We start from the raw sequence: 72,089 nt of genomic DNA, 5'->3' as shown, positions 1-72,089 counted from the left end.
CCAAACCGGGAGGGGGTTCCCGGCGACGGCCCTCCGACGCTCAAGTCACACACCGGCAAGTGAAGAAAACAGAGGAAGCAAAGAAAAAGTAAATGGTGGTTCTAGAGGACGTATGCGCGTACCTCCGCGGATGGCTGCTTCCCTCGTTATATAGATCTTCGACGGGTTAACTACACGCTTCTCGGGCGGATGTCATCCCCAAACTTTCCCCAAAAGCTAACATCGAAAAAGGATCCCTGACATCTTACCATAACGGGGTGAACGCATCTCTGTCAAGGCGACGGAATCTTCTTCCGTACGATTTTCTGTCCATCCGCGCCGTCAGCCGGCGGCATCGACTCCCAAAAGGATGTTGGCACGTATCCCCCATCTTATTTGTCGACTGTTAGTCTGATTGGACTTCCCTGATCGATCTGGTCGGCCAACTCTTTGACCTCATACGAGTATATCTAGACTGATCGGCATGAGTGCCCCTGATTTCGGTGCGTTGTAGGCTCAGCCAACCCTCTTTGAACTCTTCCGGCCGATCGGGTTGTAGGGCTTGGCCCACCTTCTCCGAACTCTTCCGGCCGATCGGGTTGCAGCCTTGGCCCACCTTCTCCGAACTCTCCCGGTCGATCGGATTGTAGGGACTTCGGCTCGGCTAGTCTCTTAATTGACCACCTCTTGACTTTGACGACCACTCAAGCATTGAACTTCCTTGGAGGTGGGCCCTCCTGGGTTATCACCGGATCACATACCTCCCCTTTAAGTCTAGTCGAAGGAGGTTGTAAGTCCGATTGACTGGACAAAATGGTGCGAAAATGTGATTTCCTACCGGGTGTTTCGGTCAACTATGCCTCTTGGTCAGAGCTCTATTAACTGGCCTCAATTTTCTTTTCGAAGAGGTGCTTCCGACGAGCCGATCGGCCGGCATGAAGGATCGTCTAACCACGAGCCTTCTATCCTTGCTCGGTCGGCTCATGGAGTCGTTGCCTCAGCGCTCTCCGTAAAATCTCTTGGAACCCGCACCAACCTGAGGCATTGATGCGAAGCATGCTTCCTTAATTAATCTGACAACCACCTTATCGATGCACGTCACGTGTCGCCACCTATCGGTGCACGTTTGAAGTGACAGGTTGGGATGTGACCTTTGGGTTATTTGAATTTTAACGGCCAGATTTGCCTCTAGGTGTTCGTGCTGTCGATCGGACGGCTAGGCGGGGTCTCTTGATGTTTATAAGCTCGTCGCCACCGCCTTCCTTCTTCCGTGCTTTTGTTTCCGGCGACTTCGTTCGTGTTATTTAGTGATTTCCTCCATGTTCTTCGGCAAATCCTCCGTGTTCTCCGGCGAATCCTCCGTGTTCTCCGGCAAATCCTTCATGTTCTCCGGTGAATCCCTCTACTTCCCTTGCTGCTTCCGTCTCGGGTGAGTCTATTACCTTCTTCTGTGGCTCCTTTCTGTTCTATCTTCTTCGATTTTCCTCCGGCGAGCTCCTTTTCTTGCCCTTGCCCCCCTTTTCTTTTTGCACTTCTTCCCGACTCCTCTCGTTTCATTCCTTTTGCCATGGTTGGTGCATCGCAACCTTCGTCTTCTGCCTCGGGCCCCTGGTACGATACTATGGAGTCCAGGTTCGACGAGGATGATGCTCGAACCCTAGCCAATACCTTTGAACTTCCTCCCGACTACGAGATCCATGTCCCGCTAGCCACCGATCGGCCTTCCGCTCCGCTGACCGTCTGTGTCTACTTCTTCCGCGACCAATTTGCTCCCGGCCTGCGGCTTCCCCTTCATCCCTTCATCCTAGATGTTTGTAAATACTTCGGTTTATCCCTTTCCCAGCTAGTCCCAAATTCCTTTCGCCTTTTGTGCGGGGTAATCATCTTATTCCGCTTACATTGCATCCCCTTGACCCCTTCGATTTTCCACTTTTTTTATTACCCAAAGCTTTCCGATCAGCCAGGCACCTTCCTCTTGCAAGCTCGACCGGGCCTGGTCTTTTTTGACAAGATGCCTTCTTCCAATAAACATTGGAGAGAATACTTCTTTTTTGTTCACTTCCCCAACCGACCCTCCTTCCAAACCACTTGGCAACTTTCGCTGAGGGCTCAACCTTCACTGCCCCGCTACAAGAACACTCCTGCCTACTTGCTTGCTGCCTCCATGCTAGCTGGCCAGAAGTTCAACATTCACAAGTTGCTGGAGGAAGGAGTCCTGGCACTCTTTGGCCTTAGTCCGATCAACCCAGACGAGCCGGTCAACTTAGGTACACAATTCATTTACCTCTTTTCTCTCTATCTAACTGATTTCTTTCTTTATTTTGCAGGCGACATCATGATGAGGGTGTGCTTGGTCGGGTAATCAAAGCTTACCACTACCGATGTTGACAAGGTAGTGGTCGAAGTTTTGGCCGAGCGAGGGTTTCAGCAAGAAGATCTCCCAGAACCGATACCTTCTGAGCGGGGGCCTATTCAGGAGGTCGGTGGGGAGTCGGGCCAGGTGCCAGTCAAAGGAGCAGCGACGGGTGCGTCGATCGCAGAGCTTCCGACTGATCAGCTAGCTCCAGAAGAGGGCTCGCAATCAGAAGCGCCACTTGAGAATACGCGCAAGAGGCGTCGAGCGGAGAAAGCCGCTCGCTCCGCGTCTTTAGCAGCGAGGGTCGTCGATCGACCTGGTGCTTCCGGCCCGATATTGTCGGAGGCCGCCAATATATCTTCTGATCGGACACCCTCCGACCCTCTTGTATCCTCTCCAATCGCCAGTCTGCCGCCATTATCGGCTCAGGGCCGCATCCTAAGGTCGAGCATCAACCCTGCACCCTCTTCCTCCCACGCGGGCCGGTCGACTTCTTCCCATTCGGCCCCAACCGGCCAGAGACACGTTACAGCCATCCTCCACCTTCCTACCGAAGAGCTTTCGGCGCCGGGAGGCTCGACCGATCAGACTGAACACCGGATCATCATTCGAGGTCATTTGGCCAAGGTGTGGGAAGATGCGCGCGCCCGGGCGGCGGCCGCGCCCCTGGGTGTATTAGCGGACAGCTACACTAGGTAACTTACCGGCATGAGTTTTTCTTTCATCTTCCGTACCAATTAATTTGGCCTTGTTTCTGATCTCCTTCCGATTTTGATTTCTGCAGTTTTGGGTGGACAGCCTTGCTATGTGCCAGAGGCTCACCTTTGTGGAGGATGAGCTGAAACGGCTGAAGGAAACCACCGGTTAGTCGGGTACCACTCATGGTCTAAACTGTTGGAACCCCAAGGTTGTTTTGATGTGATCAACAAGTTAAGTTAGGTCCTGTGTGTTTCTAACCTTGTGTCTAACTGTGCAGGAGCTTAGGAGCACAGGTACTCGAGCGGAAGACACATCTAGCGAGAAGGACGGCACGCAGTGCGTCCGAGGGATGAGGTGCTGCAGAAGAGTACCCCGGTGGACGAGAAGGAAGCGTGCGGTGGTTCCGAGGGACGAAAGCCGGAGCGGAAGATTACTCGGGAAGAAAGAGACGCAGCTAGCGAGAAGGTTGGCACGGGGTGTGACCGAGGGATGAAGATTACGGATGAGTACACTGGTGGACGAGAAGGAAACACGCGGCGACTCCGAGGGACGAGAAGCCGAAGCGGAAGGCTGCTCGAGAAGATCGGAACTTGGGTTCGAGTGAGCCCTTTTCTGGATGACAGAGATCACCCAAACGAGCGGATTCGGAGGAGAAGAACCGGACCAAGGTGGGACTGAACTAGAGAAGAGGTCCCGGACGAAAAAGTCAACATTTGTTGACTTTGGGCTCCGGGGCGCCCGGAGCAGTCCGGGGCGCCCGGAGCAGCCCGGGGCGCCCGAACCAGGATACTTGACCAGATCGCGTCAAACGTGATCTGAACGTTGGGGATAAAGTTTTATCCCCCCCGGGCGTCCGGAACCCCTTCGGGGCACCCCGACCAAGGCTATAAATATAGCCTTGGTCCAGAAGCTTTTCAACGAACTCCTGTAATTCATTTCTAACGCTTGTGCGCTTTAGTTTAGAGTTAAGCTTCTGTTTTCTGCGCTTCATTGCTGTACGAGGCTTCTCCGCCTGAAGGAGATTGATAGTGGACTTTATCTTCCTTGGATTAACAACCACATCGGTTGTAACCAAGTAAATATTGGTGCCTCGTCTTTTTAATGTTTGATTTACTTTCTGCTTATTATTTATGCAAGTGTTAGCTTAAAGAGTTTGAGGAAGGGTTGTTCATTTTTGATTTTGTAGGATATCCAACAACCCCCCTTCCAGCCGGCCTAACGGTCCTACAAGTGGTATCAGAGTCGAGACGCCTCAGACGGACTAACCGCCATCTGAAGTAACAAAATGATGGCCGGAGCTAGCGACTATCCACCAACATTCGAGGGGGAGTTTGCCGTTTGGAAAAAAAATGGAGGTATATCTTAATTCTGATTTTGGTATTTCTTTAATATTAAAATTTGGCTATGAAGAACCGAAGAACACGAATGGAGAAGAAATCAATTTACGCCTCTGGACCAACAAACAACATAACGAATCGATGGCAAACGAACGGACAGAATTTCATCTTCTAACTGTAATACCAAATGAAGATATCGACAGAATCGACGAATACAAAAGTGCAAAAGAACTTTGGGAAAAGTTCTTGAAGCTCCACGATGAACCAACTGAAGTCGAGGATGAATCCAACACTGATCCACCATCTGAAGAGTCCGAAACCAAGGTAAGTACCGCAACAGCCGAATTCCATCCCGAAGCCACAGAAAGCTCATCCCAGATGAGCATCGTTGAAGAGGGAGAGACTTCGGAAGAAAGCAACTCAACAAGGGGAGAATCAACTGCCGAAAAGGTAAGTCAGGTATGACCTTCTGAACAATTGGCACAATCAATTGAAAAGTTGTCTGAAAATTTTTGCGAATAAAAAATTCAATCATTGAAAAAGTTTTTCAGTTTACCAATATTATCGAAAGAATTTTTTGAATTACAAAACGTTTTGACGAAAGATTCTTGCAAACTAGAAATATTATCGAAAGAGTTTCTCGAATTGGAAAAAGATTTGACTAAAGATTCTTGCAAGTTACAAAATATTTTGTCGAATGAATCTTGCAAATTAGAAAAATTGTCAAACGAATTTTTACCAATTATTTTGTCAATACACTTTCTTGCATGTTTAATATTGGTTGCTTTAAAGCTAAAAGAAATAGCCTGTCGATTAAAGTATCTCGACAAACTATTAACAGATATTAACATGATACAATTCTTCACATATTCAAATTTTCTTACTTCAAATTTGAGAAATTGTAATAAGTTAAAATGGAAATTTAAAACCTTCTGATGAAAGCATAAAAAAATTGATGAAATAAAATTAAAAATAAATACATAGAATTTTTTTTATTATTTCTACATGTTCCAAATTTTTTTTTATGCATAAAGTTTTCTACTGAGAAAATTCTTAATTTTCATGACGAAAACTTAGAAATTTTCCAAAAGTTATTTTTAACTTAGAAATTTTCTCTGATATTTTGAGATTGCTTTTGTGAAAATTATTACAAAATTTTCAAAAGTTCTCAAAATTTTCTAAAAATTCTTAATGGCTTAGAATTTTTTTTTAGAAATTTTCCTTGACTTAGAAATATTGTCCTGAAAATCACTGAAATATATTTTCATAATTTTTCTAAATGTCAACCCTTAGATTCTTTTTGTACCTCATTTTTTTATGTGATCAAAGGGGGAGAAGAAAGTATAAGTCTAGGGGGAGGTTGAAAATTGAAAATTGGATTTTTTTTTTTTTGAAATTTAATGTTTCTATCTTGTTGCACGTTATTGCAAAATAAATTGTTTAATTTTCATATCTATTTTTGTCCCTAGCTTAACTTGGGTTGATCACATCAAAAAGGGGGAGATTGTTGGAACCCCAAGGTTGTTTTGATGTGATCAACAAGTTAAGTTAGGTCCTGTGTGTTTCTAACCTTGTGTCTAAGTGTGCAAGAGCTTAGGAGCACAGGTACTCGAGCGGAAGACGCAACTAGCGAGAAGGACGGCACGCGGTGCGTCCGAGGGACGAGGTGCTGCGGAAGAGTACCTCGGTGGACGAGAAGGAAGCGTGCGATAGTTTTGAGGAACGAAAGTCGGAGCGGAAGATTGCTCGGGGAGCAAGAGACGCAGCTAGCACGAAGGTTGGCACGGGGTGCGACCGAGGGACGAAGACTGCGGATGAGTACGTTGGTGGATGAGAAGGAAACACGCGGCGACTCCGAGGGACGAGAAGCCGGAGCGGAAGGCTGCTCGAGAAGACCGGAACTTGGATTTGGGTGAGCCCTTTTCTGGATAGTAGAGATCACCTAAACGAGCGGATCCGGAGGAGAAGAACCAGACCGAGGCGGGACTAAACTAGAGAAGAGGTCCCGGATGAAAAAGTCAACATCTGTTGACTTTGGGCTCCGGGGCTGCTCCGGGCGCCCGGAGCAGCCCGGGGCGCTCGGACGAGGATACTTGACCAGATCGCGTCAAACACTACCTGAACATTGGGGATAAAGTTTTATCCCCCCAGGGCGCCCGGAACCCCTTCGGGGCACCCCGACCAAGGCTATAAATATAGCCTTGGTCCAAAAGCTTTTTAACGAACTCCTGTAATTCATTTCCAACGCTTGTGCGCTTTAGTTTAGAGTTAAGCTTTTGTTTTCTGCGCTTCATTGCTGTACGAGGCTTCTCCGCCTGAAGAAGATTGATAGTGGGTTTTATTTTCATTGGATTAACAACCACATCGGTTGTAACCAAGTAAATACTGGTGCCTCGTCTTTTTAATGTTTGATTTACTTTCTGTTTATTATTTATGCAAGTGTTAATTTAAAAATTCGGGGAAGGGTTGTTTGTTTTTTATTTTGCAGGATATCCAACAACCCCCCTTCCAGCCGGCCCAACGGTCCTACATAAACGACATTCAGGTGGCTCAGCTGCAGGCCGACTTGGCCAAGAGTGAAGAGCTGCTCGCTGCCGAACGGGGTAAGAGTACTGAGCAGGCTGGGTACATTGACCGGCTCAAAAAGGAGATTACCACCTTCGAGGGCAAGATCACGCTCGCCACTAACTGCAAGCAAAGGGTCGTTGATGACCTAGAAAAGAAGAATGTGGAAGCCCGGGCTCTCGAGCAGAAGTTAAAGCAGACAGAAGACAAGTTGAAAATTGTAGAGGACCTGCTAGCGACCGAGCGGCAAGCCCATGAGTCCGAAGAAGCCGCTTTAAGGAGCCAGCTGTCCGACAAGGATGCCGATCTTGCGGTGGTGAAGGCAGACTTGGAGAGTGCTCGATCGACCTTGGAAGCATATAAAGAAAGCGAGCATAGCCGATTCGAGGAAATGAAGGTGGCTTACATCCGGTCCGACACCTTTGTGGATAAGTTCATTGCCTGGGTTCTCAGACTCTTTGGCTGCGCCGTGGACAACATTTTTGATCAGCTCAAGAAAAAGGGGCACCTGCCTGTCGATCTGCCCGGCGCTACAATTGACCACGACCAGCTTAATGACTCTATCCCCGATGATGCCCTGGCTTACTTGGAGTGAAACCTTTAAAGTGTTTCTTTTTGCTCGGTCTGCTAAGTGATTTTTTGAACTGTACTTGTCTGCCACCGTGTGTACCCGGGTGGCATAAACTTTTAAGGCGTAATTCGATCTTGCCCTATCTTCGACAATTTTCTCCGATATTTCGATGGTTTTCAATATGATTAGGCAATCGTCTTGTCCCTACTTATCGACCGATCATATGAGTGCAACCCTTACGCCACTCGACCGTCGATGACGCGAGGGTTTAAGGTCGTCGTTCGACCGTCGATGACGCGAGGGTTTATGGTTGTCACTCGACCGTCGATGATGCAAGGTTTTAAGGTCGTCGCTCGACCGTCGGTGACGCGAGGGTTTAAGGTTGCCGCTTGACCGTCGATGACACGAGGGTTTAAGGTCGTCGCTCGACCGTCGATGACGCGGGGGTTTAAGGTCGCCACTCGACCGTCGGTGACGCGAGGTTTTAAGGTTGCCGCTCGACCGTCGATGACGCGAGGGTTTAAGGTTGCCGCTCGACCATCGATGACGCGAGGGTTTAAGGTCGCCGCTCGACCGTCGGTGACACGAGAGTTTAAGGTCGCCGCTCGACCGTCGATGACGCGAGGGTTTAAGGTCGCCGCTCGACCGCCGATGACGCGAGGGTTTAAGGTCACCCCTCGATTGCCAATGACGCGAGGGTTTAAGGTCGTCGCTCGACCGCCGATAACGCGAGGGTCGGCCGTCGATGACGCGAGGGTTTAAGGATGATGCGAGGGTTTAAAGTCGCCGCTCGACCGCCGATGACGCGAGGGTCGACCGTCGATGACGCGAGGGTTTAAGGTCGTCGCTCGACCGTCAATGACACCACCGACCTCCTGAATAGGCCCCCGCTCGAAATGTATCAGTTCTGGGAGATTTTCTGGCTGAAACCCCCGCTTGGCCAAAACTTCGACCACTACCTTGTCAACATCGGCAGTGGTAAGCTTTGATTGCCCGACCAAGCGCGCCCTCATCATGATGTCGACTGCAAAATAAAGAAAGAAATAAGTTAGATAGAGAGAAAAGAGGTAAATGAATTGTGTACCTAAGTTGACCGGCTCGTCTGGACTGATCGGACTAAGGCCAAAGAGTGCCAGGACTCCTTCCTCTAGTAACTTGTGAATGTTGAACTTCTGGCTAGCTAGCATGGAGGCAGCAAGCAAGTAGGCAGGAGTGTTCTTGTAGCGGGGCAGTGAAGGTTGAGGCCCCAGCGAAGGTTGCCAAGTGGTTTGGAAGGAGGGTCGGTCGGGGAAGTGAACAAAAAAGAAGTATTCTCTCCAATGCTTATTGGAAGAAGACATCTTGTCAAAAAAGACCAGGCCCGGTCGGGCTTGCAAGAGGAAGTTGCCTGGCTGATCGAAAAGCTTTGGGTAATAAAAAAAGTGGAAAATCGAAGGGGTCAAGGGGATGCGATGTAAGCGGAATAAGATGATTACCCCGCATAAAAGGCGAAAGGAATTTGAGACTAGTTGGGAAAGGGATAAACCGAAGTATTTACAAACATCTAGGATGAAGGGATGAAGGGGAAGTCGTAGGCCGGCAGCAAATTGGTCGCGGAAGAAGTAGACACAGTCGGTCGGCGGAGCGGAAGGCCGATCATTGGCTAGCGGGACATGGATCTCGTAGCCGGGAGGAAGTTCAAAGGTATTGGCTAGGGTTCGAGCATCATACTCGTCGAACATGGACTCCATAGTATTGTACCAGGGGCCCGAGGCAGAAGGCGAAGGCTGCGATGCATCGGCCATGGCAGAAGGAATGAAACGAGAGGAGTCGGGAAGAAGTGCAAAAAGAAAAGGGGGCAAGGGCAAGAAAAGGAGCTCGCCCGAGGAAAATCGAAGAAGATAGAACAAAAAGGAGCCACAGAAGAAGGTAATAGACTCACTCGAGACGGAAGCAATAAGGGAAGTAGAGGGATTCGCCGGAGAACACGAAGGATTCGCCGGAGAACACGGAGGATTTGCCGAAGAACATGGAGGAAATCGCTAAAGAACACGAACGAAGTCGCCGGAAACAAAAGAACGGAAGAAGGAAGGCAACGACGACGAGCTTATAAACATCAAGAGACCCTGCCTAGCCGTCCGATCGACAACACGAACACCTAGAGGCAGATCTGGCCGTTAAAATTCAAATAACCCAAAGGTCACATCCCAGCCTGTCACTTCAAACGTGCGCCGACAGGTGGCGACGCGTGGCGTGCATCAATAAGGCGGTTGTCAGAGTAATTAAGGAATCATGCTTCATCAATGCCTCAGGTTGGTGCGAGTTCCAAGAGATTTGCGGAGAGCGCCGAGGCAACAGCTCCATGAGTCGACCGAGCAAGGATAGAAGGCTCGTGGTTAGACGATCCTTCATGCCGGCCGATCGGCTCGCCGGAAGCACCCCTTCGAAAAGAAAATCGAGGCCAGTTAACAGAGCTCTGACCAAGAGACATAGTTGACCGAAACACCCGGCAGGAAATCACATTTTCGTACCATTTTGTCCAGTCAGTCGGACTTACAGCCTCCTTCGACTAGACTTAAAGGGGAGGCATGTGATCCGGTGATAACCCAGGAGGGCCCACCTTTAAGGAAGTTCAACACTTGAGTGGTCGTCAAAGTCAAGAGGTGGTCAATTAAGAGACTAGCCGAGTCGAAGTCCCTACAATCCGATCGGTCGGGAGAGTTCGGAGAAGGTGGGCCAAGCCTGCAACCCGATCGGCCGGAAGAGTTCGGAGAAGGTGGGCCAAGCCTACAACCCGATCGGCCGGAAGAGTTCAGAGAAGGTGGGCCAAGCCGGCCAAGCCTACAACCCGATCGGCCGAAAGAGTTCAAAGAGGGTTGACTGAGCCTACAACGCACCGAGATCAGGGGCACTCATGCCGATCGGTCTAGATATACTCGTATGAGGTCAAAGAGTTGGCCGGTCGGATCGATCAAGGGAAGTCCAATCAGACTAACAGCCGACAAATAAGATGGGGGATACGTGCCAACATCCTTTTGGGAGTCGATGCCGCCAACTGACAGCGCGGATGGACAGAAAATCGTACGGAAGAACATTCCGCCGCCTTGGCAGAGATGCGTTCACCCCGTTATGGTAAGATGTCAGGGATTCTTTCTCGATGTTAGCTTTTGGGGAAAGTTTAGGGATGCGCATCCGCCCGAGAAGCGTGTAGTCAACCCGTCGAAGCTCTATAAAGGAGGGAAGCAGCCATCCGCGGAGGTACGCGCATACGTCCTCTAGAACCACCATTTACTTCTTCTTTGTTTCCTCTGGTTTCTTCACTTGTCGGTGTGTGATTTGAGCGTCGGAGAGCCGTCGCCGGGAACCCCCTCCCGGCTTGGTACTAATGACTTGTGGTTGCAGGAGCGAGGGAGCATCAGTGTAGACGAAGAGCCACCTCAGTGTTATTCCCCGGTGGCCATCTACTCAACTTCAGGACAGGATTATCAAGTTAAACGGAAAGAAGTTTCGTATCGTTGAAGCTTGTTTGATAAACTAAGTGAACAAAGCTAAGCTGAGTTAATTTGCTTAAGCTTAAGTTTTATTTTTTTAGATGCTATCCGGTTTTCAATTTGAGATGTTAGATTGATTAAAATTTTTATATTTTTAAGTTTGGGTGGTCAGTTTGGTGAGTTTGATATTGCAAACTTATTTATTTATTTTGAGAGTTTCTCTAATTATTTACAAATTTGATAGAAATTTTATTGATAAATATAATTTTTAAACATTATTTATGGATATTAAAGAGATAAATACATATGTTCAAAATTATAGTCCATTTTATTTAAACAAGTTATTTTAAAATTATTTATTTAATTGATCTTATAATATATATTGAATGATCTTATCCATTTTGAATAATAAATTTATTCATGAGTATTTATAATTTATTGATCTAATTATTAGATAGTCTTCACGAGAGTTCAAATACGTACGATCTTAATTCATGATTTAGAGTTGTCGAGGATTATCAACTATTTTAAAATCAAAATCACTTAAAAATTTGAGAGAAAAATACTGAATGGCTAAAATAAACTCATTTTTAAAAATATTATTTATTTAGATTTTCCTCCACACGTAAATGTAATAACGACTTGTTAGGTTCCATGCGTGCTAGATAGGGTAATAGCTTTGATCACTTCTCATCTTCACTTTATGCTCGTTGTTAAATATACAACGGAAACTTCAATCAACTTAGATGTCATATGCAATGCACCTCGATTTTACATGGTATCTGTCTCCTTGAGATGACTAATCTAAAAGTCCACTCCTAACGATCTTCTTCTACTATGAACTCTCTCTTTCTTGAAAATTTTCTAGAAGCGGATAAACCTTTTATAATCTTGATTACACAATAATACAAAAAAAGAAAACACAAATACAATTAAGAGCAAAAATGACTTTACAATAAAATCTTACTTAGCTTGCTATCTTTTTTACTTAAAAATGTCTCTTGTTGACTCAAAAATGTACCACCACTTCACCTCAAAATTTCCAAGAAATCGGTGCCTTCAAGTCCCTATAAAATCCTATTTTATAATGTTGCATTAGGGTTGATTTACACCTACCAATCGATTGGTAGATTTCACCAAGCGATTACCATCGAATCCAACTGTTTAAACATGCAGAATAGTTATTTTTTACTTTACCAATTGATTGGTGAGTTTACCAATCAATTGGTTGCTTTCAGTCGATCAAACCAATCAATTCGGAAGCATTTGTTCACTGCTATAGTGTCACCAATCAATTTTCGAAACTCACCAATCGATTGACATTGTAGCAAAAGTATTGTAGTAGTTACTCTAAACACGGGAATTGTAGCAACCCCGAAGTTACTATAGCAAACCCTAATTACTATAGTAAACCCTATTTTTCAAGGTTTAGGATTTGAAACAAATCTATTACTATAGCAGAAATCATAGTTATTGTAGCAAACCCTAAAACACCTCAAAATCTCAATTTCTGGGTTTATAGTCCATTATTCAATCGATCGATTAATGCTCCTATTTTCAACTTTACCAAGTTGAATTCTTATCTTGCCTAGTATTTGGTTGACCTCAACTTACCAAAACTTCCTTTGCTCAGCATCCAATCAACCTTGACTTCTTGAGACTTCCCGATGTCTAACATCTGGTCAATCTTGATTTGCTAGGACTTGCGTTATTACCAAGTGTACAGTCCTCCATGACCCACTTGGACTTTCTATCTCGTGCCAACTTCATGTTAGACTTCCGATTACCAATTATCCAGTCCTCCATGAACCACTTGGACTTTTCTCTTGCCAACTTCTCGTTGGACTTCTGATCACCAATTATCTGGTCCTCTGTGATCCACTTGGACTTTTCTCTTGCCAACTTCTCATTGGACTTTTGGTCATCAAGTGTTCAGTCAACCTTGACCCACTTAGACTTTTCTCTTGTCAATTTTCCGTTGGACTTTTGATCACCAAGTGCCTAGTCAACCTTGACCCACTTAGACTTTTTTCTTGCCAACTTCCCATTAGACTTCCCACTTCTAGTGGGGAGAGATTACACTATTAGGGATCTAATACCTATTGAAATTCCTTGGCTGAACTAGGTACTCACTAGAGTTAACCTCCCTAGATACATTCTTAATGATTCTCTTAGAATTCTTAGAAGTCTTAGCCATCCTAGTCTCCTTAACGTCAACACTAAGGATAACCTCCCTTGTAACCTTTACTTAACTCTTAGACCTAAAGTTAATTCTATAGCTATATCAAACTCTATAATACGATGACACATTCTCCTTAGCTTTAGGATTGTATCTCAAACCTTTCTTACCCTTGAATGATTCTTGCCTATCTAAGCCTATATGTTTCTTCTTGGATCTTTTATCTTCGTTTGTCATTTTCTTAAGGGTATTTTCTAATTTATCAAGTCTTAATCTCAAAACTTGATTTTTAATCCTTAAATACTCAAACTTTGATTTTTCATTATTGTCTTGAACATTTCTTTTTTAGGCATGTGTCTAATTTTCTTATGGTTCTTGCCTCGATTATTTTCTATCTTTCTATACTTAGGTAGAGTCGTTCTAGCATGATATGATTTATAATTATCCTTAGAAAGATTATGCTTACTATTTTCATGATAGCAAAATCTGACTTGATAAAATTTATTTCTAACTTGTATTATTTTTATCATAATGCAAAGGAATATCATTATTAAATGATACTTTTGAAATTCCCTTTAAGTTTAAATTTCCTCCCTTGCTTCTATTTTGATGCTTCCCCTTTGGACATTAATTCTGGTAATGTTCTCTTAGGTTGCATGTGAAACACCTAATGTACTCCTTGTCTTTGTGTATGAAGGGTTCCACCTCCTTTATCTTCTCCCTCACCTTGGTGTCAACTTAGTCTTTTTCTTCATCAATTTAGGATATTTGCTCGTGTAGTATCCTTTTTCCCTATACTCAAAGCAAATATATGATCTTTATCTTTATAAATTGAGGTTGTTATACTTTCGCTCATAGAGGTGGCGTATTATTCTTCCTCATTGGCTCTAAAAGTTAAGGGTTCTTCTTGTTCTTAATGAGCTCTCCCCCTCAATCCTTGCGATGAATGTTTCTTCATTTTCAATTTTGAATATTGAGCAACTCTCAATCTTTGAGTCATCGTGCTTTAATGTCAATGAATCTCCCTCCTTGGGCTCATCTTCACTTTGTACCGATAATAAATTTTTATGGAGTTTAGCTAACTTGCTCCATAACTCCTTGACAAATTGGTATGTACTTATCTTGCACAAAAATTGTTAGGTAACAAATTGATTGACATATTGGTTACCTTATCATGAGCATCAGATCTTTTGATTTGCTAGCTCCTCAGTTCATTTTTTTTCTTGAGGAGTTTTCTTTTGCTATCAATTAGGGCTTCAAATTCCTTCATTAGAGTATGTTGGTGCAATAATCCTTGAAAGTTTCAATGTTTGATAATGTATCTAAGTCTGGTCAGTTTGACCAAGAGTTTAGTCAAACATAACTTAATATTTGGAAGATAGAAGTCTAGTTAGGATTAGATGACTAGCAAGAGTAAGTCCTAACCAGAGGTTAAAAAAGTGAGAAGTTTACTAAGTGATTAGTCCTAACTGGAGGTTAGGCAAGGATAAGTCCTAACAAGAGGTTAAGAAGGTGAGAAGTATATATTGAGTGGCTAGTTCTAGCTGGAGGTTAGGCAAGAGGAAGTCCTGGTGAGTAAATCCATGCAATGAAAGTCTTAATGAGTGAAGTTAGGTGGTGGAAGTCTTGGTGAGTGAAGCCAGACAATGAAAGTCCTAGTGACTGAAGCTAGACCCTAGTGAGTGAAGCTAGGTTGTGAAAGCCTAGTGAGTGAAACTAGATAGTGGAAAGTCCTAGTGAGTGAAACTAGATAATGGAAAGTCCTAGTGAGTGAAACTAGATAGTGGAAAGTCCTAGTGAGTGAAATCAGACAATGGAAAATCCTTAGGAAAGGTAACCCTAGGTAATGGGAAGTCTGAGAGGAACAAACTCCAAGCATGTGTAATAGAATGGTTTCTGGTCGAACGTGCGTGGTCGACCAGACCATCAAATCTTGAATGATGCTAACACTATTGTACTTTAATATTTTATATATGTTATTTTAAGTTGGTGTTGCAGGAAAGTCTTAGTTGATCAGATTGATCAAACACTAAGCAGGATAAGAGAAAGTCCAAACAAGCCTAAAGGACTAGATGGATGACAGGTAAGGTCAGGTAAACAATAGAAGGAGAGAGATCCGGTGAGGACGAGTCCCAATGGGACTATAGGCACTGGTCCAACTTAGATCAATTTTAGAAATATAAGAGACCAAGACTAGATCCTGGTCATGTCAGACAGGATCTAATTTATAATTATATGCGCTAACTCTATTTTGCATATACTCTTGTTATATTAGACTAATATGTTTTATAGGATCTTGAAGTGAAAATCAAGTTAGGATAAACAATGATAGAGGTGCCTTAGGTGGAAGGAGTCGCCTTAGCACAGAGGCACCTCTCCGGTGCCTCAAGAGGATAGAGGCATCTCATAGCACAGATAAGCTGCGAGGATGAGTTTCACGGAGCTATTGATGCGTGGCACGACTCAAGGTGCTTTAGACTAATTGGAGGCACCTAGAAGTGGTTAAAGGTTATGGAAGTGGATCCGATAAGCTCTATTGGAGGTGCTTCCAAGGATTGGAGGTGCCTCGGATACCTTATAAAAAGCTTCTTCAACCAACTTTTCATGTACTTCTTCGCTTGCTAAATTACTACTACGCTTCAACGTTCCTCCCCTATTGTGCTGCAATCCAATTGTGGCATCATTAAGTACAACACCAACACACTAAGACTTCCATCATCATTAAGTGTTCGGTCCTTCATTATCCACTTAGACTTTTATCTTGCCAACTTCCCATTGGACATTCGATCACTAAGTTTCCAGTCAACCTTGATTCACTTGAACTTTTCTCTTGTCAATTTTTTGTTGGATTTCTAATCACCAAGTGTCTAGTCAATCTTAACCCACTAGGATTGTTCTCTTGCTAACTTTCCGTTCGACTTCCCACTTTTAGTCAAGTATCTAGTCAACCTTGATTTACTTAACTACTTACTAACATATTAATCAAATATCGAAACTCAAACTCAAGTCAATCCAACCTTGGTCAACTTTGTTAACCTTGACCCGAGGTAGATAGCAATAAAATTAGAAATAATATTATTTTTAAAATACAAAATAGGATTGTTGTTGTTTTAATATTTTTTTAAAATGGGTTACTTTTAAGGAAAACCAAGGTGTTTTCTAGGAGACTTAATAACAAATTTACTAAATTTGGCACAACATGTCTTATGTGTGATGCGAAAGGTGATAATGCTCACCCAAAAGCTTGTCTATTATCCACCCTAAGATCTGGTATAAGAGAGGTAAATCATGGTATTGAGCAACCTCTTAGGTGAGAGGAATTTCTTTCATAAGAAAATGAATCACAAGGATTCAAACCTTGCTCCATAGCATAGCATATCTTCTCTTTAATGACTCATGTCACATGCTACTTACCATACACATGATAATACTATACCCAACCTCTCTTATACCCACGCACCTAGGGTTCGCACTACAACAAAAAAGCTAAAAGACAACGGATTTTATCCATTGTCTTTGTCCTTCCAAAATCGTTGTAACTAATGGTGTTGTTAAAGACCCCTCTCAATGACAACGGTTTTTAAAACGTTGTCTTTTAATACTAACAATAATAATTTTGCAATGTTTAAAAATCGATGTCCTTTAAATGTGATAGACAATAGTTCTGCAACGATTCTAAACTATTGTCTTTTAATACCAATAGAAGATAAATGAAAATCAAATCTACTTCAATCAACAACATATTATTAAATAAACAACCAATATAAGTATACAAATTATCATCCTTACACTTCTATAACAAATATAATTACTCACACATAAAGGAATTTTAATTAGAAGATACTCAAAACTAATCCTCTCGACTACATCTTATTGCACGAACTTAAAGGATTTTGGTAGATGCTTCTTATCCTATTGCCTTGAATGTTTTTTGCTCATTGACTTTAACCATCTTCTCGCTTAAATCTCAAAGTTTTCTTGCTAGTTCTTCATACTTGGCGTGGTTACTCGTATCCTCCTCATTGCAATTGTCAAAGTACTTGCCAATCACACCCTTAAGGTTAGATGTAATCCTTCATGTCAACTCCATTATGGCCTGTGCACTTAGTAAGTTTCTTACTCTACAAATTAAAGAAAGTTTAGTTCTTGACACAATATAGTTATGACATAAATCTATCTTAAGTAGTTATCTTACTCAAGGATGAGTTTTTGCATCAATGGTGTATCTAGAAACAAAGACAACTGAAGTAGCAACGAGAGATGGCAAGAATCTGAGGCATCTATAATGCAACAAGCTCAACTAGAAAATGTCCTAGAATAAGGAACTAGATGATTGTTATAGTCAACTAGCTATGATTCAAAATTATCAAAAGAAATGCAATGTAAATCAAACATTTATATCCATTAATAACAATTATTAATAATAAAAATACACATCACACCTCAACCAATCAGAGAGTAACAAGAAGCAAGTCCAATATAATCTTAAGCATCAATGTGAACTTATGGAGTACATATTGTTTGAAGGAATGTATAATGAGTTAAAAATGCAAGCAATTTGAAAACATAATTTACCTAAGAAAATCTGAAATATAAAAATCCATGGTACCTTCAGTAGAATGTTCTTCATCAGATATTGTCTTTCCAATCCTAACTAAAGTCTCCTCTTCAAAGTGTTCTCGTTCTTCCTTAAGAGTGCAATCGATGCTCATTTACATGAATTTGATGCAATTTTATGCCTTATAGGTCATTAAATACTTTGGCTAAAAGTGTTTGATGATTTTAAAAGACTCAAAAAAATTTTTAAAAATGAACATGAATAGACTTAGAAAAATACTTGTGATAATTTAGCATAATTTTAAGGCCTTTGGGAGTATCAAACACTTTTAACTAAATATGTTTAACAACTAAAAATTAATTAGAATCACATCAGTCAATTGGAGTTAATCAAGATAATCATCTTAAAATATTTGATGGTCATAAAACATGGATAGGTAATATGATGCACATCATTTGGCATGAACCTCAGGCATGTAGAGTTACAATACTATAGCTAATTACAGTTGGATGGCTAGCTAATTGTCAGCATATTAAATTGAAGATCTAATATGATTGTTTTGTTGTTTTGTATGCTTATTAAAGTAAAAATATTCTACAATCTATTACAAAATATTAGATGTGGTTTTATATTATTCAATAATAAATTGAAGATAACTACATCTAACATTGAAGATAATGCATATTTAAACACTAAGCACCATGAAAGATCTATTCTCATCTAACAAAGATCCATTGAATACAATCAATCAATTGGGTTTGTATTTTAGTGCATCACTAGGGAACCAACTCTAGTGTTTTATTCCTCAACATAACTTGAATTCTAAAAGATATAACACAAATCTTTTAATCATTTTAATGATAAGGAAAATAATCTACAACAATGTCAAAATGGGTACAACTAACAAGGCGCATGCTCTACCCTTATTCCTCATATTTTATGCAACTTATTCGTCAAGTTAGAATGCAATAAGAGAGAAGAACAGATAAATAGAATCATGGAAGAAGACCTAACTTGGTTAAAATTTTAAACACCATGGTGTGCTTGTACTTCTCTCTAGGCTGCACTACAATGGATGGAAAGTTTGGTTGGTTGATGCCATTTGGAACATACATCTTCTGACAGTGGTACCTAGAACATATATCTTCTAGTAGTGGTATTGTTGGAGCAATCGGGTACCCTAGGTTTTGATGTTTGGGCAAAGGTTTAAGTTAGGTTTATTGTTGTATTTGATATGCATTGTGAGTGTGCAGGATACGGGTACAACAAGAAAAGTTCAAGTGTGATCTTGACAAAGGAAGAAAGTCCAAGGATGAGTCTTGGCGATGTAAGTCCAAGCAGGTAGTCTTGGCAACGTAAGTCCAAGTGTGATTTGGCAATAGGCGAAGTCCCAGAGGTGCGACCTCTTGGCAAAGGAAGACCCGGCAACAATGACAAGGCTGATGGAAGCTCCAGAAGGCAAGACGTGAAGGATGGGGAGGCATCAGAGGGACGCAAAGCTGATAGAGGAGGCTAGAAGGCTAGGTCTAGATTGGTCGGGCCAGGACGAGTACTGAGTGAATGTACTCGAGGGTAAAATCCTAGAATTAGCGTTTTACTGTAGCGTTACTGCAGCAGTATTATAGCTTTATTGTAGCAGTCAACTGGTGGTTTCATCAGTCGGCTGGGCAGTCGACTGGGAGCGAACAGAATGCTTCTTTTTGCTCAGCCTGTGTGGAGCAATCGAATGGTACTTTTACTAGTCGACTGGTATCAAACCGTTGGGATGTAACGGTCGAATTTTCACAAGAGAGTAGTCGACTGATGGTTTTGGCAGTCGATTGGTAGGCGAGATTTTCCAACCCGTGGCCTATATAACCAAGCCTTGGGAGCTTAGTTGAGGTTGACGAAAATAGAGGTGGTTAACCCCTATCAGAGTCTCCAAAGTCTTCTTGAGTGATCAAGAGCTTGTGCGAGTTTGTGGCGAGGTTTCTCCACCCACAAGAAGCTACTTGAGCTAGCCGGAGGTTTCCGGGGAGTCATCCACCGACAGATTGGGATCGCCCACCTTACGGACAGTTGTGGAGTAGGAGCCCTAATCTCCGAACCACGTAAACGCCTTATGTTATGGTTTGTTTTTGGTTTATTATCTTTCCTTATTGTAATAGGGTTTAACTTTCTTCTTGTTAGTTTGTATTTTGTTTTCCGCTGCGTACTAACAAGTGTAGGAAGTGATGATTTGAGTGAGACACTATTCACCCCCCCTCCTTCTAGCGGACGTCAAGGTCCAACACATACTTCTCTTTAAAGCCTAATCTTGTGAAAGCTCGATTTATGTAGAGGTACTTGGAACATACATCTTCTGGCAGTGGAGTTCGTGGGAGGCGAGTAATCACTTCCTTAGTGGAGACGGCGAGTAGCGATGACAAGGGAGAGGAGAGGCAAAGGGGCTTAGAGTTAGAGGAGCGGAGTACGCCATGGCAGGAGCACCATCAGGGTGAGATTTTCTCTAATGGAAGGCTTTGAAGCTCCAAGAGATTCAAAAGGCAAAATTCTTAAGAAAAGCAAATGGAGCCAAGAGCAAATTCAAAGAAGCGAGACCAATGACAAAGTAACCAAAGTATAGGTCAACATATTGTCGAGCAACATTTTGAAGCAAATAGGAGAATTTAAAGATGCCAAGGAGCTATGGAGCAAATTGGCCAAGCTTCATGAAGAACCCTCCATTACACCAAACCAAGAGAAATTCAAAGAGGGCGACTCATGGAGCAAGACCAAAAGGAAGAAAACTCCAAAGTTGAGAGATACTCAACTTCTGAAGAAGAAGTCCAAGAAGCTTCATCCACAAATGAGTGCAACCAAAAGAGCAAAGAGAGAGCATACTCTTTATTTCATGTGCAAGAGGATGAAGACAAAGAGGCCTCCACCTCTAGGATTGAGGGAAAGCGTCATTCACTAACACTGAAGCAAGAAGAGGCTTCCACCTCCGGCTCAAATGATGAAGAAGAAGAAGATGGTGCCACCTCCACAAATTAAGAAAAATCAAATAGAGGATCATGTGCCGCCTCTACAAGCAAAGGTATAACAATTTCAATTGTTAATAATAAAAATCACATTATATATTTTGAGTGTAGGGAAAAAAGACACTACAAGAGTAAGTGTCCTAAGTTGACCAAGAAAAGGGTCAAGTGGCACCAAAGGCTAGGAGAAGCCTAAGGAGGTCGACTCCGTGACAAAGAAGTGAAAGGAAGACATTGTGTATTTCTTGTGCCATCAAAATGAACATTATTGAAGCCAATGTCAAAAAGGAAAAAAACCGATAAAAGTTAAAAGAGGAAACTCAAGTCAAGGGGGATCTTCTAAAGGAAAACTCAAGGTATCAGTTATTGAACCAATTCCTTTGACCCATGATAAAAAGTATGCTAGTTCTAATTTATATCATTTTAATGATATTTATCATGAAAATAGAAAGCATGATAGAATTAAGGAAAATTATATAGGTTAGCATGCTAAAACCACTCAACCTAAGGTTAGGAAGGTAGATAACAAATTAGACAATAACTCTAAGGGTGCGTTTGATTCAACTTATCATGTATAACCAAGGTTATGGGGAATAAAGCATAATCAAATATTGTTTGGTTCAACCTAGGTAATACAACAAAAACTTGTTTGTTTGAAGATTTTAATGAATAACCTAATTTAGTATTTTACTATATACCCTTAGTTACAAAACCAACCATATATATCTTTTAAACTCTATATATTTTTTTAATTTTTTTCATGTTTTTATTTATTTTTATATGTTTTTAATTTTTTTTATTTCTTTTTGTTTTTTTTTCCATTTTTTTTTTTAAAAATTTTTAAAGTTTTTTTAATTCTTTACATTTTTTATATATTTTTTATATATTTTTAATTTTTTTTAATTTTTTTATTTTTATGTTTTTAAATTTTTTTTATGTTTTTTCTATTTTTCATATATTTTTAATTTTTTAATTATTTTTTACTTTTTATTACTTTTTAATTATTTTTTATGTTTTTTCTATTTTTATGTTTTTTTATCTTTTCCCCATTTTTTTATTATTTTTTATGTTTTTTCTATTTTTAAATTTTTTAAATTTTCTTTACAGTTTTTTTATTTTTTAAGTTTTTTATTTTATTACATATATTTTTTTTTTATTTTTTACATTTTTCTCTTATTCGAGGGTATTTTGGGTAAAAAAATTCGTTAATCCCAGAATTAAGAAAAACCTCAGTTTTTTGAGGTTTTCCAATTCCGAATTGCATGCCCCTTTTGCTGACGCGTCGGGCATGAAACATTACTCAGGAATCATCGATTACCTAAACAAAACAGGATTTTCATTGATAACTTTGGATGAATAACCAAGGTTATCAAGGATAACCCCCAACCAAATGCACCATAAGGATTTTAGATTAAAGCCTAAGAAAAGGAAAAAATCAAGGATTTAATGAAAAATCAAAATTTGAAGACTTATGGAAAGAAAATCAAGTTTTAAGATTAAGACTTGATAAATTAAAGAAGTCCTTTAAAAATTTGACAAATGAAAATAAGGGTCCAAAAATAAAAACCTAGGTTTAGATAGACAAGAATCATCCAATGACCGTAGAGGTTTGGGATACAAATCTAAAGCTAAGAAGGATGTAGCTTCATACCATAAGGGTTCCATATAGTTATGGGACCAATCCTAGGTCTAGTGGTCAAGTCAAAGATACAAGGAAAGTTATCTCTAGAAGTATTTTTGTCAAGACCAACGTGACTAAGACTTCTAAGAAGTCAAAGAAAGTTACCAAGAAGGTCACAAGGGAAGCTATCCATAGAGTTGACATAGAGGAAGTGACCAAGGCTTCTAAGAAGCCTAAAAAGGTCATTAGAAAGGTATCTAGGGAAGTCATCCCTAGTGAATACCTAGAGCATCCAATGAGCACCAATAGATTTTGAGTTCTTAGGAGCATATTCTCTACGCCCTAGATGGGTTAGAGAGTGTCAATTCTAAATGGGTGGAGTGGTTAACCCAACCTTGATAAAGTTGACACATGGAGGCATTTCAAGGTTTTTGTTAATCTTTGAAAATGAAAATAATTAATTGATTACTTTTTGAAAGAGTAAAATGTGCCAAACTTTGAGGAATTGGACTTAATTTTAATTGGCACAATTAGGAAAAAGGGATGTCAAGTTAGGTTTTGACATTCACTTGAAAAAGATGATGGGCAAATCTAGGATTAATTTTAGGGTTAGCTAAGGATTAACAATACTTAGATAGATTATCTGGGTATATTTTATTTATGCTAAATTGTCATGCTTTGTTTGCCCATCATATACCATGACATCATATTTTGCATTCATGCTTATAATGAAAAACAAACAAAAATATCATGTCATGTCATACATACACCATGTAGAAATAGTATATTTTTTTTTAGAAAATTATTCTTTTTGATGTATACCATAACTCATTATGCATTAATTTTAATTTCCTTGTAATTAAGGACAATGACATTTACTAACAAGTGACATCCTAGGTGGATGATTATAATTATTAAAATGCCTAGATAGATATGCATGATTCCTAGTTTAGGATAAAACCCAAATCTACATCCCACAAAGACTATAAGGTGACTTATATGTGTTTTAGTGCACATTCGATACAATTGAGATGTTAGGGTGATGAACAAGACTCAAGATGTTGATTTAGTGCATCTATTTGAGTTTTGATTTTATCAAAATACATAGTTATGTGCAGTCCAATCATTGGGAAAACTAATGTACAAGTCATGTGTGGAAATTGATTTTGAAAATGATTTGAAATATACTTTGAAAAATCTTGGTGAAGGCTATCTTTTGATAGTAATCAGCATTGAAAAGTTATACACAAACTTGGAAGAAACATTGAAGTTTTTTACAAGTTTCTAATTTTGTGTCAATCTTTGAAAATAAGATGTATTTTCCTAGAAAACTATTTTTTCATGATAATATATAGCCTAAATAATGTCTATAAGAAGTTTCATGATTTTTAAAATTTTATAAAATTTGTAAGGCATTTTTGAATTTCGCTAAAATTGAATTTCAGGAAATCAGAGCTCCAATTGATCAGTCAATCGATTGGAGTGTCTCAATTGATCAAGAGATTGATTGAGAAAGAGTTTCTCGCGAGCAGAGACTCGTGGAATCGATTCGACATTGCCGAATCAATCGGGCAATCGATTCAAGCAAATTTTCTCTGAACAAAAGCTCACGGAATCGATTAGTGGATCAATTGAACAAGTGACAATCGATTGAGTCTCACCCCAATCGATTGAAAATGTTGATTTTAGCTTGAAAAACCTGATTTCAATACTTTAAGTCATTTTTAGTCTCGTTAACCATTCCTAACCCCTTGAAATATATTTATATATATTTAAGGGTAATATTCTTGTTGAAACAAGAATGATTTGGTTAAAAATAGACTAAATTGGAGATTAGGTTGAGGTTGGTTTCAATATTGAATCTTTTAAATCTCAAAACTTCAAGCTTTGGGTTTCCTAAAGGTTCAAGGATTCCAAGTCATTGTCGATGCAATGACAGAAGTTTGGAGTATGTCTTTAGGGGGAGTTACTCTTTAAAGACATGAAAATTAATTTTTCAAATACCATGGAAGGTGATTAACCTTCGTTAGAGTAAATGCTCAAAAGTGAGTATTAAAGACAATGAAGGGTATGAGACCTTCATTATGGTGTTGTGAACAACATGTAAGATTGTGAACAACGTTGAGTAACTTTTCAGGGAGAGAGTTTTTGATGTGTGTTAAAGGAGGAGAATGTAGGGTTTAAGTTAGACCTTCATTACCTAAAGAAGGAGTTTGCCCTCTAGAAAAGGGAGAGAATGAAGGAAACCCTCATTCATGCTTTGGCATGAAGGGTAGTTGAGCTAGGCTATGAGATTATCTTAACTTAAAGGTATTGTCAAACATAAAAAATAGAGAGATTGTTGGTGCAATATCCCCTAGGTCAAGGTTGACTAGGTTGACTAAGTTTGAGTTGGCTCAAGCTTGACTCTTGATGTTTGGGTTTCGATATTTAACAATATATGGAGATTATTGGTGCAATCGTCCGATTGGGGAGATTGTTAGTGTAATTCTCCTCTGGTCAAGGTTTGACCAATTTGATGTGAAGAAGAGTCAAGTAGGTCAAGATTGACAAGATACTTGACCATGAAAGTCCTAGTGAGTAAAGCCAGGCAACTGGAAGTCCCGGTGAGTGAAGCCGAACAGTGGAAAATCCTAGTGAGTGAAGCCAGGTGAAAGTCCTAATGAGTGAAGTTAGGCAGATGGAAAATCCTAGTGAGTGAAGCTAGGTGAAAGTCTTGGTGAGTGAAGTCAGGCAGATGGAAAATACTAGTGAGTGAAACTAGGTGAAAGTCTTGGTGAGTGAAGCTAGGCAGATGGAAAATCTTGGTGAGTGAAGCCAGGCACGTGGAAATCCAGATGGGTCAAGGTTGACCAGACACCTAGTGTTGGGAAGTCCAAGTAGGTCAAAGAAGTGATCGGATACTTGGCACAAGGAAACCAGATGGGTCAAGGATGACCAGACATCTAGTGGAAGGAAGTCCAAGTGGGTCATGGAGGACCAGACACTTGGCTCGAGATGGTAAGTCCAAGTGGGTCAAGGTTGATCGGACACTTGACAAGAGGAGAAAAGTCCAAGTGGGTCAAAGGATTGATCGGACACTTGGTGAAGAAGTCCCAGCAGATCAAGGTTGATCGGATGCTAGGCACGAGGAGTCCCAACAGGTCAAGGTTGACCAGATGTTGGGTTTGAGAGCCCTAGACTTGACTTGGGCAAGCTAGGGTTGGTCAATTTGATCAAGTGATCAAATTGGACCAAGTACAATCGATCAACTAATCGATTGGGCACAGTGCTGTGACAAACAACAGCCTAATCGATTAGCCGATCGATTGGGAGCCTTTGTCGCGAGCACAGAGAGCAGCCCAATCTATCGACCGATCAATTGGGCGCCACTGATCAATTGGCCACCACTAATTGATCGACTAATCGATTGGAGCTGGGATTATCGCGAGGAAGCAAGCACACAGAAGCACGCTGAATCAATAGGTCAATTGATTTAAACCTCTCCAATCGATTGAGATATGACCATTGCGAAGGAATCGTCGAGTTTAAAGTCGTGATGAGCCTTCTTCGTTCGCAACTCTCCACCTCCTCTTCTCATGATTCTCTCAGGTGATCTCGCTAGTTCTTGAAGCTTCTTGGAACAAAGTGTTGCTGCACTTCCAAGGTCAAGAGACGTTCCACACAAGAAGAAGAAGCAAGCTAGGGTTTCCTCATTGTAAATCTTGTAAGATTTGATATTGTATTAGCTTGTATTTCTTTCTTCTTGTATTGTCTGCGTGAGAACTTGTACGAGGTTTCTCCGCCTCCGGCAGTTATCAAAAAGGAGTATTTTTATAGTGGATGAGTGAGTAAGGGCCGGATCCTTGGATTAGTCACCTCCTCTTCTTGAGGTGGATACCAAGTAAATCCTTCATGTTAACCTTGTAAGTGTGTTTCGTGTTTCATTCCATTGCATATCATCATCACGAAGCAAGACAATGAGCGTGACGAGTTATTCACCCCCCTTTAGCTACAAATAGAATCTAACAAGTCTGACCGTGAGAGGAGCCTCATCAGTGTCAGGGCCAAGAAGCCGAAGAACGTGGGAGGAGTCCCAGTGAAGGCTCAAATGCCTCACCATCAATATGCCGAACAAGCGTTGGGGGTGATGGAGGTGAGTTTTTGACGAAGGAAGCAGGTCTTTGACGAAGGAAGGGAGGGCTTTTTTTTCGCTTCGGGACTTTGTGAAATATTTAGGTTTAAGGAAATTAATATTTAACCAAAATATTCATTGTCTTGAAATCCAAAAAGGCGGAAAAAGACAATGGTCAGAAAAACCATTGTCCTAGTCCTTGTAACAACAGTTAAACACAACGGTTTTAAAAATCTGTTGCCATAACCCCTCCAAACAATGCTAAAAGACAACGATTTTTCAAAACTGTTGTCTTTGTTAAAAAAGTGCAAAGACACAATGTTTTTTGTCAAAATAGTTGTCTTTTAGCTGTTGTTGATTATAGATTTTCTTGTAGTGTCGATTCATAAGAAAGGTAATATTTTTTTGTCAAAATAGTTGTCTTTTAGCTGTTGTTGATTATAGATTTTCTTGTAGTGTCGATTCGTAAGCAAGGTAATATTATATTCATCGTGCTCAAATTATTGGGACCCCTAAAATCCTGATCTCTTAACTTTTCCTTCTCACGTGCTCAATCCCTAATTAAATCTCGATAATCTCTCTGGTGGGACGTGACCTCAGCCCATGCTGATCTCCAATCTTCTCTCCGACACGTGACCATTGATCGTAAGCTCCTCTCCTCTTCCATCTCCTTTCTCCTTCCATCTCAGGTCTGATTTAGGTGCGGTGAGGTGTGGCGGTCACCGTCTGAGCTATGACTGTTGGTTAGTCCTAAGAAAATGTACCGGTTCCACTGTACAAAATTTTTTTTGTATAAGTGTTGAACCTTTCCTTAAATAACCTATTGTATTCTTTAGAAATTAAATTAGGAATCGCAGACGGAACTTAACATCATTGATTCCAAATTTAACTTATCTGTTCTCAATGGTTTAGATTTGAATCGCAAGAGGAACTTAACACTATTGATTCAAATCTACCTAAGTTATTAATTCCATAAATATTAATTTCCAAAATCAGCTTCCAGGACTGCATGGCGAGGCACATGGCCTTCTTGGATATGGGAGCAACCACCACCGCCTAGGCAAAGCCTTTTAAGGAAAGCTAATATTTATTTCCTTAAATAACTCTAGGTTAACCAAAAAGAACAATCGAATCACAAATTCGAAAAAGAAGAAAACACAAACTCGAAAAACTATTTCGAAAACTCTAGAATCATATGCCTCTTGTGTTTGGTATTTCCATAAATAACTATACAAAGAAAACTAGTATGATGCGGAAAATAATTACTAGTTATATTTTTCTTTGTAAGCAAAATAACCTCTTGATCTTCTACCGTATTCCTCTTCTTATCTCGGACGTTGTGTGGGCAACGATCTTCCGAGACGAGAACCACCAAGCTCCTTCTTCTCCAAGCTAGATTCAGCCACCACATAAACTCCAAGAGATGTGAGGTTCGGCCACCACCGTCAAGCTCCAAGGGATGCTAGAAACAAAAACTCCTTTCTCTCCTTCTTCTCCTAGCTAGAACCGGCCACCATCAAGAGCTCCATGAGGGGTTGCCGCCAGCCACAAGAAGAAGAGAAGAGGGAGAAGATAGGGCCGGCCACCAAGGAGGAAAAGAGAGGAAGAATAGAATAGAGTCGTTAGCCATTAAGGCACCTCTACCCCCTCTTTTATAATCCTTGGTCTTGGCAAATAAGGAAATTTTAATAAAAACTTTCTTAATTCTTTTGCCATGAAAAAGAAAAAAATAATTAATTAAAAATCAATTTTCTTTTCTCAATTCATATGGTCGGCCACTTTCTCCCCAAAACAAGGAAAATTTAATTCACACAAGAATTAAAAACTTCCTAATTTATTTCCATAAATTTATAAAAAATTTCTCCAATAATTTTTCCCTTCATGGTGGATTATAAAAAGGAAATTTTATAAATTAAAATCTTTCTTTTAAACATGTGGATAATTTCCAAAAGGGAAAGTTATCTCTAAAAATTAAAATCTCTTTTCAATCTACAAATAAGGAAAGATATCAAATCTTTTCTTAATCATTTGTAGAAACTAATAAAAGAGAATATTTAATTTTTAAACTCTCTTTTAAATTATGATCATGGCTAAAAAGGAAAGTTTTTTTCAAAATTAAAATCTCCTTTTAATCTACAAATAAGGAAAGATTTCAAATCTTTTCTTAATCTTTTGTAGAAAGCTATAAAAGGAAAGATTTAAATTTTAAACTCTCTTTTAAAACCATGATATCCACATAAGAAATAATTTTAATAAAAATCCTTTTTAATATTCTAGTGGCCGGCCACCTAAGCTTGGGACCCAAGCTTTGGCCGGCCACCAACTTGGCTCATCCACTTGGTCTTGGCCGGTCCTAGCTTGGGTTCCAAGCTAGCTTGGCCGACCCCATTAGGATGGGTAAGAAGGTGGGTATGTGGTGGGTATAAATCTCTATATACAAGAGGCTACGATAGATACCGAGAGGAGGAATTGGTTTTGGTCTCCCGATGAAATTAAGCTTCCCGTGTTCGCCCCGAACACACAACTTAATTTCATCAATAATAATTCATTCCACTAAAGAATTATTATTGAACTATCGCACCAATCCCAAATTACATTTTGGGCTCCTTCTTATTATGAGTGTGTTAGTCTCCCTATGTTTAAGATGTCGAATGCCCACTAATTAAATGAGTTACTGACAACTCACTTAATTAATATCTTAATCCAAGAGTAATACCACTCAACCTTATCGTCATGTCGGACTAAATCCACCTGCAGGGTTTAACATGACAATCCTTATGAGATCCTCTTGGGGACATTATCAACCTAGATCACTAGGACACAGTTTCCTTCTATTATCAACAATACACACTATAAGTGATATCATTTTCCAACTTATCGGGCTTATTGATTTATCTGTTGGTGTAATTTTCAGTAGGTCAAGGTTGACCTAGTTGACCAAGCGTAAACCTTGGTCATGGTTTCGATGTTTGACAATACAGAAAGACATGTAGACATGGACAATGCAGGTGCAGTTGTCCATGCGAAGAGATACTGATCAGGGTCTGATCAGGTTGAATGAAGAACAGTCAAGTAGGTCAAGGTTGACCGGATACTTGACTGGGAAGTCCTAACTGGGATGTTAGGCAGAGTGAAAATCCTAGTGAGTGAAGCTAGGTGAAAGTGAAAGTCCTGGTGAGTGAAGCCAGGCAGTGGGAAAGTCCTGGTGAGTGAAGCCAGGCAGTTGGAGAAAGTCCTGGTGAGTGAAGCCAGGCAGTCAGGAAATCCTGGTGAGTGAAGCCAGGTGAAAATCCTAGTGAGTGAAGCTAGGTGAATGTGAAAATCCTGGTGAGTGAAGCTAGGTGAAAATCCTAGTGAGTGAAGCTAGGTGAATGTGAAGGTCCTGGTAAGTGAAGCCAGGCATTCGGGAAAGTCCTGGTGAGTGAAGCCAGGCAAGGGAAAGACCTAGTGAATGAAGCTAGGCAGTTTGGAAGTCCTGGTGAGTGAAGTCAGGCAAGGGAAATCCAGATGGGTCAAGGTTGACCAGACATCTGGTGAAAAGTCCAAGTATGGAGACTTGACACAGAGAAGACCAAGATGGAGACTTGGACCGGACGAAGTCGGAGAGGGCTCGGTAGCTCGTTCTCTGGACCGGATACTTGGTAGGGAGTCTTAGCAGGTCAAGGGAGTGACCAGATGCTAAGCATAAGATACCAATAGGTCAAGGTTGACCGGATATTGGTTTGGATGGCTTAGGACTTGGTTTGGGCAAAAACCAAGCTCTGGATCGATCAGTGGATCGATCCAGTGATACACTGGGTATCTGGATCGGTCTGGTGACCGATCAGTAACCAAACAGTAGCCTACTGAGTGTTATCTGATCGGTCTGCAGACCGATCAGGAAACAACGATCAAAAGGCAAGAAGCTCGGGAGAAAAGGAAGGGGATCGGTCCCTGGACCGATCAGAGAAAGCTCTAATCGGTCCCCAGGACCGATCAAGATGAAGCTGGACCGATCAGGAGGGTGCCTGATCGGTCCAGAAGCTCTGTGGACCGATCAGGCTTCAGCCTAATCGGTCCAAGTCCTAGCCGTTGCGTAGCAATGGCTAGTTTCTTTTGTGTCTTCTTCGCAGGTGCAGTGCAGGTTGAGTATAGAATATAAAAAGGAGTTCAAGGGTTTCTACAGGGCAACTCTTCTTCCTTCTGGCCCCTGCTCCTTGCTGTGCTTGAGCTTTGCTGAGCTCTCTGCTTCATGAAGCTTCGTGTGAGCTTCCCCGGCTGGTCAGTTGCTGCTGTTCTTCCGTGAAGTTGCTGCTTCATCAACGGAAACCAGTCGAAGGCAAGCAAGGTGTTTACATTCATATTGTTTGTATTTCTTGCTGTATTTCTATCTTGTTGTTGCAAGTTATTGTGGCGAGGTTTCTCCACCCAGAAGGAGTGATTATTAGCCGGGTTTCCGGGGTCTCATCCACCAACGGATTGGTAGGCTTCGTCCACCTTACGGACACGCCGAGGAGTAGGAGTTTCATCTCCGAACCTCGTTACATCTTCGTGTTGAGGTTTATCTTCTTCCTTTTCGTTTCTACGGTTTCATTTCCGCTGTGCTAACCCTAATTGTAGAAAGAAACGAAGAATTTGGGGGCGGCTATTCACACCCCCCCCTCTCTAGCCGCGATCATCGATCCTAACAAGTGGTATCAGAGCAAGGCCGCTCTTCGTTGGATCAACACCCGGGGGAGCACGAGCTAGAGAATGGATCTACTCGGAGAAGACATCACCATTCCACCTTTCTATGACCGCGACGACTTCGCGTATTGGAAGGTAAGAATGAGGTACTTTCTTATGACTAACCTTGAAAATTGGAGTTGTGTTCAATTAGGTTTCAAGCCTCCGATGGACAAGAAAGGAGAAACCCTAGAGAAGAAGGAGTGGATCAAGGAACAAGTCCACCAATCCCTAGTCAACGATGAGGTATTGAAAATTTTTGAATTCTCTTCACCTAATGATGTTTTGTGTAAGATAGGTGGATACAACAATGCCAAGGAGTTGTGGAACAACTTGGCTAAGTTCCATGAGGGGAACTCCACTTCAAGCCATGAAGAGGAGTCAAGTGAGCCAAGTAGCTCACATCATGGAGGAGAGGAATTAGAAGTTGAGGGCTACTCAACATCTAAGGAAGAAGAGGAGGAGAGTTCTTCTTCAAGAATGGAGCAAGAGGAAGAAGCTTCTACCTCCGGAAGGGATGAAGAAGAAAGTCTTCATCCATCCTCAACCCTAGGTAACTCAAGCATTTCAATTTCAAATAAATTACACATAATGTGCTTTGAGTGTAGGGAGTATGGACATTACAAGAGTAAGTGTCCAAAGAGGATTAGAAAGACTCCACCGGCGCCAAAAGTTAAGGAAGCCGGAGTCCCAACACGCAAGGGCAAGGAGCACGTGGTGTGCTTCCAATGCAAGCGAAGGGGGCATTATCGGAGCCAATGTCCGAGGGGGAGGCAATCTCACAAGGACAAGAGATCGAGCACATGTATAGGGGGAGCTAGGGAAAACCCTAAGGTAATCTCTAAGGCACATTCTTGCAATTCTAGTAGGATGCATGCTAGTAGCCTTATTGCTATTGTCAAGAATGATAAGCATGTTAATTATAGAAATCGATACACATGCTTAGGTGCCAAACATGTGAGCCTAGATAAGGATAACACTAGGAAAGCCAATCCTAGAATTAACCCATCTAAGGCTAAGGAAAATCTAGGTAGAAATCCCAAGTCATCTAGACATATGCCTAGGAATACCTCAAAGAAAAATGATAAATTAAAGCTTGAGGTATTAGAGAAAGAAAATCAAGTCTTGAGGTCAAGACTTGACTCTCTAGAAAAGGCTCTTGAGGATTTGACTCTAGGGTCTAAGGGTCAAAAATCAAAGCCCACTTATCATAATATTCCATTTGATTATGGAACAAGACCTAGGGCTAGAAAGACCATCACCAAGGTCACAAGGGGAGTCACCCCTAGGGTTGATCTTGATGAGTCCCAAATGACCAAGGCTTCAAAGCCTAGGAGGGTCATTAGGAGGGTTGCTAGGGAAGTCATCCCTAGTGAATATTTAGTGAACCCAATGAGCTCAAATAGGTATTGGGTTCCTAGGAGCGTGATTTCATCACGCTAGATTAGTTAGGGTGTGCCAACCTTACTTGAATAGGTAGTTAACCTAATCATGGCAAAAGGTGGCACTTTAGGATTTTTCAAGATATAATCAAGCCTTGAAAATGAAATTAAGAATTATTCCTAAGGTAATTAGGATGTGCCAATCACATTTGAGGAGTTTTCTAGAGTCAATTGGCACATAGTGATCTAAAAATCTTTGGTATATGATTTTAGGTCTATTACACTTAGGAATATAGAATTTATGGCAAAATGATCAAAATTATCAAAAATGGCAACTAAGGCTAGAATTAGGTAATTCCTATACCTTTATGTGTTATTTGCCATATATTGTTTGCCATATGCCATGTCATGACATCATATTTATTTTATGATCATTTAAAATGTCATGATAATGATTAGGTTATTTATATGTCATGCTTTATTTAAGTTTCATACCTTATGCCATGACATCATGACATTGGCACATGTTATTATGTATGATATCATTTTATGCCATGTCATCATTTCTTGCATTTATAATCAATGAAATTGATTTAAGGTTAAAAACACAATTTGATATGGAGATCAAATTGATGTTTAGAAAATGCATGAGACCTTAGCCTAAAATAACATAAACCCATATCTCACATCAAAATTGACTTGGATGTGTTTGATACACCTTAGATGTATGTGAGATATTAGGATGATGAGTTAGGATCAAGGTGCATAGTTCTTGTACCTAGATGAGCCTAATTCGAAATTGGGGATCATAGGGAAAGCTTATGTACAAGTCATGTACATTTAGCCCAAAGATTGTGGTCCCAAATTAAATGGTTTAAAATCATTTCAAAATTGATTTGAAAAACCTTGATGAAGCTTTTCTAGTGATAGCGTTCATCATTGAACAAGTTGATACAAAGATGAGTTAACTTTGAGCTATTTCAAAGACTTGTGAACTTTGTATCAAGATTGGAAAATGAAAGCTATTTTCATAGAAAACTATTTTTCTATGATAGTATATGTTATGAGAAATGTATCCTCAAAATTTCACAATTTTTGAAATTTTCTGTGATTTTCTAGAGGTTTCTGAATTTCGGGAGAAGAAAAATTCAGAAATCAGAAATCAGATGTCGTGGACCGATCAGGAGGTTCCCTGATCGGTCCAGGTCTGTGTGGATCGGTCACTAGGACCGATCCAGGAGAGTGTGGATCGGTCTGGTGACCGATCCAGTTAAGGCTGATCGGTCTGGTGACCGATCAGCGCGTGCCAACTTGCTGATTTTCGACTGTTTTGTCTGAAATTTCAGCTGGGAGTTGGTGGTTTGGATTTCTAAAGGTTTGAAACTCTCAAGACATTGTTGGTGCAATAGTCAAGGGGGAGTTGACCTTTAGGGGGAGCTTTACCTATTAGTCAAGGGGGAGTTGACTTTTAGGGGAGTTTTTACTCCTACAGACATGAGTGATATGGGATTATCACTAAGTTGATTGTTGAATTTAGTATCAAGGGGGAAATTAAGGGTTTCAATGAAAGGTATGGGACTTTCATTAGGAAGAAACTCTTGACCTTGATTAACTCCTTTTGATGTGTGTCAAAAAGGAGAAGAATGTCTAGTGAATGTTCAAGGAAGAACAGTGGAATTAGTGGGAGAGTTTGTTAATCACGACGAGTGAAGTTGTGAACAACGATAACTTACTCTTCAGGGGGAGAGTTTGTTGATGTGTGCCAATAGGGGGAGAATGAAGGGTTTTAAGTTAGGCCTTCATTATCTAAGAGGGAGGTTGCCTTCTTAGAAGGAGAATGTAAGGTTGTAACTTATGTTTCATTACCTAGTGGCATGAAGAAAGTTGAGGCTATTGGATTAGCCTAACTTAAAGGTATTGTCAAACATCAAAAAGGGAGAGATTGTTGGTGTAATTTCCAGTAGGTCAAGGTTGACCTAGTTGACCAAGCGTAAACCTTTGTCATGGTTTCGATGTTTGACAATACAGAAAGACATGTAGACATGGACAATGCAGGTGCAGTTGTCCATGCGAAGAGATACTGATCAGGGTCTGATCAGGTTGAATGAAGAAGAGTCAAGTAGGTCAAGGTTGACCGGATACTTGACTGGGAAGTCCTAACTGGGATGTTAGGCAGAGTGAAAATCCTAGTGAGTGAAGCTAGATGAAAGTGAAAGTCCTGGTGAGTGAAGCCAGGCAGTGGGAAAGTCCTGGTGAGTGAAGCCAGGCAGTCGGGAAATCCTGGTGAGTGAAGCCAGGTGAAAATCCTAGTGAGTGAAGCTAGGTGAATGTGAAAATCCTGGTGAGTGAAGCCAGGTGAAAATCCTAGTGAGTGAAGCTAGGTGAATGTGAAAGTCCTGGTAAGTGAAGCCAGGCATTCGGGAAAGTCCTGGTGAGTGAAGCCAGGCAAGGGAAAGACCTAGTGAATGAAGCTAGGCAGTTTGGAAGTCCTGGTGAGTGAAGTCAGGCAAGGGAAATCCAGATGGGTCAAGGTTGACCAGACATCTGGTGAAAAGTCCAAGTATGGAGACTTGGCACGGAGAAGACCAAGATGGAGACTTGGACCGGACGAAGTCGGAGAGGGCTCAGTAGCTCGTTCTCCGGACTGTGGTCAGAGAGGGCTCGGTAGCTCGTTCTCTGGACCGGATACTTGGTAGGGAGTCTTAGCATGTCAAGGGAGTGACCAGATGCTAAGCATGAGATACCAATAGGTCAAGGTTGACCGGATATTGGTTTGGAAGGCTTAGGACTTGGTTTGGGCAAAAACCAAGCTCTGGATCGATCAGTGGATCGATCCAGTGATACACTGGGTATCTGGATCGGTCTGGTGACCGATCAGTAACCAAACAGTAGCCTACTGAGTGTTATCTGATCGGTCTGCAGACTGATCAGGAAACAACGATCAGAAGGTAAGAAGCTCGGGAGAAAAGGAAGGGGATCGGTCCCTGGACCGATCAGGATGAAGCTGGACCGATCAGGAGGGTGCCTGATCGGTCCAGAAGCTCTGTGGACCGATCAGGCTTCAGCCTGATCGGTCCAGGTCCTAGCCGTTGCGTAGCAACGGCTAGTTTCTTCTGTGTCTTCTTCGCAGGTGCAGTGCAGGTTGAGTATAGAATATAAAAGGAGTTCAAGGGTTTCTACAGTGGAACTCTTCTTCCTTCTTGCCCCTGCTCCTTGCTGTGCTTGAGCTTTGCTGAGCTCTCTGCTTCGTGAAGCTTCGTGTGAGCTTCCCCGGCTGGTCAGTTGCTGCTGTTCTTCCGTGAAGTTGCTGCTTCATCAACGGAAATCAGTCGAAGGCAAGCAAGGTGTTTTACATTCATATTGTTTGTATTTCTTGCTGTATTTCTATCTTGTTGTTGCAAGTTATTGTGGCGAGGTTTCTCCACCCAGAAGGAGTGATTATTAGCCGGGTTTCCGGGGTCTCATCCACCGACGGATTGGTAGGCTTCGTCCACCTTACGGACACGCCGAGGAGTAGGAGTTTCATCTCCGAACCTCGTTACATCTTCGTGTTGAGGTTTGTCTTCTTCCTTTTCGTTTCTACGATTTCATTTCCGCTGCGCTAACCCTAATTGTAGAAAGAAACGAAGAATTTGGGGGCGGCTATTCACACCCTCCCCCCCCTCTCTAGTCGCGATCATCGATCCTAACATTATCGAACTAAATCTCACCTATCGATAAATTAAAGAAATAAATATCAAATATTTGTGATTGTTATTATATTAGGATTAAGAGCACACACTTCCATAATAACTGAGGTCTTTGTTCCTTTATAAAGTCAGTATAAAAAGAAACGACCTCTAATGGTCCTACTCAATACACTCTAAGTGTACTAGTGTAATTATATAGTTAAGATAAACTAATACCTAATTACACTACGACCTTCCAATGGTTTGTTCCTTTCCATCTTGGTCGTGAGCTACTGTTTATAATTTATAAAGAACCGATAACACAATCTTCTGTGTGTGACACCACACACTATCGATAAATTAAAGAAATAAATATCAAATATATGTGCTTGTTATTATATTAGGATTAAGAGCACACACTTCCATAATAACTGAGGTCTTTGTTCCTTTATAAAGTCAGTATAAAAAGAAACGATCTCTAATGGTCCTACTCAATACACTCTAAGTGTACTAGTGTAATTATATAGTTAAGATAAACTAATACCTAATTACACTACGACCTTCCAATGGTTTGTTCCTTTCCATCTTGGTCGTGAGCTACTGTTTATAATTTATAAAGAACCGATAACACAATTTTCTGTGTGTGACACCACACACTATGTTATCTACAATATAAATTAATTGAACATCTACATTTGGTATATATATAAATGTAGACACTTGACCAATGTGATTCTTATAAATGTTTATACAAAACCTAGGTTTTTAGTATACATTCCAACAATCTCCCACTTATACTAAAAGACTATGCTGCCATAAATGCTACCATACATCTGATTCCCAACCCTTCAACATGACCATCAAAAGCTTTTGCCTTAAAGACCTTAGTGAAAGGATCTATAGGTCATCACCTGATGCAATCTAGGCGGCAACAATTTCTCCTCGTTTATACGATTTTTGTATTGGGTGGTACTTGCGCTCTATTGTGTTTACTTGCCTTATGGACTCATGGTTTCTTCGAGTTTGTTACTGCACCAATATTATTATAATAAATTGTAATAATCTTTGGACAAACTAGAAATCATATCTAAGTCCATCTTGAGGTTACTGAGTCATTCAGCTTCTATGGCTGCCTCTGAGGCTGCCATATACTCAACTTCCATAGTGGAGTCTGAAAAGCACCTATGCTTAACACTCCTCCATAGTTATGGCTTTACCTTCTAAAGTAAACACAAAACCCCAAGGTCTACTTACTATTGTCCCTATCTGATTGGATGTCAAAATCCATGCAACCTACAGGGAACAAATTATCTGCCTTGTAAGCTAGCATATAATCTCTAGTGCCTCGTAGGTACTTCAATATATGCTTTACTGCAGACCAATGTCCCTGTTCAAGATTACTTTGATATCTGCTAATCATTCCCACGGTAAAACGGATATCTGGCTTTGTGCATAGCATACATTAGGCTTCCGACAGCCGAAGCATAAGGAACTGCCTTTATTTCTTCTATCTTCTTTGATGTCTTCGGAGACATCCTTTTAGATAAAGCTACTCCATGCTGAAAAGGTAAGAAACCTTTCTTGGAGTTTTGCATGCTTAAAATAAGCAAGGATTATTTCGATATATGAAGCTTGGGATAAGTAAAATATTCTTTTCTTGCGATCCCTTATTACTTTGATCTCAAGAATATATACATTCTCCCAAGTCCTTCATATTGAATTGTTTGGACAATCATACCCTTACTTCTGACAACACTTTGATATTGTTTCCAACTACAAAAAATATTATCTACGTATAGTACAAGAAATACCGCCACGTTTCCATCACACTTTTTGTATACACAAGACTTATCCGGTTAAATAAATCCATATGTCTGGATTACTTTGATAAACCGGATGTTCCAAGACCTTGAAGCTTTGCCTCAGTCCATAGACCGATTGAGCTTGCACATAAAATGCTCTTTGCCCTTTGAAATGAACCCTTCTGGTTGTTTTATATGGATGCTTTCTTCAAGACTTCCATTAAGGAATGTTGTCTTGACATCCACTTGCCAAATAGATAAAAGAATCCGGATAGACTTAAGCATGGCTACCAGTGAAAAAATTTCCTTTTTCATCAAGCCTTGCTTTGAAAGTTTCCACCTTCCTGTCTATCAATCTTTTCCTATTGTAGACCTATTTTCACTCAATGGCTTTTACACCATCTGGTGGTTCTATAATCTTCCAGATTTTATTAAAATACATATATTTTAATTCTGTATTCATTGCTCTTTGCCAAGATGCTGCATCTTTATCTTGGAGTGCTTCATCATATGTCTGGGATCAGACTCATGTTCATTTGGGATCAAGTCCAAAAACTCTCCCAAAACATGAATCTTTTAGGTTGCTTGACAACCCTCCCACTACGATGAGTCACTGTCTGTAATTGTGTATCATTTATGATACGTGTTGCAGTTTCTTGTGATATTTCATCTTGTACAGTTGGTACTAGATTAGACATGTCCTTTATTATTTCTTTAAGAACAAATTTACTTATGGGCTTGTGGTTTATTACATAGTCCTTTTCTAAAAATCGGTCATTGATGCTAACAATGACCTTCTGATTTTTAAGACTATAAACTTACTTTCGTTTCTCTAGGATAACCCACAAACAAGTGAATTCCTGCCCAACTTATCATTGTCTCTCTTCAGCATATGTGCTGGACTACCCGAATCCGAATATGCTTCAAAATAGGGTTATGCCTATTTAGCAATTCTATATGAGTAGAGAGTTCTGACTTGGAAGGTACTATGTTCACTTCCGTTTCCAGAGTATATCCTTAAAACGAATTTGGTAATTTTCTGAATAACTCATCACCAATCTACTCATTTCTATAAGAGTCCTATACCTTCTTTTTTCTACACCATTCAGTTGGGGTGTACCAGGTGCAGTTAGTTGGGATTGAGTCCCGTCTTCTGATAAGTGATTCCTAAACTCTCCTAAGAGGTTCTTGCCACTATGATCTAACTGTAGTGTCTTGATACTTTTATCTTGACATTACTCCACATCAGCCTAGTACTCTTTGAACTAATCAAAGCACTTAGACTTGCGGTGCATCAAGTAAATGTATCCTTATCTCGAATAGTCGTCTATGAAAGAGACGAAATATTCGAAACAATCTTTTGCCTGGATAGTCAAAGATCTACACAAATCAGAATGAACCAATTCCAACATATCTTGGGCTCTATACCCCTTTAAAAGCTACTTGGTTATTTTTTCTTCCAAGTAAGACTCGCAGGTTGGAAAGATTTCCACTACCAATGAACCCAAGAGTTCATTGGTTATTATCCTTTGAATCCTACTCAAGTTAATATAACCTAGCCTTGGATGCCAAAAATATGATTGGTTCATTTCCGAAGGTTACTTTCTCTTAAAGTTAGAAAATGTGTTATTAATTTCTATTTATTGCATCGTGGGAGTTATTGGATTATAAATTGTCAACCAACATACCAGAACAGATAACTTCCCTATTTTCTTGATAACAAGTTTGTTATCAAAATAAACAAAATATCTATTCTTTAATAGTTTAGAAACTGAAATCAGGTTCTTTCTAAACTTAGTACGTAAAGACAATTTCTAATAATCTATATTTTATTCCTATCAAAGGATAAACATCTCCCACTGCAACAACTGCTACTTTTACAGCAGTGCCCATGTGGACGGTGATTTATATAGTTGTCGGATTTTCTGGAACCCCTGCAATGAATTACAGACATAATCAGTGGTTCCTGTATCTACACACCAGGTACCGATAGATAACACCACCAAATATGTTTCAACAACTAATAAAATACACCGTTATTATTCTCAGTTTTGAGATGACAGTCTACCTTAATGTCCAAGTTTTCCAATCATTACAATTGGGACTACTAAGTCTATTCTATAGTATAATAATTAGGGGATTGACTAACATTTGAAATCTTAGGAATCACAAAAATATTTGGTCAAGACCAACATCTCAAAATCCCCTTGAATTTTGTATGCCACGTTAGTGTGGACGTATACAAATTCTAAAAAGAGATTTCATCCATTAATTTTATTATCTCGTCAATCTATGACAAATAAAATTAATAGTTGGTCTGTCTTTGATCAAATATTTGATCAAGACTCTAAATTTAAAATAATATTGATTCCTCAAACAATACTATTTAAATTTACCAACACCTCAAAACACCGTGAGTTTTGCATGCCACGTTAGTGTGGACGTATACAAAATTAACATTTGTAAGAGGAGGGTTTTACCCATTAACTATCTTGTCAGTATAACTTTTTGACAAATAAAATTACCTCAAACACCATGAATCTTGTATGCCACGTTAGCGTGGACGTATACAAATTCAAACATTTGTAAGAGGGGTTTATTAATTTTATTATCTTGCCAATCTAGTTTTATGACAAATCAATAGTTGGTTTCCCTTTGGTCACACAAGTGATAGTAGTGACTCCGTTGGGGAGGATACTATTAAATGTGTCTAAGTGTATACCATTACTTGATACTAAGTCCATTAAATAGAATTGTGTCCCTTCAGTTGGAAAAGATCACACATCCTAAATAACTTCCTATAACCATCCATTAAGAAAGTTTGATCTAGTGATATGCAAACAAACTCATTCGTTGTGGAGGGAGGCACTCAGAGCCAACACGCAAGCTTGTTGCATCACTTACAAACCAGTAATGGAGACCGTGTGATTAATATACTAATCCCTCTCCCACTTAGTTATTTAAGGTGAGGAATTTTAAGCTATGCTAGCATATATCATATGCACACACATCACAATAAATAGAAGCAATAAATATGGAAATTAATTTTCCAAATATTATGGCCTTTTCCATCATTGTCTTTCGTGTGCTCCAACCCTAGCTGCTGCCATCTTTAGCCACCTCTATCGGGTCGAGTTGTTGCATCGATCTTCCTTCTTATTCTGCTGCGCCTCTGGTCCTCCAATAGCACCACGCCTCGCTAAGATACGATCCGCGACAAATATAGAATTTTACATATATCGATCCTATATTCCATAAATGGAATGTACATGTAATCTAGATCGAAAAATAAAATTCTAAAACCTAGGGCTAATGCAGCTCCTGCTGTATTAGTTACATACAATCATGCACACACAATTAAATGCCCTTGACAAGTCCAAGGGTCCAATCACACACAATAAAAATATGTCATAATAGTTGGAGCCTGCAACCACAAAGTTAGCACATCCTACTGTTATCCTGCCTAAATTATGTATGACATGTGCATAACCTAATTTGAAAACCAAACACACAGAGGCAAACCCTAGCTCTAATACCAATTGTTAGTTAGTCCTAAGAAAACGTACCGGTTCCACTGTACAAAATTTTTTTTGTATAAGTGTTGAACCTTTCCTTAAATAACCTATTGTGTTCTTTAGAAGTTAAATTAGGAATCGCAGACGAAACTTAACATCATTGATTCCAAATTTAACTTATCTGTTCTCAATGATTTAGATTTGAATCGCAAGCGGAACTTAACACTATTGATTCAAATCTACCTAAGTTATTAATTCCATAAATATTAATTTCCAAAATCAGTTTCTAGGACTGCATGGCGAGGCACATGACCTTCTTGGATATGGGAGCAACCACCACCGCCTAGGCAAAGTCTTTTAAGGAAAGCTAATATTTATTTCCTTAAATAACTCTAGGTTAACCAAAAAGAACAATCGAATCACAAATTCGAAAAAGAAGAAAACACAAACTCGAAAAACTATTTCGAAAACTCTAGAATCATATGCCTCTTGTGTTTGGTATTTCCATAAATAACTATACAAAGAAAACTAGTATGATGCGGAAAATAATTACTAGTTATACTTTTCTTTGTAAGCAAAATAACCTCTTGATCTTCTACCGTATTCCTCTTCTTATCTCGGACGTTGTGTGGGCAACGATCTTCCGAGACGAGAACCACCAAGCTCCTTCTTCTCCAAGCTAGATTCGGCCACCACATAAACTCCAAGAGATGTGAGGTTCGGCCACCACCATCAAGCTCCAAGGGATGCTAGAAACAAAAACTCCTTTCTCTCCTTCTTCTCCTAGCTAGAACCGGCCACCATCAAGAGCTCCAAGAGGGGTTGCCGCCAGCCACAAGAAGAAGAGAAGAGGGAGAAGCTAGGGTCGGCCACCAAGGAGGAAAAGAGAGGAAGAATAGAATAGAGTCGTTAGCCATTAAGGCACCTCTACCCCCTCTTTTATAATCCTTGGTCTTGGCAAATAAGAAAATTTTAATAAAAACTTTCTTAATTCTTTTTCCATGAAAAAGAAAAAATTAATTAATTAAAAATCAATTTTCTTTTCTCAATTCATATGGCCGGCCACTTTCTCCCCAAAACAAGGAAAATTTAATTCACACAAGAATTAAAAACTTCCTAATTTATTTCCATAAATTTATAAAAAATTTCTCCAATAATTTTTCCCTTCATGGTGGATTATAAAAAGGAAATTTTATAAATTAAAATCTTTCTTTTAAACATGTGGATAATTTCCAAAAAGGAAAGTTATCTCTAAAAATTAAAATCTCTTTTCAATCTACAAATAAGGAAAGATATCAAATCTTTTCTTAATCATTTGTAGAAACTAATAAAAGAGAATATTTAATTTTTAAACTCTCTTTTAAATTATGATCATGGCTAAAAAGGAAAGTTTTTTTCAAAATTAAAATCTCCTTTTAATCTACAAATAAGGAAAGATTTCAAATCTTTTCTTAATCTTTTGTAGAAAGCTATAAAAGGAAAGATTTAAATTTTAAACTCTCTTTTAAAACCATGATATCCACATAAGAAATAATTTTAATAAAAATCCTTTTTAATATTCTAGTGGCCGGCCACCTAAGCTTGGGACCCAAGCTTTGGCCGGCCACCAACTTGGCTCATCCACTTGGTCTTGGCCGGCCCTAGCTTGGGTTCCAAGCTAGCTTGGCTGGCCCCATTAGGATGGGTAAGAAGGTGGGTATGCGGTGGGTATAAATCTCTATATACAAGAGGCTACGATAGGGACCGAGAGGAGGAATTGGTTTTGGTCTCCCGATGAAATTAAGCTTCCCGTGTTCGCCCCGAACACACAACTTAATTTCATCAATAATAATTCATACCACTAAAGAATTATTATTGAACTACCGCACCAGTCCCAAATTACATTTTGGGCTCCTTCTTATTATGAGTGTGTTAGTCTCCCTATGTTTAAGATGTCGAATGCCCACTAATTAAATGAGTTACTGACAACTCACTTAATTAATATCTTAGTCCAAGAGTAATACCACTCAACCTTATCGTCATATCGGACTAAATCCACCTGCAGGGTTTAACATGACAATCCTTATGAGCTCCTCTTGGGGACATTATCAACCTAGATCACTAGGACACAGTTTCCTTCTATAATCAACAATACACACTATAAGTGATATCATTTTCCAACTTATCGGGCTTATTAATTTATCGAACTAAATCTCACCCATTGATAAATTAAAGAAATAAATATCAAATATATGTGCTTGTTATTATATTAGGATTAAGAGCACACACTTCCATAATAACTGAGGTCTTTGTTCCTTTATAAAGTCAGTATAAAAAGAAACGACCTCTAATGGTCCTACTCAATACACTATAAGTGTACTAGTGTAATTATATAGTTAAGATAAACTAATACCTAATTACACTACGACCTTCCAATGGTTTGTTCCTTTCCATCTTGGTCGTGAGCTACTGTTTATAATTTATAAAGAACCGATAACACAATCTTCTGTGTGTGACACCACACACTATGTTATCTACAATATAAATTAATTGAACATCTACATTTGGTATATATATAAATGTAGACACTTGACCAATGTAATTCTTATAAATGTTTATACAAAAGCTAGGTTTTTAGTATACACTCCAACAATGACTGCAAGGCCGAGCATGACCTTGGTCGTCGCCTTAGCCAGGCAGCAAGGCTGACCGTGAGGCAAGTCACGAGGTTGCAATGAGCTTAGCTAGGCGCAACCTCGGCTGTCACCATATCGAAGCCACAAGCTGGCCTCGAGGTAGGCCATGAGCTCGATCGGTCGTGACCATGATTGCCACCTCAGTCAAGTCGCGAGGCAGGCTGTAAGCTCAATTGGCCAGCCATGAGCTAATCCATGTTCAGATGGTTGGGTTGTGTACAAACTTGTTTGAATGCACATGTAGTCTTCGCTAGGTGGTCAAACACGCTTTCATGCCTCTATTTTTTTTTTTATGATATTCATTTAGTTTATCAAAAATATTTTCTTGTGCACCCTTATATTTGAATATTGATTTCGTAAAATTGTTTGTGCATGTCTATGTTTGGCATGGATTTAAAGTATTTGGAGAAACTCATTTTTGTTCTCCGACTTAAGATATATCTAGAACAATGGTTATTTATTGATAGTATATGATTTAATGATTTATTAAGTTTCTGCATTTAAAAAACTAGATTTGATACTATATTCTATCATTAAGATATGTATTCTTTTAATGCATGTTAAACTTATGTTGATTAGTTTTTGCATTTTTTTGATAAGTAATTTAACTTTAGATTCATATTTTAAAAAGATTGTTTCAAAATAGAAAATGTAGTGTAATTTGAATCATGAGTTTGATTTTTTAAATAACTTATCGTTGTGATGATGAGACATGATAATGCATTAGTTATTTAGATTTGAATTAGGATGTAATGAATTTGAATTAGATTAATTTTTTAACCATGTATCACTTTAGATTCATATATCATGAATTTGATAGTGTAGGTTATAATTGGATTTGAATGTGTTTGTGAATTGATGTAGCATGTATTGTGAATGTGAATATTATGAATTTGTATTGATTTGTTTATAATGTATCATGTAAATAGGATAAAATCTTTCAAATAGTGGAGCGTCGACAAAAATTTTTAGAAAATTAATTTTTTCGTCACTAATTTAGGGATGAATTATTTTTTTCTCCATCGCTAATAATAGCAATGGAGATTAACTTTCATTATTAACTTTAATGACCAAATTTAATTTATGTTGCTAAATTAGCAATGAAGAAAAATTTCAATCACTAAAATGACATTGGCGATCGAAATTAGTGCGATCGAATAAAACTGGTCGCTGATTACTGCTCTTCTTATAGCATGGGGTTCGACAAGGGACTCAGTTGGGTTCAGAATAGGGGTGACGATGACTCAATCGGAGGAGCACTACCTTTTGAGAAATATTATTTTTGTTACAAAAGGTGATTACGCTCATCCTAGGCGCCTCTCATAACTCGTTCCCAAGTTATGTAAAGAGAGATAAATCATGAGGTCAGCTTATAGCCGACTACCAAGTGGGTTTTTTCCTAGAGGATAATTTGTTATTCCAATTACTATTGATACGACGAATAAGGTGAGGCCCCTGAAGTCGGGGTTGAAGTCAAGAAAGTCTACTGATGTGGTGGTTAAAGTCAAGGATGGGTCAACACTGGGGGCTAACATGGTCACATGTCACGGTCGAGTTGTCTAACTGATCGGATCTCTGGTCCGATCGGATCATGAGTCCCTCAGGATCGATGGAACTCCCAGCTGTATTACTGCAATTCAGAGCAGAGTCCTCTTGGTCTGATCGAATATGCTAGGTGTACGGCCTGATTGGACTCTTTGGCCAAGAGGATGTTGAGTCCTCGAGAGGATCATCATTTCTTAGCCAACCTGACCCCGTCTACGAACGAGGTCCAATCAGACGATAGAGGGGACTCGATCGGTCTACAATCAAATCATATTAATAGTCCATCAACCCAATAACCTAATATTCCTTTTTTACATTTTGTGTAATGGTTGTCAAAGAATCAAGGAAATATTCCCTGTGTAATCTGTACGATGGAAGCTTCTTCTACAAAGCATAGAAATGTTGGATTTATTTTTGAAAAGGTGTCAGAATGTTAGAATGATCGGTTCACTTTTAGAAATACATCGATATTCATGCATAGAAAAAAAAAAGTATACTATATAAGGAGTTTCTGTTGGCGCAGCGGCGGGGTCGGTGAGAGGGCGCAACGTCTAAAAATAAAAAAAAACTTTTCCCTTCTTTCCAACCAAGATTAGTAGCAATATCATAATTAAAATAAACTAAAATGAACAACTAATTAAAAAGAAAAGAGGCAAACAGATTTGACTTGGTTACAACCTAGGTGGTTGTTAATCCAAAACGGTTACAAAGCTCTACTAGAAATATTTCCTTCTCTATAAGCGGAGAAGCCTTTTACACTCTTAATTTGAAAAGCTCAGAAAATCTCTAGGAAATGATTACAGTAGTTGTTCTCAGTTGTTGTATTTTTCCTAGGTCCAGAGGTCCTTTTATAGCCCTTGAAAAATCTTTTCTACTGCTTGAGGGCGCCTCCAAGGGGCTTGGAGGGCACCTCCAGTGAGACAGTGGATAAAGCTTTATTCGCTACCAAAATGACTATATAGACTGGGTCGAGGGCGCCCTCAATACATCATGGAGGGCGCCCTCTATACGGAGGGTGCCTCCTATACATCATGGAGGGTGCCCTTTATATCATGGAGGGCACCCTCTATCTGCAGTGCATAAATAGCTCCAACTTTCCTTTGGATCTTCCGTTGCTCCGTTCGCTTGGGTGATTGCGGTCAACCGAAATAGGGCTCACCCGAACCCATGATCCTGACCTTCTCCTCGAGCAGGCTCTCGCTCTGGCTTCTCGTCCCTTGAACGTCGCGTATGTTCTTCTCATCCACCGGTGTACTCTTCCGCAACTCTTTCGTCCCTCGGATGCACCAAACCCGTCGGCTCCCTTCTCGTGTCATCCTTCTCGCTAGCTGCATCTTCCGCTCAACTTCCTGTGCTCATAAGCTCCTACACACTTAGACACAGGGATCAAAACAAAATAGGACCTAACCTAACTTGGTTGATCACATCAAAACTGTTGGTGCAGGAAGCATCCGACGATCGAACCTAAGTTTTGATAATGGCAAAGGGATTCAAAGTTAAGATTCTCTGTTATCTAACATGCTGAATGAGTGTTTCAGGAAAGTCCTAACTGCGGTTAGGTAAGGGAAAATCCTAAGGGGGGGGGGGGGGTAACCTTAGGTCCTAGGGGGCGGTAACCCTAGGTGAAGGAAAATCCTAAGGGGGGGTAACCTTAGGTCCTAGGGGGCGGTAACCCTAGGTGGAGGAAAACCCTAAGGGGCGGCAACCTTAGGTCCTAGGGGGCGGTAACCCTAGGTGGAGGAAAACCCTAAGGGGCGGCAACCTTAGGTCCTAGGGGGTGGTAACCGTAGGTGGAGAAAAATCCTAGGGGGCGGTAACCCTAAGTCCTAGGGGGTGGTAACCCTAGGCGGAAAGTCCAGTCGATCTGGAGGATCGTACTAGCAACAGGTAAATCTCCTGAGTGGAGTAAGTGAGAACGCGTTCCCCGTAGAGGGAACAGTAGGCGTCGGGTCGACCTAGGGTTTACGGTTGGAAACCTGAAGTCAGACTCGGACAGTCCGGAGACTGTTAATACTTCATTTATAATATCTATTGTATTATGTACTAACTTTGTGTTGCAGGATAGTGTTTGGGACTAACGTATCTTGCAGGTGCAAAGGAGCAACTTAAAGCCTCGGATGAACAGTGTCCAAGGCGCCTCCATGGAGCTTGGAGGCGCCTCGGGTACAAAGGAAGAGCTGGCTGCGAAACAGTGTTCAAGGCGCCTCCATGGAGCTTGGAGGCGCCTCGGGTACAAAGGAAGAGCTGGCTACGAAACAGTGTTCAAGGCGCCTTGAGTGGTGATGGAGGCGCCTTGGACCTGTTGAAGGCGCCTTGAGTGGTGATGGAGGCGCCTTCAACTGTGATAAGCGCAGAATGGTCAGCGCTTATCTGCACGATGGAATCGAAGCAGTGGAGACGCCTTGGATGGCTTTCAAGGCGCCTTGGATGCCCTTTATAAGGGGACTTCGAGCAGCTTCTTGAATCAACAACTTACAAGCGATCTTTCTGCTACAAGCTGCTCACGAGACGATTCCGAAGTGCTGCTACGAGACACCGACGACCCGAAGCTCCGAATTTTCAGATTACGATATTGTCGTCGGTATAATTAATTGTTGTCATTTATTGTACTTCAAATTGTAATCATTATCGAGCTTATAGTTGTTGCCCACCGGAAGCGATCAAGGATCGCGAGCCTTCGAGTAGGAGTCGATCAAGGCTCCGAACGAAGTAAAATCGGCCTGTCTCTGTGTGACTATTTCTTTTATTCCGCTGCATATTTAACTCCGATAGTTTTCCGATACGAACGATTTAGCCACGAGCGCTATTCACCCCCCCCCCCCCTCTAACGCGTCTAGATCCAACAAAAACAACCACGGGGTTCAACAATCTCTCCCTTTTTTATGTGCATCAACCCAAGTTCAAGTTAGGGTAATAACAAAAAAGAAATGACAAATAAAATATTTAAGTATGAAATTTGCAATAAAAGAAATTGCAACACTAATTATGATTTAGCAAAATTCAGACTTATAAAATAGAGTTTAGCAAAAATTCATAAAAATTTAGAATTTTGATAAAAATTCTAACTCCCCCTACTCCCTCTAAACTTATACCTATTTCTCCCCCTTTAATCACATCAAAATAAATAATAAGTAATTTTAAGTTTTAGGGAAAAGAAAAAACTTGATAAAAACAAGTAAAAAAGAAATTTAAAATAATTTCTAATTTATGGAGTTTTCCTAAAATTGGCAAACATTAAAAGTAATTATCTTAATTAATTTCACAAGCTTACCAGTTTGTCAATTAAATATCTAATTCAATAATCGACTTTCAAACTGTGGCAAGACACTAGGTCTTCTTGGTTATTGGATCATCAACCACTTTTAGACAAAGCCTTTTAGAGAATTTAGATATTTAATCTTTTCGGAAAGCCTTAGAAAATTGTTTAATCTAAGTAAGACTTTCGAACCCAATATAGATTCCTTCTTATTGGATTAACTAAGAATTTAGAAGGTACATATTCTTTGGGAATTTTTCTAAGTTGACCTTGGTGATGCCTAATATACCAATTTAATTTATCATAAATTCTAAGTTTTGATTTTTGAAAGTTATTCAAGCATGCATGGTCATTTTTCAATTTTTTGATTGCTATTTTCAATTTTTCATTTTCTAATTTTAGATTATCATACAATTATAGAGGACATGCTTTTGCTAAATTCAAATTTAATTCAGCATTTTCCTTTTCTAGTTTAACTATATCTTTAATAAGACTTTTAATAAATTTAAAGGACTGCTTGGGAGAGAGAGTACGTACCTCACTTACCTCAATTTCTGGTGCTCCCTCTTTATCGCTGTTTTCTTCTGATGATCCTTCCCTTCATCAATGCTCATCTCTAAGCTAGTTTCATCTTCCACTTTATGGTTGGCCATCATGGCTAATCCTGAGAAGGCTTCAAACTCGAACTCAGAGGATGATGAATTGTCCCATGTTTCCTTCAGGGTCTTGTGTTTGGAGGATGTTGGTCTTTTGTACTTTTCTTTTTCCTTGTCCCTTTTCTTCAATTTTGGACAATCATCATTGATGTCGCCCTTCTTCATTGTGGTTGTAGCATCGAACCTTTCTTTTGTTTCAGTAATCCCTCTTTGTCTGTGATTTAAATTTGTTAGACTTAATAAATTTATTAAACTTCATTACTATTTACGCTGCTTCATTTTCATCAATTGATTCTTTAGAGTCTGAATTATTGGTTCTTGTCTTCAGGCAATGTTCTGACTCGGTCCTTTTCTTTGTTCTACGCACCGAGACTCGTGTGATTCGAAAGTAGAGAAAAGACTTTCTAAAGTACTTACCTTGAGATCCTTGGATATATAGTAGGAGTCTACTATAGTTGTCCATTTGGGTGTTATTGTGAACGCATTTAACGCATACCTTTGTGCGTCATGATTCGTTACCGTTTCTCCGAGGTTTATTAGTCCAATGATCAACTCATTGATGTTGGAACCCCAAGGTTGTTTTAGTGTGATCAACAAGTTAAGTTAGGTCCTGTCAGTTTTTAACCTTGTGTCTAAGTGTGCAGGAACTTAGGAGCACAGGGAGTCAAGAAGAAGACGTAGCTAGCGTGAAGGACGGCACGCGGTGCATCTGAGGGATGAGGCGCTGTGGAAGAGTACACCGACGGACGAGAAGGAAGCGTGTGATGGTTCCGAGGGATGAGAAGCCGGAGCAGAAGACTGCTCAGGGAACAAGAGACGCAGCTAGCAAGAAGGTCGGTACGGGGTGCGACCGAGGGATGAAGACTGTGGATGAGTACGCTGGCGGACGAGAAGGAAGCACGTGATGATTTAGAGGGATGAGAAGCCGGAGCAGAAGCCTGCTCGAGAAGACCGGAAGTTGGGTTTGGGTGAGCCCTATTCCAGATGACAGAGATCACCCAAGCGAGCGGAAGACTCCGACTGAGACGAACGGAGCCAAAGCAGAAGACCAGGGCTGAAAAAGTTAACATGGTTAACTTTCCCAACTAGGGCACCCGGAACTGTCCGGGGTGCCCGGAATAGTCTGGGGCGCCTGGACCAGTCTAGCACACCCGGACCAGTCCCGGGCGCTCGGAACCCTTCCGGGTGCCCGGATCCAAAGTTTATCCAGATCTCGGTCAAACCAAGATCTGTGCATTGGGGATAAAGTTTTATCGCCCAGGGCACCCAGAACACTTCGGGGTGCCCCGACCAAGGCTATAAATACAGCCTTAGTTTAGAAGCTTCACATCAACTCAATAATTGTAATTCCAACACTTGTGTGCTTCTTTTATAGTTTAGCTTCTTTATTTTTGCGCTTTCATTGCTGTAAGAGGCTTCTCCGCCTGAAGGAGATATTCTAGTGCGTTCCATTCCTTGGATTAGCAACCTCCCCAGTTGTAACCAAGTAAACATCTTGTGTCTCTTCTTTCTGTTTTAATTTACTGCTTTTATATTTTGCAAGTATTAGTTTAAGAAAAGTCGAGAAGAGTTTCTTGTTATTATTTTTGTAGGCTATTCAACCCCCCTTCTAGCCGGCTTCCGCGGTCTAACAAGTGGTATTAGAGCCAAGGCGCTTCAGAATGACTAACTGTCGAACGAAGCAACGAAATAATAGTCGGACCAAGCATCTACCCGCCGAAGTTCGAAGGGGAATTCGCTAGCTGAAAAAAGCGAATGCAGGTATTTTTTTAAAACCGATTTTGATTTAATGTTAATTATGGAATTCGGTTTTACAACACCCGAAGGAAAGGAGAAATACCACTGGACGAAAAAGGAGCAGACCGACTACGTGACAAACGACAAAGAGAAGTACCATCTGCTAAGCGTTCACCCGCCACAAGAAGTCAACCGGATCGACAACTACAACTCCGCGAAGGAACATTGGGAGAACTTCCTTGAGCTGCACGAAGGAACGTCTGAAACCAAGCTCGCAAAATGAGATTTACTCCAGAACCAGCTCACCAGCCCGCGACATGGGGAAGACGAGACAGTTGCACATCTGCACTTGAGAATTAAAGAAATCATCACTGAAATTTCGAATGTCAAAGAAAATGTAAGTAACCGAGATTTGCTCAGGTACGCACTAAACTCTTTTCCTAGAAATACAAAATGGGCATCATTAGTAGATGCCTTTTACATTTCGAAATATTTAGAAAAAATTACATTGGAAGAATTATTCTCGACATTTAAAGTGCACGAATCAAGATGTGTAGGTACGAAGGAGCCCAAGAACAATATCGCCCTCAAAGCATCGAGAGATGAACCTGAGTCGGAGTCTTCTCTCGACGACCAGGAAATGGTAATAATGGTAAGATGATTCAAGAATCTTTGTAAGTCTAGAAAAACTAACCATTCGTAGGGTAGAAAGAAAAAGACCATTCGGTGCTACCACTGCGACGAAGAAGGGAACGTCAAGGACAACTGCCCCAAGCTAAAGAACAAGGACAAAGATAAAGGTAAGAAGTCTGCCCAAAAACACAAAGCATTAAAAGCGACGTGGGACGATATGTCATCCGAATCGGAAGTCGAAGCCTTCTCTGGACTTGCACTAATGGCAAGTCATCAAGACGACGACTGCGAGTCAAACTCTTCTGAAATGAGCATCGAAAGTATCGATGAAGGGGGAGCTATGTCGGAAGAAAGCAGCAGTTCAGGGGGAGAAACGGACAATGGGATCGACAAGGTAAGTCAGGTACGATCTCTTCCTCCCGATAAACTATTTAAGTTTATTAAATTGTCAACTAAGGATTGTTGTAAATTAGAAAAAGAAATTAAAATTTTAAAAATAATATTAGCTAAATCTTGCCCAATAGAAGAATTCGACAGAATTAAATTAGAAAATGAAAAATTAAAAGTAGAAAATGATAATTTAAAAGTACAAGTAAATAACTTGAAAAACCATGCATCCTTATCTAATACCAATGTTAGAAAATTTAACAAAGTAAATTGGTATTTTAGGTATCATAAGTGACAAATTAGGAACATTTTAAAAAGATATGTCCCTAAGAAATTCTTAGTTAATCCAGTTGGTTGGAACCTATATTGGGACCTAAGTCTTGCTTAATCTAAATTTTAACCGGATTTTAGAGCTTTCAGCGAGAAAAGTAAATAGTGAGTTTCTTTATAAGGTTTTGTCTAAGGAAGTGGTTGATGCTCCAATAACCAAGAAGGTCTTATGCCTCGCCACGACCTGGAAGTCGAAATATTGAAATAAAATGTTTAATTAACTTTCTGATAAAGCATTAAGGTTGAAATTTAATAATGCTTTAAAAAAGTCTTTTAAACATTTTTTTTACTTAGAATTTCTTTCATAAAACTTTTACTTAGAAAAAATAAGTTAAAAAGTTCTTCTGAAATTAGAAATTTCTGCTTAAATTTTTACTTAGAATTTTTTTTCAAAAATATTTTTACAAAATTTCCTAAGTCAGAATTTTTTTACTTAAAGTTGTACTTAGAAAATTTTCTTACTTAAAGTTTTAGTTAGAAATCTTTTAACTTAGAACATTTTTTTCTTTTATTACAAAATTTTTCAAAGTTACAAATTTTTCCCTTAGAGTTTTTCTTTGAACCCCATTTTTTTTATGTGATCAAAGGGGGAGAAGGAAAAATATAAGTCTAGGGGAGGTAGACCAAAATTTAAATTTTTTATCTTTTTGCATTTTATTATAAAATTAGTTAGTTTATTTTTTTATGTCTATTTACCCTAGCTTAACTTGGGTTGCTCACATCAAAAAGGGAGAGTTTATTGGAACCCCAAGGTTGTTTTAATGTAATTAACAAGTTAAGTTAGGTTCTGTCGGTTTTAACCTTGTGTCTAAGTATGCAGGAGCTTAGGAGCACAGAGAGTCGAGGAGAAGACGCAGCTAGCGTGAAGGACGGCACGCGGTACGTCCGAGGGAAGAGGCGCTGCGGAAGAGTACACCGGCGGACGAGAAGGAAGTGTGTGGTGGTTCCGAGGGACGAGAAGCCGGAGCGGAAGACTGCTCAGGGAGCAAGAGACGCAGCTAGCGAGAAGGTCGGCACGGGGTGCGATCGAGGGACAAAGACTATGGATGAGTACGCTGGTGGACGAGAAGGAAGCATGTGACGATTCCGAGGGATGAGAAGCCGGAGCGGAAGCCTGCTCAAGAAGACCGAAAGTTGGGTTCGGGTGAGCCCTATTTCGGATGGCAGAGATCACCCAAGTGAGCGGAAGACTCAGACTGAAGTGAACGGAGTTGGAGCAGAAGACCCGGACTGAAAAAGTCAACGGGGTTGACTTTCCTAGCCGGGGCGCCAGGAACTGTCCGGGGCGCCCGGGACCCTTCCGGGCACCCGTACCCAAAGTTTATCCAGATCTCGGTCAAACCGAGATCTGTGCATTGAGGATAAAGTTTTATCCCTCCTAGGGCGCCCGGAACACTTCGGGATGCCTCGACCAAGGCTATAAATACAGCCTTGGTCCAGAAGCTTCACATCAACTCAAGAATTGTAATTCCAATACTTGTGTGCTTCTTTTAGAGTTTAGCTTCTTTCTTTTTGCGCTTTCATTGCTATAAGAGACTTCTCCACCTGAAGGAGATATTCTAGTGCGTTCCATTCCTTGGATTAACAACCTCCCCGGTTGTAACCAAGTAAATATCTTGTGCCTCTACTTTCTGTTTTAATTTACTGCTTTTATATTTTGCAAGTATTAGTTTAAGAAAAGTCGAGAAGGGTTTCTTGTTATTATTTTTGTAGGCTATTTAACCCCCCTTCTAATCGGTCACTGCGGTCCAACACTTGATACTTCCGTGTAGTTGTGCTACTGACTCTTCTTCTTCCATTTGGAGGTCTGTTAGTTGATTTCGGAGCACGTCCCGTCTCGCAAGCTTTGTTTCGGAAGTTTGTTCATGCAGTTCCAGGAACTTCTCCTAAAGTTCCTTTGTTGAGTCGTAGCTGTCGATTTGATTGACCTCCTGGGACAGAAGAACGTTGAGCAGATGGAATTCTTCTTTACCGTTCACCACAAAGTATGCTTGCAACTTCTTCGTCCACTGATATTCTTCTGTATCTTTTGGAACTGTAAAAACATATTTCATTGTTAAAAGAATTTCGAAATCTGTTTTGAAGAATATCTTCATTCGACGTTTCCATTGTATGAAGTCTCCCTCGAACTTTGGTGGATGAATGCTTGTACCGACCATTATCTTGATCTTGACGCTTCAGTCGGCGGTTAATCCTTCTGAGACGGTTGGGCTCTGATACCACTTGTTGGTGCAGCGGTGACGCCGGTGAGAGGGTGCAGCGTCTAAAAATAAAAAAAAACCTTTCCCTTCCTTCCAACCAAGATTAGTAGCAATATCCCAATTAAAATAAACTAAAATAAACAACTAATTAAAAAGAAAAGAGGCAAATATATTTGACTTAGTTACAACTTAGGTGGTTATTAATCAAAGGCAGTTGCAAAGCTCTATTAGAAATATCTCCTTCTCTATAGGCGGAGAAGACTCTTACATTCTTTGAAAAGCTCAGAAAATCTCTAGGAAATGATTATAGTAGTTGTTCTCAGTTATTGTATCTTTCCTAGGTTTAGGAGTCCTTTTATAGCCCTTGGAAAGTCTTATCTACTGCTTGAGGGTGCCTCCAAGGGGCTTGGAGGGCGCCTCCAGCGAGACAGTGGATAAAGCTTTATCTGCTATCAAAACGACTACATAGACTGGGTCGAGGGTGCCCTCAATAACATGGAGGGCACCCTCAATACATCATGGAGGGTGCTTCCTATACATTATGGAGGGCACCCTCTATACATCATGGAGGGCACCCTCTATATCATGGAGGGCGCCCTCTATCTGCAGCGTATAAATAGCTCTAGCTTTCCTTTGAATCTTCCGCTGCTCTGTTCGCTTGGGTGACTACGGCCAATCGAAATAGGGCTCACCTGAACTCAATTTTCAGCCTTCTCCTCGAGCAGACTTCCACTCCGGCTTCTCATCCCTTGAATGTCATGTATGTTCTTCTCGTCCACCAGTGTACTCTTCTACAGCTCTTTCATCCCTCGGATGCACCGAACCTGTCGGCTCTCTTCCCGTGTCATCCTTCTCGCTAGCTGCGTCTTCCACTCGACTTCCTGTGCTCCTAAGCTCCTGCACACTTAGACACAGTGATCAAAATCAAACAGGACCTAACCTAACTTGGTTGATTATATCAAAACAACCACGGGGTCTAACAATTCCCTCCTAAAGACGCAGGTACACAACTTTATGCACTCAAAACTCACTGTTCAATTTCTTATATTCATCATCTTCTATTTCCTCTCGACCACTCGTCTGACTTGAGCATCAGAGTGCTTGCACCGGGACCCCTCCCTGGCCCGGTTGTTGATGTTTTCTTCCCTCTACGTTCTTTTTTGACACAAAGGATCATTCGGCACCATCTTCTTCCAGCTCAAAATCTTCTCACGGTCAACATCGAAGCTACCTAGTCCTCTATCAATCTTCCTCGATTTCAGACAAGATTAAATTTGGCGTTGTTTGAGGGAACTTTGCCTGAATCTGATACGCAAAGATGGAAGGAGCCGGAAGATTCACAACAATTACTTTGTTGCAAGAATACCTTGAGTTGCTCATGGCCGACCAGGCACAGAAGTTGGTGTAACAGCAGTAAGCAACAGTAGAGTATCCTTTGCCGAACGCTACAGCTATATCGATGACAGGACCACACACAGAGCAGGGGACCTAAGTGGAAGGGCCGACTGTGTTCCAACGAATTCCTCCTCCTTCGGTCAACTTCATGCAAACACCTATACAATCTACCATCCTTCCACCCATTCCCTTCAACTGGCCATTCGATTGGAGGTTCAATTCCAGACTCTCAAGCCTTAGTGTCGAGTTATAGGCAGGTTTCCCTGTGCTCTTTGATCGGCCATCCAGTAGGAGGTTCAATTCCAGACTCTCAAGACTTATTGTCGAGTTATAAGTAGGTTTTTCCATGCTTTTCAACCGGCCATCCGGTTGGAGGTTCAATTACAAACTCTCGAGCCTTTGCATCGAGTTATAAGCAGGTTTCCCCGTGCCCTTCGATTAACCAACTGTTGGTGCAGGAAGCATCCGACGATCGAACCTTAGTTTTGATAATGGCAAAAGATTCAAAGTTAAGTTAGTATGTGATCTAACATGTTTGAATGAGTGTCTCAGGAAAGTCCTAGCTGCGGTTAGGCAGGTTAAAAACCCTAAGGGGTGGTAACCTTAGGTCCTAGGGGGCGGTAACCCTAGGTGGAGGAAAAACCCTAAGGGGCGGTAACCTTAGGTCCTAGGGGGCGGTAACCCTAGGTGGAGAAAAACCCTAGGGGGCGGTAACCCTAGGTCCTAGGGGGTGGTAATCTTAGGCGAAAAGTCCAGTCAGTCTGGAGGACCGGACTGGCATCAGGTAATCTCTCCTAAGGGGAGTAGGTGAGGACGCGTTCCTCGTAGAGGGAACAGTAGGCGTCGGGTCGACCTAGGGTTTCCGGTAGGGAATCCGAAGTCAGACTCGGACAGTCCGAAGACTGTCAGTTATTCCTTACTGTGTTTTATCAGATTCTAACACTGTCTTGCAGGGTATTTTGCTCGGACTAACCTTTGTTTGCAGGTGAGGAACCTGCTGGAAAAAGGTGGTCCGAGCGCCCGGGATGGATCCGGGCGCCCAGAGGTCCGGGCGCCCGGAACAGGTCCGGGCGCCCAGGACCAACTTTTATCCCCTGCGCGACTTCGCCACGTGGAGCATCCTGGTTGGTTGGCCACGTCACACTCCAGGCGCCCGGAAAGGATCCAGGCGCCCTGAATGTCATATAAAAAGAGGGTTGAGGTGCAGCTTCAAGAACAACGATTCAACAAGCTTTCCTTCTGTGTTGCTCAAGAAACGACTCTAAAGTGATGTTACAGTTCTAAATCATTATTTTGTTGTCGGTATTATTTCAATTCCAGTTGTACTTATTTCCTTGTACTTATTCACGATATTATAGTTGTTGCCCACCGGAAGCGATCAAGGATCGCGGGCCTTCGAGTAGGAGTTGCCTTAGGCTCCGAACGAAGTAATTCCCTGTGTCTCTGTGTTTGACTGTCTTTATTCAGCTGCTTATTACTCTATTAGTTTCACGTACGATTTACGGATTTCGAAAAATGAAATAGCCACGAGCGCTATTCACCCCCCCCCCCCCTCTAGCGCTTTCGATCCATCAATTGGTATCAAAGCGGGGTCGCTTTGAATTGGTGCAACCACCATTCAAGCATTTTTCGTTTTTTTTCCCTCCAAAACTGTTTTTGAAAAATTAATTTTCATCTTTTCACCATTGGTTGGAATTAACAAAATATTGCATTTTCAAAAATTTGTAGTAATATTTTTTTTAATAATATTTTATTATTTTTTCTCAAAATTCCTGAATTACTATTTTTATTTCTCTCCCGCATTACTAATCCAAGACTAAGTCTTGGAACAAGTTTTATTGTGTTGCGAGATTGTCTTTCTAAGATGACCCATCAAGAAGGCTACAACACTGCTCGCCCACCACTTTTCTCCGGAGATGATTTTGGAGATTGGAAGGGTCGGATGGAGGCGTATCTCCAGACTCACTTTGAAGTCTGGATGATCATCAAAACCAGGCTTCAACTGCCAACTAACGGCGCCGGCAAGCCACTACCGTACGAGAACTGGGACGCGAACCTTATAAAAAAGGTAGAAGCAAATGCAAAAGCAACGTATACACTTCAGTGTGGCTTAACGAATAAGGAGCTGAATCGCGCCGGCCCATTCTCAAGTGCCAAGGAGCTGTGGGAGAATCTGATTGAGTTACACGAAGGTATTCCTGATACAAAAACAGGCAACCATGTTTTAATAAATGATTTATTTGAATTAGATGAGCAGAATAATACTACTTCGGCCGAGGAAGGTATTACGATGGTTGCAGGTACAAGTAAGACAGAGGAAAAGATATGGTCCGAGTCTTCAGATGAATCAGGGTCCGACGAAGAAGAACCGACGAGCTTCCTCACTTTACCAGTACAAGCAACCGTGGCGGAAACTGAGTCCGAGTATGAGTCAGAAACCGAGACGGAATCCGAGACTAAGTCTGATCGAAGCCACGAATCCGCATTCGTTTCCGAAGGACCAAAACCCACTGTAAGTTCACTACTCGCAGAATTTCAATTAGATAACTTGCATGAATTATTACCTTACTTAGTAAAAAAGTTGGCTAAATCCAACGTCCGAGTTAAGTCGCTCCAAAAGGAGGTAACAACCCTTAAGGAAGCGACTGACTCGAGCTCTTTAACTGAGTCAGTTCAAATTGGAAGTTCAACTCAAGTCCAACAACTTGAGGAAGAAAATTCCAATTTGAAAGCTCAAATTAAAGAACTCAAGGACACGTTGGGAACGGTTCACCTTAGGCTCCAAGAATCTGGATCTGATTCTTGGAAAACAGCGAGCCGTTTACAACAAAACTGGACTTGGATTTAAAACTAAAATAAAATACAAATCATATTTATCGCTAGTTAATAGAAATAATAGAAAAATTGTCCAAGCATGGGTGCCAAAATCCAACTTGGTTAATCAAGTTGGAAATGGTCACTATTGGGTCTCCAAGGATCAAGTCTATTACCTTGATAGACCATATCGAGGCTATGATCCAGGGGGAGCTAATAGAAAAACAATATTAAGAACATAATTCAAATTAATATTCAAATTAAATTCAAAATTCAATTAAAAATTTAAAATTAAATTCAAAATTCAATTAAAAATTCAAAATTAAATTAAAAATTAAAAATTCAAAATTCAATTAAAAATTTGAAATTAAATTAAATTTGAAATTCAATTCGAAATTAATTCAAATTAAAAGTAAATTTCAACTTAAGTTAAATAAAAATAGATGGAGGATCCAGACTCGCTGGCACCCCCAACTGAACTACCCGACAGGGTAACTGAACCTAATCTACCCGAAATGGGTAAAACAAGAGTAGATTACCCGGCAAGATAATTAAGGTTAGATCAAAATGGGCTAGGTTTAACTTGACCCACAGTACTGGTAAAGTTTTTGGATGATAGTACGTTAGGGAAGCTTGGGCATCGCATGTCTAGGAAGATATGGCTTCGACCTGGTGCATTTGGCCAAGTGGAACTGACCGAAGCTACCCTTAAATGGATCCTAACTAGTTAGACCAAGGTTTAGTATTAAGCTCAATGGGTAGGACTATTTGGGAAACCTCGAAGGCATGGTTACTTTAATGAGTACCTTGTGACTCACCATAGCCCAGAAGTTTATCCAAAGAATGCTTACTTGTTGAACCCAAAGCTAAACCTGAATCTAACACAAAGTTAAACCAGACCCTTAAATTCAACCATAATTCATCTCACAACAATTATAGGAGTCCCTGAGTGAAAATTTAGATGGGTGAGATGACTAAGGAATTTTAAAAATTCAAAGTTATTAAAATTCTTTTAAAAATTATTTGAGAAATCTTTTCAAAATCTTCAAAATCTTTAAAACTTAATTTCAAAATTCTTTTAAAAATTACTTGAAAAATCTTTTCAAAATCTTTAAAACTTAATTTCAAAATTCTTTTAAAAATTACTTGAAAAATCTTTTCAAAATCTTCAAAATCTAAAAAATGATCATTTCAAAATCTTTTGAAAAATCATTTGAAAAATCTCTTCAAAAATTAATTTCAAAATTATTTCAAAATTTATTTGAACAATCATTTGAAATATCCTCTGAAAAATTAAAACCCTTTTCAGAAGTTATTAAATTCTTTGAAATTCTAAACTCAATTAATTTTTAAATCTTCAAAATAATGGTCACCTATTTGGAATTCTAACTGATATTTTCAATGTTGTAAATTAAAGTAAACTCCATCTCACACTCACTCATATGCTAAACATGCTTGTTAATCTAGAATGAGTGAGATGGAAAATTAGGAAAATAATTTTTTTTTTTTCTTGAACTCCTGAACTCAAAAATTTATTAAGGCATTAATTAAGGGGGAGTGATTTTGAGTCGGTTTTAAAATAAGTTTTTCTTTAAAAATTTTGACTTGACCTCAAAATTAAAAACTATTTTTGGCATATCTTCGAAATTTTAAGCTATTTTTTTAGCTTTAAAATTAAAATTATTTATGACCTGACCTTCAAATTATAACTCCTCTATAAGCTAAATGTTTTCAAAGCTAAGTACTTAATTAAGTTTTCTCTAACTAAACTTAGTTAAATTATTTTCTAAACTTAGCTAATTGGCAAGATGTTCTCTAGAGGCAATATTAAAGTTTAAGCATGCTTGTACTTAAGGGCTCTGATACCTGATCAAAACCAAATCTTGACTCATGCTTGGACCTTAGGGCTCTGATACCTTACTAAAACAAAATTTGTAAACTATTAAACACTAAGGTTATCGCTTCTCCTTTGCCTTAAGTATCTTTGAAATTCATTTCTCTTAAGCAGTTTTTCAAAAAACTTCTCCAAATTTAAAACTTTCAAGTGTCCCCTATTTTGAAAATTTTTGGAATTTTGTTTAAGCTAAAACTTTTTCGAAGATTCGTTAAGTTAAAAAATTTTTTCTTAAGTTAGAAAAATCCTTAAAGTTTGAAATTTTTTTTTTAAGCTGCAATTAACTTCTTTAAGTTGAAAATTTGCCTTGGAAATTTTCTTTAAAAACCTGAATATTTTTTCCTGAAAAATATATGAAGTTGAAAATTGTGTTCTGAAAATTTTTCTATGAAAATTTTGGAAACTCCTCAAAATACACTAAGTTAAAAAGAGCTCCTTTTTGCTATATCACAAAATCTCTTCAAGCAAAATCAATTTTGAAAAATGTTACTATTCTAAGGTGTTGCCTTTCACTTGCTCCTTGCCTAAGTTAAAATGTTTTCTGCTAAATTCTGTCTTGAAAAGTTAAGTTTTTCAAAACTAGCTCATTTTTGATATATGACAAAGGGGGAGAGTAGAGAAATTCAAAGAAAATATTTTAAAGGGAGCTTGTATTAAGGGGGAGCTATGGCTATTAGTAAAAAATTCAAAGAGAATAACTTATATTAAGGGGGAGCTATGTTTATGCTTATCTTGCTTATCTTGTTTCTTGTGCTTATACATAACTACATATTTTTTACTTAACATTGAATTTCGGTTGCCATTATCAAAAAGGGGGAGATTGTTGGTGCAGGAAGCATCCGACGATCGAACCTTAGTTTTGATAATAGCAAAAGATTCAAAGTTAAGTTAGTGTGTGATCTAACATGTTTGAATGAGTGTCTCAGGAAAGTCCTAGCTGCGGTTAGGCAGGTGAAAAACCCTAAGGGGTGGTAACCTTAGGTCCTAGGGGGCGGCAACCCTAGGTGGAGAAAAACCCTAAGGGGCGGTAACCTTAGGTCCTAGGGGGTGGTAACCCTAGGTGGAGGAAAAACCCTAAGGGGCGGTAACCTTAGGTCCTAGGGGGCGGTAACCCTAGGTGGAGAAAAACCCTAGGGGGCGGTAACCCTAGGTCCTAGGGGGTGGTAATCTTAGGCGGAAAGTCCAGTCAGTCTGGAGGACCGGACTGGCATCAGGTAATCTCTCCTGAGGGGAGTAGGTGAGGACGCGTTCCTCGTAGAGGGAACAGTAGGCGTCGGGTCGACCTAGGGTTTCCGGTAGGGAATCCGAAGTCAGACTCGGACAGTCCGAAGACTATCAGTTATTCCTTACTGTGTTTTATCAGATTCTAACACTGTCTTGCAGGGTATTTTGCTCGGACTAACCTTTGTTTGCAGGTGAGGAACCTGCTGGAAAAAGGTGGTCCGGGCGCCCGGGACCAACTTTTATCCCCTGCGCGACTTCGCCACGTGGAGCATCCTGGTTGGTTGGCCACGTCACACTCCAGGCGCCCGGAAAGGATCCAGGCGCCCTGAATGTCATATAAAAAGAGGGTTGAGGTGCAGCTTCAAGAACAACGATTCAACAAGCTTTCCTTCTGCTGTGTGCTGCTCAAGAAACGACTCTAAAGTGCCGTTACAGTCGCCGACGACCTAAAGCTTCAGTTATTATTTTGTTGTCGGTATTATTTCAATTCCAGTTGTACTTATTTCCTTGTACTTATTCACGATATTATAGTTGTTGCCCACCGGAAGCGATCAAGGATCGCGGGCCTTCGAGTAGGAGTCGTCTTAGGCTCCGAACGAAGTAATTCCCTGTGTCTCTGTGTTTGACTGTCTTTATTCCGCTGCTTATTACTCTATTAGTTTCATGTACGATTTACGGATTTCGAAAAACGAAATAGCCACGAGCGCTATTCACCCCCCCCCCCTCTAGCGCTTTCGATCCATCACCAACCGGATGGAGATTCAATTCCAGTCTCTAGAGCCTTTGCGTCGAGTTATAAGCCAGTTTCCCCATGCCCTACAACCGGCCAGTCGATCGGAGGTTCAATTCCAGACACTCGTGCCTCTGCGCCGAGTTATAAGAGGGGTTTTCTGTGTTGGTTAATCCTAGGAAAATGTACCGGTTCTACTGTACAAAAATTTTTGTACAAGTGTTGAACCTTTCCTTAAATAACTTATTGTGTTCTTTAGAAGTTAAATTAGGAATCGCAGACGGAACTTAACATCATTGATTCCAAATTTAACTTATTTGTTCTTAATGGTTTAGATTTGAATCGCAAGCGGAACTTAACACTATTGATTCAAATCCACCTATGTTATTAATTCCATTAAATATTAATTTTCAAAATTGGCTTCCAGGACTGCATGGCGAGGCACATAGCCTTCTTGGATATGGGAGCAACCACCACCACCTAGTCAAAGCCTTTTAAGGAAAGTTAATATTTAATTTCCTTAAATAACTCTAGGTTAACCAAAAAGAACAATCGAATCACAAATTCAAAAAAGAAGAAACACAAACTCGAAAAACTAGATCTAATTGCCTCTTGTATTTAGAATTCTTACAAAGAAAATAACTAGTATGATGCGGAAGAAAATTACTAGTTATACCTTCTCTTTGTAAGCTAAGGACCTCGAGATCTTCTGCCGTATTCCTTGCCTCGCCTTGGACGTCGTGTGGGCGACAATCCTCCAAGATGAACACCACCCAAAAGAGCTTATCCTCCTTGTAATATTCGGCCACCACCACCACAATAGAAAAGAGAGCAAAGGGAGAAGAGAGGGAGAGAGGGGCCGGCCACCAAGAGAGTCTCCAAGCCAAAGAATAAGAGTTGTGTCTCATGAAGCCCCCTCACCCCTTCTTTTATATTACTTGACCAAGGCAAATAAGGAAAAACTTTTTACAAAAAATAAAATCATCCAAGAGTTTTTCCTTTTCCCTTTTAATTTTTCCTTTTCTTTCCTCTTGATTGAATCAATCACCAAATCAATGGTTGTGATCAATCCTATTTAGTTTAGGATTGAGTTTGGCCGGCCCCTTGCTTGGGCACCAAGCAAGGTGGCCGACCACCATATTTATGAAAGAAAAAATAATTTTTTTATAAAATTTTACAAGAAGAAAAAACTCTTATAAAATTTTACAAGCTCTCTTTCTTAGAGTTAAAAAAGGAAAGTTTTAAAAAATTAAAACCATGTTTTAAAATTTAAAACTTCTCTTATAAAATTTTCTTTTTTAACATGATGATAGAAAATTTTAATTTTAAAACTTATCTTCCTTTTTTTTTCTTAAACCATAAGGATGGTTAAAAAAGGAAAGTTTTAAAACTTTTAAAAATCTCTATTAAAATATGTGGTCAAATTCAAATAAGGGAAGTTTTTAAAATTAAAATCTCTCTTTTAAAACTTATAGTTTTCTACAAAGAGAAGATTTTAAAAATTCAAAAACAACCCTCCATGTTTGAATATTGTGGCCGACCTCTAGTAGCTTGGTCACCAAGCAATAGGGCCGACCCTTTAAGAGGAGATGTGGCCGGCCATTGCTTGGTCACCAAGCAATGGATCGACCCCCTTCTTGGACACCAAGATGAGCCTTTCTTTAGATGGACTTAAGGCTCTAATGAGGCTACGACAGGGACCTAGAGGAGAAATTAGTTTTGGTCTTCCGATGAGCTTGAGTATCCCGTGCTCGCCCCGAACACACAACTCAAGTTCATCGATAATAACTCATTCCACTAGAGAGTTATTACCGCACTACCGCACAAATCCCAAATTACTTTATAGGCTCCTTCTTATTATGAGTGTGTTAGTCTTCCTGTGTTTAAGATTACGAATGTCCACTAATTAAGTAAGTTATTGACAACTCACTTAATTAATATCTAGCTCCAAGAGAAGTATCACTCAACTTTATTGTCATGTCGGACTAAGTCCACCTGCAGGGTTTAACATGGCAATCCTTATGAGCTTCTCTTGGGGACATTCTCAACCTAGATAACTAGGACACAGATTCCTTATATAATCAACAACACACACTATAAGTAATATCATTTCCCAACTTATCGGGCATATTGATTTATGGAGCTAAATTTCATCCTTTGATAAGTGAAAGAAATAAATATTAAATATATGTGTTGGTGCAGGAAGCATTCGACGATAGAACCTAAGTTTTGATAATGGCAAAGGGATTCAAAGTTAAGATTCTTTGTTATCTAACGTGGTTAAATAAGGTTTCAGGAAAGTCCTAACTACGGTTAGGCAAGGGAAAATCCTAAGGGGGGGTAACCTTAGGTCTTAGGGGGTGGTAACCCTAGGTGAAGGAAAATCCTAAGGGGGGGCAACCTTAGGTCCTAGGGGGCGGTAACCCTAGGTGGAGGAAAACCCTAAGGGGTGGCAACCTTAGGTCCTAGGGGGCGGTAACCCTAGGTGGAGGAAAACCCTAAGGGGCGGCAACCTTAGGTCCTAGGGGGCGGTAACCCTAGGTGGAGAAAAACCCTAAGGGGCGGTAACCCTAGGTCCTAGGGGGTGGTAACCCTAGGCGGAAAGTCCAGTCGATCTGGAGGATCGACTGGCAACAGGTAAATCTCCCGAGTGGAGTAGGTGAGGACGGGTTCCCCGTAGAGGGAACAGTAGGCGTCGGGTCGACCTAGGGTTTCCGGACGAAAATCCGAAGTCAGACCCAGACAGTCCGGAGACTGTCATAACATTTCTTATCATATTCATTCTGTTATTTTTGCTAACTTTGTGTTGCAGGATATTGTTTGGGACTAACACATCTTGCAGGTACAAAGAAATGGAGTTTTTCCTCGGATGAACAGTATCCGAGGCACCTCCATGGAGCTTGGAGGCGCCTCGGGTGCAAAAGCTGAGAAGGCGCCTTAGAAGGCGCCTTGAGTGAGGTTTAAGGCGCCTTGAATGGATGAAGTTCGACCAGATCAGACTTGATCCATGCGGAAGACCAGGCAGCATGGAGGCGCCTTGAACAGCCTTCAAGGCGCCTTGAACACCCTTTATAAGGGGGTTTCGACCAGCACTTCAAAACAACTAATATCAAGTGATCTCCCATCAACGTGCTGCTCCAAAAGACACTCCGAAGTGCTGCTACAAGTGCCCGACGACCCGAAGCTTCAGATTTAGCATTCCTTGTTGTCGGTATAATACTTATAGCTTTTAATTGTACTCATAATTGTATTCTTTTAACGAGCTTATAATTGTTGCCCACCGGAAGCGATCAAGGATCGCGGGCCTTCGAGTAGGAGTCGTCACAGGCTCCGAACGAAGTAAATCTCTGTGTCCTTCTGTTTGTGTTTGTTTGTTTTTAATTCCACTGCTTTAATTACTCTAACACTGTTTTCGATTCCGATACGTACAAAATAGCCACGAGCGCTATTTACCCCCCCCCCCTCTAGCGCGTCTCGATCCAACAATATGTGCTTGTTATTATATTAGGATTAAGAGCACACACTTCCATAATAACTAAGGTCTAGTTCTTTTACTAAGTCAGTACAAAAAGAATTTACCTAAATGGTCCTACTCAATACACTTAAAGTGTATCAGTGTAATTTATTAGTCAAAATAAACTAATACTTAATTACACTATGACTATTCTGATGGTTTGTTCCTTTCCATCTTAGTCATGAGCAAACTTGTTTATAATTTATAGAGAACCGACAACATGATCTTCTGAGTGTGACACCACACTCCATGTTGTCCACTATATAATTAATTGAACAATTACATTTAACAAATAAATGCAGATATTGACTAATGTGATTATTTTATTTCAACAAATAAATATTTACAAAAGCTAGGCTTTTAGTATACACTCTAACAATCTTCCACTTATACTAAAAGACTAAGCTGCCATATCTATTGTCTTACATCTGATTCTCATCCCCTCCACATGCCGATCAAAAGCTTTCAACGGAAGGGCCTTAGTGAAAGGATCTGCCAGGTTATCTGCTGATGCAATCTTGGCGACGACAACTTCTCCTCGCTTGATGATGTCTCGTATTAGGTGGTACTTACGCTCTATATGTTTACTTGCCTTATGGGCTCGTGGTTCCTTCGAGTTTGCAACTGCACCGCTATTATCACAATAAATTGTGATGATCTTGGGCAATACAAGAATCACATCTAAGTCCATTAGAAAGTTCCTGAGCCATACAGCTTCTTTGGCTGCCTTAGAGGCTGCCACATACTCAGCTTCCATGGTTGGGTCCGAGACGCATTTCTGCTTAACACTCCTCCATGCAATGGCTCCACCTCCTAGAATAAACACATAGCCTGACGTAGACTTACTATTGTCCCTATCTGATTGGAAATCCGAATCCGTGTAACCCACAGGGAGCAAATCGTCTGCTTGGTAAACTAACATATAGTCTCTAGTGATTCTCAGGTACTTTAATATATGCTTTACCGCAGTCCAATGTCCTTGTCCAGGGTTACTCTGATATCTGCTAACCATGCCCACGGCAAAATAGATATCAGGTCTCGTACATAGCATTGCATACATAAGGCTTCCTACAGCCGAAGCATAAGGAACTGCCTTCATGTCCTCTATCTCCTTTGATGTCTTTGGAGGCATCTCTTTAGATAAAGCTACTCCATGCCTAAAAGGTAAGAAACCTTTCTTGGAGTTTTGCATGCTAAAACGAGCAAGGATTGTATATATATATAAAGCTTGGGATAGGCACAACATTCTTTTCTTGCGATCCCTTATAACTTTGATCCCAAGAATGTGTGCACATTCTCCTAAGTCCTTCATATCAAATTGTTTGGACAACCATACACTTACGTCTGATAATACCTTAACATTGTTGCCAATTAACAAAATATCATCTACGTATAGTACAAGAAATACCACCACGTTTCCGTTACACTTCTTGTATACACAAGACTCATCCAGACACTGAATAAATCCATATGACTGGATTACTTCATTAAACCAGATGTTCCAAGATCTTGAAGCTTGCTTCAGTCCATAAATGGACCGATTAAGCTTGTACACTAGATGCTCTTTGCCCTTTTCATGAACCCTTCTGGTTGCTTCATATGGATATTTTCTTCAAGACATCCATTAAGGAAAGCTGTCTTGACATCCATTTGTCAAATCTCATAATCCATATGAGCGGCAATGGATAAGAGTATCTGGATAGACTTAAGCATGGCTACCGGTGAAAAAGTCTCCTCATAATCGATTCTCTCTTTCTGAGTATACCCTTTCGCAACAAGCCTTGCTTTGAAGGTTTCTACCTTCCCATCTATCCCTCTTTTCTTTTTGTAGATCCACTTGCATCCAATGGCTTTTACACCATCAGGTGGTTCTATAAGCTCCCAGACCTTATTAGAATACATAGATTCTATTTTAGAATTCATTGCCTTTTGCCAAGATACTGCATCTATATCTTGGAGTGCTTCGTCATATGTTCGGGGATCAGGTTCATATTTACCTGGGATCAAGTCCGAAGACTCACCCAAAAACATGAATCTCTCAGGTTGCCTCACAACCCTCCCACTACGACGAGGCACTGTCTCTGGCTGTGTATCATGTGTGACACGTGTTGCAGTTTCTTGTGGTACTTCATCTTGTACTATTGGTACTAAAGTAGACGTGTCCTCTCTAATTTCTTCTAGAACAATTTCACTCATGGGCTTATGGTTCATTACATAATCTTCTTCTAAAAATCGAGCATTGGTGCTAATAATGATTTTCTGATTTTTAGGATTATAAAACAAACCATCTTTCGTTCCCTTAGGATATCCCACAAACAGACAAACTTCTGAACGTGATTCCAACTTGTCAGTATATCCCTTCAGCACATGTGCTGGACTATCCCATATCCAGATATGATTCAGACTAGGCTTTCGCCCATTTCATAATTCCATGGGAGTAAAAGGAACTGTTTTAGAAGGTACCATATTCAGAATGTACACTGTTGTTTCCAGAGCATATCCCCAAAATGAATTTGGTAATTCTGAATAACTCATCATCGATCTAACAATTTCCATAAGAGTCATATTCCTTCGTTCTGCCACACCATTCTGTTGGGGTGTACTAGGTGCAGACAATTAGGATTGAATCCCGACTTCTGATAAGTAATTCCTAAACTCTCCAAAGAGGTATTCGCCACCACGGTCAGACCATAGTGTCTTGATACTTTTACCAAGACGTTTCTCCACATCAGCCCTATATTCTTTGAACTTGTCAAAGCATTCAGACTTGCGGCGCATCAGGTAAATATATCCGTATCTTGAATAATCATCTATAAAGGAAACGAAGTATTCATAACCACCTCTTGCCTAGATAGACATAGAACCACACAAATCAGAATGAACTAGTTCTAACGCATCTTTGGCTCTATACCCCTTGGCCTTAAAAGGTCTCTTGGTCATTTTACCTTCCAAGCAAGATTCACATGTTGGAAAGTTTTCCAACTCTAATGAACCCAAGAGTCCATCGGCTACAAGCCTTTGAATCATACTTAAGTTAATATGTCCAAGCCTTAGATGCCAAAGATACGTTTGGTTCATTTCCGAAGATTCTTTTCTCTTATTAGAGTTAGAAGATGTATTATTAATTTCCATATTTTGCTTTGTAGGAGAAATTAGATTTAAAGTGTATAAATTGCCAACCAATGCACCAGAACAGATAATCACCTTATTTCTCTTTATAACGACATTATTACTAAAGGAAACTGAATATCCATCCAAATACAATTTAGAAACTGAAATTAAATTCTTTCTAAAACTGGGTACATAAAGATAATTTCTTAAAATCAAATTTCTATTTCTATCAAATGATAAGTAGACGTCTCCCACTGCAACAGCCGCCACCTTACTAGCATTGCCCATGTAGACAGTTATCTCTCCATCAAATAGTCGTCGGGTTTCCTGGAACCCCTGCAAAGAATTACAGACATGGTCAGTGACTCCCGTATCTACACACCAGGTGCTGGTAGATAACACAGCTAAATATGTTTCAACTACTAGAGTATGAGATATACTTTTATTATTCTGGTTCTTACGAGGGCAGTCCGCTTTCCAATGTCCAGACTGCTTGCAGATGAAGCACTTTCCCTTCGGCTTCTTCATTCCAGCTTTCTGTCCTGTACCCTGAGGTTTATTCACCTTCTTTGCTGAAAAGACCTGTTTCTTCTTCTTCTTGCCTTTCGACCTAGAGGTAGAACCATTTTCAGCATAGTGAATTTGACAACTGTGACGAAATATTCCTTCTACTGCCTATAGTTCTGTCAGAAGTTCCGCCAATGTATACTCTCTTTTGTTCATGTTATAGATCAGGCGGAACTGCTCAAAACTTCTAGGTAGCGTTTGGAGAATTATATCGACCTAGGTTTCCCCATCGATTTCTCCTCCAATGACTTGTATTTCATTCATATAAGCCATCATTTTAAGGATATGATCCCTTACGGGTGTCCTCTCAGACATGGTGGCTGTCATTAGCTTTCTCATTGCCTTTTGCCTAGCAGTCCAACTCTGGTGCCCAAAGAGTTCTTTGAGATTGTTCATTATATCATAAGTTGTTGGTAAATCTTGATGCTGATGTTGCAATACATTTGACATTGATGCCAAAATGTAACACCGCGCCATCTCATCAGCTTTTACCCATTTCTTATGATACTCAATCTCCTCTGGGGTAGAGTCACCGTCAGGTGCATCAGGGCAAGCCTCAGTCAGTACAAACTTATAGCTATCAGCAGTAAGAACAATGTCCAGGTTTCTTTTCCAATCAATATAGTTGTTACCAGTAAATTTGTTCTCTTTTAGTATAATGGCGAGTGGGTTGAAAGTCATCCTAAGAATCACAAAAATAAACTTTGGTTAAGACTCTAAATTTAGAATAATATTGATTCCTCAAACAATACTATTTTAAATTAACCAACACCTCGAATCACCGTGAATATTGCATGTCACGTTAGTGTGGACGTATACAAATTCAACATTTGTAAGAGGAGGGTATGACCCATTAATTTTATTATCTTGTCATCCTAACTTTATGACAAATAAAATTAATAGTTGGTTTCACTTTGGTCACACAATACAATAGCAGTGACTCCGTTGGGGAGGATACTATTGAATGCGTCTAAGTGTATACCATTACTTGATACTAAGTCCATTAAATAGGATTGTGCCCCTTCAGTTGGAGAAGATCACACGCTCCTAAATAATTTCCTATAATCATCCATTAAGGAAATTTGATCTAGTGATCTGCAACAAACTCATCCGTTGTGGAGGGAGGCACTCATAGCCAACACGCAAGCTTGTTGCATCACTTACAAACCAGTAATGGAGACCATGAGATTTATTAAAATCCCTCTCTCACTTAGTTATTTAAAATGAGGAATTTTAAACTATCCTAGCATACATCAAATGCATACACACACATCACAGTAAATAAAAGCAATAAATATGAAAATTATTTTCCAACTATTATGGCCTTTTTCTGTTACTGTCCACCATGTGCTCCAACCCTAGCTGCTGCCATCTTTAGCCACCGCCATTAGGTCGAGTCGTCGCATCCATCTTGCTTCTTATTCCGCTGCGCCTCTGGTGCTCCAAAAGTACCACGCATCGCAAGAATCCGATCCGCGACAAAAATAGAATTTTACATATATCGATCCTATATTCCACGAGGGAATGTACATGTATTCTAGATCGAATAAAAAATAAAATTCTAAAAAAAATATAGCTCCTGCTGTATTTTATACATACAATCATGCACACAAATAATGCCCTTGACATGTCCAAGGGTCCAATCACGCACAATATCAATAAACCATAATAGTTGGAGCCTGCAATCAAAAAGTTAGCACATCCTACTATTATCCTGCCTAAATTATGTATGACATGTGCATAATCTATTTGAATTCTAAACACACAGAGGCAAACCCTAGCTCTGATACCAATTGTTGGTTAATCCTAGGAAAACGTACCGGCTCTACTGTACAAAATTTTTTTTACAAGTGTCGAACCTTTCCTTAAATAACCTATTGTGTTCATTAGAAGTTAAATTA

The sequence above is a fragment of the Zingiber officinale genome, chromosome 5A (genome assembly GCF_018446385.1).
Source record: "Zingiber officinale cultivar Zhangliang chromosome 5A, Zo_v1.1, whole genome shotgun sequence".
Classification (NCBI taxonomy): Eukaryota; Viridiplantae; Streptophyta; class Magnoliopsida; order Zingiberales; family Zingiberaceae; genus Zingiber; species Zingiber officinale.
Note: the sequence above shows the minus strand (reverse complement) of the source record.